The sequence below is a fragment of the Rhinoraja longicauda genome, chromosome 20, assembly GCF_053455715.1.
Source record: "Rhinoraja longicauda isolate Sanriku21f chromosome 20, sRhiLon1.1, whole genome shotgun sequence".
Lineage (NCBI taxonomy): Eukaryota > Metazoa > Chordata > Chondrichthyes > Rajiformes > Arhynchobatidae > Rhinoraja > Rhinoraja longicauda.
The window spans coordinates 22827431-22889739 of NC_135972.1; the positions used below are offsets into that span (position 1 = coordinate 22827431).

Genomic DNA, 62309 nt, shown 5'->3' on the forward strand with positions numbered 1-62309 from the left:
TCTCATTTATCACTATCATCAGAATTTGGTCGCCCACGGAGCCAGTGGATTTTCCAGAAACTCATTCACATCTATCTTGCCTCGTGTGGTAAACTATCATGCCATCAGACTGAAGAAGGGGCCCGACCCGAAGCGGCACCTATCCATGTTCTCCAGAGATGCTGCCTGACCCGCTGAGTTGCACCATCACTCTGTGTAAATCAGCATCTGCACGTCCTTGGCATCTACTATTTCTTTTTACTAAATATCTGGTTTATCCTTGGATTGCTGCATCGGCCATTCTGTCTGATGTTACGCTATAGTTCCTTCAGAGATACAGCGTGGAAACAGACCTTTCGGCCCACCGAGCCAGCGATCACCCATACACTTAAATCTATCCTACTCCCTGGGGACAGTTTACAGAGTCCAAATAACCTACGAACCTGCACATCTTGGGAATGTGGGAGGAAACCGGAGCACCCGGAGAAAACCCACACAGTCACAGGGAGAAGGTACAAACTCTGTCCAGTCAGCCCCCGGTAGTCAGGATCGAACCCGGGTTTCTGGCGCTGTGAGGCAGCAACTCTACTGCTGCAACACGGTGCAGACTGAAAAGTTCCCCTTATAATGTTTTCCTGCAGCAGTGGCTAGAAAAATGTTCTCTTTCGAGTGTAGAGCTCTGAGGCACATCCTGATATGGAAGCAAATGCTGCCGTGTTAATCCAAATCTTTCTTTCTCAAAACACAAACATCCCATCTGCTCATACTCTGGTATCTGAACCACAACCTCATTTGCAATGTGAATAATTGAGTTGGTGGGAAATTCTGCTTGGCTAGCATCTTTTTTGCCATCATTAAACAAAAAATGGAATACTCCCAAAGGATTTTCAATCCCATCCAATTTATTCTCTGGGCTGTAAGATTCAGCTGGTGTCAGTGAAGATTTTAAAGCTTTTTTGGACATTGTTATGAAAAGAGGCAAACTACAAAATACACCAGAGAAACAAGTAACTGCAGATGCTGTTTTACAAAAACAGAACACAAAGTACCGGAGTAACTCAGTGGGTCAAGTGTTTAGAGATATAGGCATGGAAACAGGCCCTTCGAGTCCACGCCAACCAGCGTTCATCCCCTACACTAGTTCTATTCTATCCACTAGGGATGACTTACAGAGCCAATTAACCTATAAACCTACATGTTATTGGGAACGTGGCAGGAAGCCGGAGCACCCAGAGAAAACCCACAGAGTCGCAAGAAGTATGTACAGACAGCACCCGCAGTCAGGATTAAACCTGGGTCTCTGGCGCTGTAAGACAGCTATTCTACCACTGCATCTCCCGCCCCATCTCTGGAGAACATGGATAGGTGACGTCTCGGATCGGGAATATCGTCATCAGACACCCTTTGCTTTGCCATGCTCTGTTTGACAATGTTTATTCGAAGAGCAAAACAAAAGTAAGAAAGTCAGGGAGATAATGCAAACTGATGGATGGAAATGGGCAGTGATGATTCGAGAAGATGTATATTACAAACTGACAGAGGAGTTGTTGATTGTAGCATCTTCTCTCAGAGTCATCCTCATAACGGTAGCGCAGCGGTAGAGTTGCTGCTTTACAGCGAATGCAGCGCCGGAGACTCAGGTTCGATCCTGACTACGGGTGCTGCACTGTAAGGAGTTTGTACGTTCTCCCCGTGACCTGCGTGGGTTTTCTCCGAGATCTTCGGTTTCCTCCCACACTCCAAAGACGTACAGGTATGTAGGTTAATTGGCTGGGTAAATGTAAAAATTGTCCCTAGTGGGTGTAGGATAGTGTTAATGTACGGGGATCGCTGGGCGGGCCGGATTTGGTGGGCCGAAAAGGCCTGTTTCCGGCTGTATATATATGATATGATATGATGATATTCCATTCTGCAGACTTTAAAGTTTGCCAATATCTTTTTATATCTGTTGATATACTGACCTCTACTGGTTTTGCTCATATATGCGGATTTATTTAAAACGTGGTTACAATTCTTTAAGGCTTCACTTTAGGCTGTAGAGATAGTGTGGAAACAGGCACTTTGGCCCACCGAGTCCATGCACTAGCACTATCCTACACAGTAGGAACAATTTACAATTCATACTGAAGCCAATTAACCTACAAACCTGTGTAGGAAGGAACAGCAGATGCTGGTTTATACTGAAGATAGGCACAAAATGCTGCAGTAACTCAGCGGGTCAGGCAGCATCTCTGGAGAAAAGGAATAGATGACGTTTTAGGTCGGAACACTTGTTCAGATCTGAATCAGATCAGAAGAAGGGTTCCGACCCAAAATGTCACCTATTCCTCTTCTCCAGTGATACTGCCTGACCCACTGAGTTACTCCAGCATTTTGTGCTAACCTACAAACCTGTACATCTTTGGAGTGTGGGAGGAAACCGGAGCACCCGGAGAAAACCCACGCGGTCACAGGGAGAACGTACAAACTGTATACAGACAGCATCCTTGATCAGGATCAAACCCGAGTCTCAGGCGCAGTACGGCAGCAACTCTATCGCTGCGCCATTGTGCCACCCCCTTTTGTAAATTAAAATGTATATTTCCTTTAGAGTCAGTGGAATTCCCAAGACTGAAGTCCCAGCAAATGTTCTTGGTTGTTTACATTTAATATAGAATTGTTGGAAACAGTGAGTTGTGCAAGAGACCACATTATCTTGAGACTTCCAAATAAGTTAAACAGTTTAAGAATACCCCCTTTATTCTTAGCCTGGTTCCTTTTTTGCTAACATTGCATTTACTTTGTATCTAGCAGCTGTCATTTAAAATAAAGACCAGCATGGTGGCGCAGCGGTAGAGTTGCTGTCTTACAGCGGTAGAAACCCGGGTTCGATCCCGACGATGGTGCTGTCTGTATGTAGTTTGTACCTTCTCCCTTTGACTGCGTGAGTTGTCTCCGGGTGCTCCGGTTTCCTCCCACACTCTGGAACCATGTACAGGTTTGTAGGTTAATTGGCTTTGTTAAAACAATGTAAATTGCCCCTAGTGTGTTTAGGATAGTGCTAGTGTCCGGTGGTGATCATTGGTTGGCGCAGTCTCGGTGGGCCAAAGGGCCTGTTTCCACGCTGAATCTCTAAAGTAAAGTCTAAAGTCACCTATCCATTTTCTCCAGAGATGCTGCCTGACCCGCTGAGTTACTCCAGCATTTCATGTCTAAAAAGGTCCAGTGTTTAATTGATGTTATCAGTATGCTGCATCAGAAATATATCTAAGCTTGGCTGAAGCTGACCAGTTCTGCGCACCTGTAATCACACCAGACTATGGCCAAGGATCAGGCCGGATCATCAGGGGAATGTTGGTCAGGGACCTCTTGGCCAGATCAATATCAACAGTCCGTTCATGAACAGCTCCTCATTGTGGCTGCCCTTAACCCACATGATGTAATGTACAACTCAACCGCATAATGTACACAGTGTCAGATCAACATGTCAACATCTGATTTATTGACTAGACTTTAGAGATACATGGTAGAAATCGGTCCTTCGGCCCACCGAGTCCGCACTGACCAGCGATCACCCCGTACACTAGCACTATCCTACACACACCAGGGACAGTTTACAATTTTATTGAAGCCAATTAGCCGATAAACCTGTACGTCTTTGGAGTGCGAGAGGAAACGGGAAAAACCCCATAGGGTCATGAGGAAAACGTACAAACTCTGTACAGGCAGCACCCGTAGTCAGGATGGAAGCCAGTCTCTGGCGCTGTGAGCCACAGCTCTACTGCTTCACCACTGTGCTGCCCCCCCCCCTAATCCTATCACATATCTCATCTCAGTGAGTCAGAGACCCTCTAGGTAATCAATTTCATCAACCAGGTTAAAACAAATATGATGATTCCACTGTCTATGTCCAGAGGAAACAACCAACCTCAGTCCACTTGACCCTGGGATGATTGAGAATATATGAGGAGCGTTTGACAGCTCTAGGTCTGTACTCGCTGGAGTTTAGGAGGAGGGGGGACCTCATTGAAACCTACCCAATAATGAAACCATGGATCTGCACCTGGTGCTTTGAAAGAGGTTTCTGGGCTGATTATTATTCCACAATGTTCCTTGTGATCGGGGGCGAGTAGCAAATGTGACCCCACTACTTAAGAAATGAGGGAGCAAGGAGGGAGCGTCTGCAGGTGTACAGTAGAGAACATATTGACTGGTTGGGTCTCGGCCTGGTTCGGCAACTGGAACTCCCAGGAATGAAGAAGATTGTAAAAAGTGGTGACCTCTGCCCAGTCCATCACGGGTTCTAACCTCCCCACCATTGAAGGGATCTACAAGAGTCGCTGCCTCAAGAAGGCAGCCAGCATCATCAGAGACCCTCACCAACCTGGCCACGCTCTCATTTCACACCTGCCATCAGCAAGAAGATGCAGGAGCCAGAAAACTAAAGTCCAGGTTCAGGAACAGCTTCTTTCCTACAACCATCAGGCTATTAAACACCACACCTCCAAATATGCTCTGAACTACATCGACTTGGGGGCACTATTTTTGTCTTTGTACGTTTCAGGACATATGACATTAAACATTCCTGACTGATTTAATTCAAAACAGGCAGAGAAGGATTTGTATTTGAGATCCATCGGCTATGATCTTGCTAAATTATGGTGAAGACTTCTGTTCCTGTCTCTTGCATTCATATTGTACCACAATGACAGTCTTTATTAAAAATTGCTCCCTCACACCATGACATAACTGAAGGGCTTGGCTCTTGATTCATTTGGCAGCAACTCACCAAAAGGTCAAAGGGTTGTAAGTTCAATGCTCATTCAAGAAACTCAAACACGTCAGCTGGCCATTTACTTCGATGAAGTACTGCATTTATAAAGCTAAAGTATGCGAGGCGTAATTAAGTGTAAAAGATCCCCTATAATCATCCAAAAAGGTGCACTGGGTAGAGACATAGCCTCTCAGCATCAGAGACACAGGTTTGATCCCGACCTCTGCACTGTCTAGGTGGTAGCTCCGTGAATTACTCGTGACCGACTGTGTTTCATGCTTCGGTTTGGCTTGGCATTATGTAATAACAAGGGAGGCAGGTACTTCCAGAACATTTAAAAGACATTCGGACAGGTACGTGGATAGAATAGGTTTAGAGGGATACAGGGAAAGTGGGGCAGGTGGGACTGGTGTGGATGGCGCATGCTGGTCGGCATGGGCAAGTTGGTCTGAAGGGCCTGTTTCCACGCCGTATGACTATAACTAAATGAAACAAAGTCACACCTTAAAGTGTCACTGAGCATTCTTCAGTTTACTGATGAAGTCCTTGTGGCTCTTGAAACATACTGGATTATGTGTCTGGCATGTTGCATCTCGCACTGTTTTCCCATTTGGCTGCAGAATACATGCCCGAGAGGTTTTGTTTGACTTCAGAGGTCAGTTCTCAGTGGACTGCTGGGGCGCTGGTCTGGACGTGTTACATACTGGGCAGCGTTCCCGGGCCAGCCTTGATGTTAAGCTCTTCTTCCGTCGCCACCGCCTCCGGGCATTTTGCTCTGGTAAGGAGTCCTCGTTTCCCAGTGAGGATCCCATCTCCCGTCTCCAACATTGAGTCCGAGGAAGGGTCCCGACCCAAAACGTCACCCTATCCACGTTCTCCTGAGATGCTGCCTGACCCGCTGAGTTACTACAGCACTTTGTGTCTTGCATGGTTCTTTGAACAGGTTGTTTTTTGTCGCTCCGGATTCCAGCATCTGAAGACACTTGTATTTGGGACAGGGTTATGATTTCAGCCTGACTTTTTTTCTCTTTTGGTAGATTCTGAGCACAATGGTGAATTATGTGCTTCATTGTGCAGTGGGGGTTTAACCAGGTGCAGAGGGGGTTTAATCCACAATTGTGGCAGCCGTAGGCACTGCTGCAGACCCTGCCCTGCCCTGCCCTGCCTCAGCTGAAAGGGATGCTCATGGAGCATTGGCAGTGGTGTCACGGTCATCGTGCCCACGGCATGAGAACATCAGCAGATAAACGCTGGATAAATAACTCTTTGTAAGTCTGACCAAACTCTGTGAACTTTCCAAGGTGTTTGAGCAGCCAGGACTGAGCTGTGTACTGTAGACTGTTGACTGTAGACATATAGTGTGGAAACAGGCCCTTCGGCCCACTGAGCCTCTGCCGACCAGCGATCCCCGCACACCAACACTGTTCTACACACTAGGGACAATTTACAAGAGCCAATTAACTTACAAACCTGTACGCCTTTGGGATATGGAAGGAAAAGCTGAGCACCAACAGAAAACCCACGTGATCACAGGGAGAATGTGCAAACTCTGTAAAGACAGCACTCGTAGTCAGGATGGAACCCTGGTCCCTGGCGCTGTAAGGCAGCAACTCTCTCACTGTGTCACTATGCCACCCTAACATTTACATTTACCTAGATACTGGGTCGTTAAAAGTCCAGTGCTGGAGTAACGCAGGGGGTTAGGCAGCATCTCTGGAGCTCAGCCTTGGCCTATACGATCTCCTGGTTGCTAAACGTTTTAACTCCCACTCCCATTCCCATTCTGGCCTTTATGTCCTGGGCCTCCTCCACTGCCACAATGAGGCCAAATACAATTTGGAGGAACAGCTTGGGCAGCTTACAACCCAGAGGTATGAATGTTGATTTCTCCAATTTCAAGTAACTCCTGCATTCCCATCCTCCCTCTTCCCCACCTCAGTCATCCTACCAGTCCCACTCTTTGCATTCCTTTGGCCCACCTCTTCCCCAGCCAACAATGGGCCATTGTAGGCTCCATCCTTCTCAAGGTCATCTGTTGCTGGAACTGATTTGTTCTGGCCTTTTCCTGCCTCCAGTTACCTCCCCTCTCTACTTTCAGCCTGAAGAAGGGTTCCGATCCAAAACGTCACCTATTTCTTTTCTCCAGAGATGCTGCCTGACCCGCTGAGTTACTCCAGCGTTTTGTATCCATCTTCAGAATAAATCAGCATCTGCAGTTCCTTCCTACACAATACCCAAGGAGTCATTAGCGTATGTTCCCCAAGCATTTTTGTGAATGGAGAGTTTCAATTCATTTTTGCCAGAGCTTCAGATAAACATAATTAGGGAGCACTTTGTCAAACCACTGACTCGTGCCTTGTGGGTATAAGAAAGGCTTTGGAGGGACACAAAACACCCTACTGCAGGACATGCAGTCTCTGAGCTGATCTTATAACCATAGGCTCTGCGGCTAGTCCAGTTAAATGTAGGGTCAAAAGTGACCCTCAAGACAAAGGCGTGACAATGGTGATAGTAGTAACATTGAACGCCAAGGGAAGTAGTTAAACTCACCCTCATTAAAGATGTTCTCTGCCTAGCATCTATCAACTTATCACCCGAGCTTTGATCAGCCATGATCAGATTGAATGGCGGTGCTGGCTCGAAGGGCCTACTCCTGCACCTATTTTCTAATATTAGTTTAGCTTGTTATTCTCATTTGTACTGAGGATCAGCGAAAAACCTTTTTGTCGCATGCTATACTTGAATTACAATCAAGCCATCCACAGTTACAGGTACAGGATAAAGGGAGCAAGGTTTAATGCAAGATAAAGGCCAGTATTATAGATAGTCTGCTGGTCTCTAACGAGGTAGATAGTAGGTTAGGATCGCTTTCTAGTTGGTGATAGGATGCTGCAGTTACCCAATAACTGCTGGGAAGAAATTGTCCCTGAATCTGGAGGTGTGCGTTTTCACACTTCTGTACCTCTTGCCTGATGAGAGAGGGGTGAAGAGGGAGTGACTGGTCATGGATTATGCTGGTGGCCTTGCCGAGGCAGCGTGAAATGTGGATGGAGTCAATGGAAGGGAGGTTGGTTAGTGTCATGGTCTGGGCCGTGTCCACAACACTGCAATTTCTTGGCCTTGGATGGAGCTGTTCCTAAACTATGCTGTGATGCATCCCGATAAAATGCTTCTTGCAGCATATCTGCCGAAGGTGGTGAGAATCGTTGAGGACATTCTGAACTGCCTAAGGTTATTCAGCATTCAAGAATGGACCACTTCATTATGTGAGGAGATCACAGGTATTCATTTACAAATACTTTATCTCGCCTTTTTCACTCCTGTGCTAGACTCTGCCATTGTGGGAGGAGTTTCTTGGCACCACTTTCTTTACATTCTTTATCAAAAATCAGTAAATCAACCTTAATATGAAACCATGTCAAAAATGCATTAATTTTGATTGTACTTGTACTTGGTCGACTCACAGTACTCAGTCATTTGCATTTCAAAGGTCTATTGAGATGTTCTAAGAGAGAGAGGAGAGTACGTCAATGAGAAAACATGGAATATATATAGGAAGGAACAGCAGATGCTGGTTTAAAACGAAGGTAGACACAAAAAGCTGGAGTCGCTCAGCAGGACAGGCAGCATCTCTGGACAGAAGGAAGAGAACCCATTCCTTCTCTCCAGAGATGCTGCCTGTCCCGCTGAGTTACTCCAGCTTTTTGTGTCTATCTATGGTGATATATATATATATACACTCTTCAATGATTACTTAGTTATGGACTGACAAATAAAATGATTTGAATAAGCAGCTTTTACGTAATCAGAGTAGCGTGGGTAATGTTATAAAATAGCTACTAACATAGTGTGGCGAGTCTGTGGTTTTCATTGCCATAGACGGCTGCGGAGGCCAATCATTGGGTATTATTAAAGCAGAGATTGACAGATTCGTGATTAGTAAGGGTGTCAAAGGTTATGGGGAGAAGGCATGAGATTGGGGTTGAGAGGGGAAGATAGATCAACCATGATTGAATGTTGGAGGAGAATTGATGGGCCGAATGGCCCAATTCTGCCCCTGTGACTTAGAAATGCGCATACATTAAAAAGACACAATGTGCTGGAGTAACTCAACGGGGCAGGCAACATCTCTGGAGAACATGGCTAGGTGACGTTAAAAGTCGTGACCCTTCATCAAATTAAAGTTGAGTACATTTTAAATGGAGCGAACATTGTAGTTTCTAATACAAGTATTCATCAAGACCCAAATAATAGTGGGCTTTATTTGCTGTATGATTCGGGGCTGAAGGCATTGTTTCTCATCAGTATACATACAATCATCAGCAAAATTCTTTTTTGATTGTTGATTTGATTGCAAAATAGTCTCAGGGATACTGATGCTCCAGCTTTGTCACAGAGTATCACTGTGCTACACTGCAGACTCTCGCTAAGCTTTTCCTAGCCTAGACTGCAAACTTTTTGGAAATCTCAGGGTGCTGTGTGCAGCTTTTATTCCCTGAGACACTTGCAGAGGTAGTATTAGGTTACATGAAAGTAAACACTGTGTCACAGAGTCTACACAGCCATCGCTGTGGCAGCGCGTACAGTAGGTAAAGCCAGCTACACTTCATTCAAGGGAAGCCCTTGAATCAGATAAATGTAGCTGCATCTCATGGTGTTGAATTTCTTCATCATTTTCTCTACATTTTGCCAGTGGACCACTTCAGAGGATATCAACCGTGGGTGAGTGTTGGGCTTTCAATACATTTATAGAATCTAAATCAGTTCAATTTTTCTGATTGGTTTACATCTGCATAAAACTACAGATCAATCTTTCAAGTGCTGAAGAGGCAACTGCCAATTTTAATCAAACTCTTCAGAAATACTGATCAACCTAAGAGCTACTGAAGTGTCAACCACCAATTTTAATCAAACTGTTCATCACCTAGAATTCTTCAGAAGGAATGATTATAGACAGGGCAATGGATCAAAGAGGGCCAAGCATTTGTAGGGCGGATACAATGCTGATATTGTGGACATCTATTCAAACATGGAAAAGGAAACGGCTTTTAATTTTTGCTGTATATTAAAATCTTTTACTAAATACTATACTGCGGCAAAGGGGAATGTACAGAGAGAAGACTGTTTCACCTTTTGAGTTTGCAGGGGAGAATAGACAGAGCTTGACCTTGCCAAGAGAAATAAGGCTGAGATAGTGAGCAGCATGAGATTGCTGCAGCTCCAATTGAAGAAACTTTAATTTATCACAAGGTTTAAGTTGAAAACCCCATTCCACAAGTGAATCCAATGACCCATGAAAACGGTAAAAGTGTTTAAAAGGGTAATGGTAACACGGATAGCTGACTTTTCAGGTGGGGATCCTTCTTCAGATTAAATTGGAGTAAATTTAAAATGGAGTGCACATCACAGTTTCTAATACAAGCTTCCACCAGGATCTAAATAATAGTGGGCTGCATTTGCTGTATGATCCGGGACTGAAGGCATTGGTGTTCATCAGTATACAATCATCAGCAAAATCATATCCATTCACGGCTTATCCATTTCCCATTTTTGCTTAAATTTAAGGAAGATTTCTATTTCTCGGATTGAATCTAAGGTAGTGCATTCCGACTTTGATTCTATTTACGGACCCTCGGCCACAGTAGGTATTCTGACAAATAAGAGTCACAAAGTATCACTGTACGAAGTCAACCTCAATATTTTACAGTTTGACTGCAGAGTTTATGTGAAGACGACTGAAAAAAGGAAACCAGTGTGAAATCCTTGGGTTTCTCCACAATCCTCAGCTCCCAAAGGAATTTCATGTAGGCATGATTAGTGAAAGTCCACACACAGACTTGCTTTCATATGGAGAATCTCGTCTGTAAATAAAACAAATTGCTAGTCTCCACAAGCTGAAATGTAATTTGAGGTGCATATTCACAGGAAGGCTTCATTTGAATTCGCTTGCTTGAGTAAACTAGCATTTGGGTGTATTTGCTTTGTAATAGATTTTATGATTGGAATGTATTTATTATGTCAAGGCATGTGAATTTTATTAATAAAAGATCATTATCTAAAGGACCCAAGAGGAGAGTGAATCTCCACAGAATGTACAAGCAAATCCATTACTCTTGGATTTTAAACTAAAAAGAGCACTTCCTTTTAAAGAAGTGTTAATGGTACCATTTATTTCTTCAAGAACTCAAGAATGAAGACCTTTGCTTATAAAATACTGGTGGGGTTTCTGCTCCTAGAGGCAGTTCTTGCTGCTCCTGCAAGGAATGAGGAGAGAACAAAGTTGAAACAAATACAGTTATTACCTGACGATCACTTTGAAGATCTCGGTTATGTGAATCAGGAAGCAAGTACTTTGTATGACTATGAAGAGGAGTTGATCATTAGTGAACCAGAGGTAACCATTTTAATTCTCCCAGTGATGAATAACTAGATGTATAGTGTTTCAAATGAAATTACTTTGAACCTTCTGCAGTTTTAACCGGAATGTATCATTCAACAAGGGCACCCTTTTGTGTAGAAAGGAACTGCAGATGCTGGCTTATACCATAGACATAAAAAGCTGGAGTAACTCAGCGGGTCAGGCAGCATCTCTGGAGAAAAAGAATAGGTGATGTTTCGGGTCGGAACCATTTTCACTCTTTTCAATAAATCTACTTCTTCCTGAGGCTACAGTTGTTAATTGCTGGTAATATTTTAAAACTTACCCTGTAGTGAGGTTGTTGATAATCTTGGTCTCTATTTCAGTAGTTCTGTATCTTTAAGGAAGAGCTGGATTAATCTAGATGGAGCACTCGGTTTTTAGGTCTCATTTTTAAGGCGATAAACTGTGTCTTTTTAAATGCATTGTTAAATTGTGTTTTATAAACTCAGTGTGTATAAAAATTGTGATTTCCCCCCCCCCCCCCCCCACTGTCAATATAATAGTTTTCCAATGTTGCTGATAAAAGTGATAACTCAAGCTACATTACTACTGAGTACCAAATGTAATATTCAGTTTAAGTGATGGTGTCAAGGAAACATTGAAATAATATCAAATTACTGTGAAGAATATATTAGACAATAGACAATTGATATTTGATATTGATATTGATATTAGATCATTGATATTGATTTTAGCCATTGTATGAAACCTTACCCAAGAAATTGTCGATGCATTCAGTTAGTCTTGTGCTAAGTGGCGCATTTGCCAAACTCAATAATCTGGACCAGACATCTCAGCAGATTAATTTAATTTAGTTTAGTTTAGAGATACACTGTGGAACCAAGCCCTTAGGCCAACCGAATCCGCACTGATCACCCATACACTAGTTCTATCCTCCGCATTAGGGACAATTTGCAGAAACCAATTAACCAACAAGCGTGCAAGTCTTTGGGATGTGGGGGGAAACCGGAGCACCCTGAGAAAGCCCACACGGTCACAAGGAGAATGTGCAAACCCTGTATAGATAGCACGTACAGTCAGGATGGAACCCGGGTCTCTGGCGCTGCAAGGCAGCAGCGCCACCACTTTCTGGAATGTAAAAATCAATAACCACCCTGATGGCATTCAATTTTAATGAAAGGTAGGTTGTGGAGTTCAAATCACAGTTCACATACTCTAAAGACCCAGTGTCTGCTTTTCATCACATCACTTAACCCAGCATTCCTACTGCAGCAAAACAAGACTGCAAGGCAGCAAGACTTAATAGGAAATTGGAACAACTTTTAGGTGAGCACAGTATATATGAGACATCTATAAATTGTAGTCTGCAACTTCTGAAAATGGAGGAGCAGACTGCTTAGGGCTGGCAAGTTGCAAATAGTTTTTTTCTCTTCCAAATAAATCATTGTGAATGCAAAGTGTAACTAAATCTTAATTAAATCCTACAAGTTTTTACAGTAATTACTGTAATGATTATATTCTCATTAATAAGCATCATAACCTCATTTGTTATGCATCAAAGTTAAATGGCAATAATTAAAAAATATTTGTTTGCAAGACTCATTTAAGAAACAAGTTACATCAATCAAGTACAAAACATAATGGTGCATAATGCATTCAAAATGAATGGTAAAGCAAATTAAATAATCAAAGATTCTCAAGGATCCTAGCACATCACATTAAAGTACAAAGCAGATTATTGTGTCACTATTATGATACATTAACAAGTCAAATTAGAAGATCCTCAACAATCAAGGAATGGAATTAAATACTACAAGCTGTGCCAGAATATATCTCCATCATTTAAACAGACCAATATACCTCAAACGAAAAGCACTACTTCTAGGAATAATTAACTCACTTATTCAAATACATTCAACTATCTTTAAAATTAACTTTACTCTTAGATTAGTTTATTGGTGCCACGTGTACCGAGGTTCAGGGAAAAGCTTTTTTGTTGCATGCTATCCAGTCAATGAAAATATACATGGTTACATTCAAGCTGTCCACAGTGTACAGATACAGAATAATGAAACAACGTTTAGTGCTTTTACAAGGATTTTCATTACCAAGATAGCCATGGGGCGGCCAAAACAAATCTCCAAACAAATGCCCTCTAGAGAGCAAGGTGGACATCCATTTTCTGTTGTATTTGGAAATATGCCCATCAGCATTTCAGTTATACTTTGCAAAATATTCCATACCAACACATTCTGTGATATTCAGCCATAGAGTCATACAGCGTGGAAACAGGCCCTTCGGCACAACTTGCCCACACCGGCCAACATGTCCCAGCTACACTAGTCCCAAGAGTCACCATGCATTAACCAAGAATGTAGACTCCTTCCTTGATTATTTACACCGACAGCCAATATTTTAAGTGTAAATCTAATCCTTTAACTCTAAGTCTTGACAATGCTGAGATTGCACTGGTTATAATCAACATTGCTGTAGGAAATTATATGCATTAGAACACAAACCAAGAAATGATAAATCAGTGGGACTCAAACATAATATGCAAATAAAAGATGACAAAGATCTTTCCCTTTCACTTGCCAGCATGCTACATTTTAAATTTTCAAAATTTCATCAACACTTTCAGACTATGTGTATGAATAGATAAATCATAGAAAAGCAAAAACCTTTATGATTGATCTTTTCTTGAATCCAAGCAGTTCCAAAGCATTTTCAATCTAAATAACCACCTTTGAAGTGTAGTTACCATTCTACAACATGAAAAATAGTAAATGAGGACAGAGTGCTGGAGTAACTCAGCAGGTCAGGCAGTATCTCTGGAGAACATGGATAGATGACATTTTGGATCGAGAACCTTCTTCAGACTAGAAGGATCTTGAACCGATCGTCACCTATCCATGTTCTCCAGAGATGCAGCCTGATCTGCTGAGTTACTCCAGCACTTTGCATCTTTTAGTGTATGAACCAGCATCTGCATTTCTTTGTTTCTAAAGTGAAAAATGGCATACTCTGACAAGTAATAATCAGTACTCCATTTTGTTGACATTGACTGAGAAATATTGTTTGAAACAACTGGACCAACTCCCTACTTTGAAAATAGTGGGAAAATATATTTTCCATCCACAGGAGAGTGCAGATGAGGACATCGTAAAGAACCCACGTTCAAATTTTCGACACTCATAGATTCGACCTTCAGCCCAACTTGCCCATACCGACCAACATGCCCCATCTACACTAGTCCAACCTGCATGCGCTTGGCCCATATCCCACTAAACCTATCCTATCCATCCCTCTGCTCCACACTGGAGTGTAGGCATGAATGGTGTGCTCTGTTTTGGGAATTTCTGGCCAAGGTTGTGAGTGGTCCCCCAATTCACCTTATAAATTAAACAAGCTTGTCTCGGAACCTTTAAACCTTAACAGTGAACCATTCATATTTATTTTGTATTCTGCTATCATCCACACAATGAATGTGGACAGGATGTTTCCACTAGTGGGAGAGTCCAGTACCAGAGGGCACAGCCTCAGAATAAAAGGACATACCTTTAGAATAGAGACGAAGAGGAATTTGTTTAGTCAAAGGGAGGTGAATCTGTGGAATTCATTGCCACAGACGGCTGTGGAGCCCAAGTCTTTGGGTTTTAAGTGGAGACTGACAGATTCTCGATCAGCATTGGTGTCAAGGGTTATGATAAATATTCATACCCACACATCTACCTCTCACCCCTCCTGCTCTGCTTCCTCACCTTAGAGACTCCAGTCACAAACTGACCACAAAACAATGAGCAGAACTGTAGTAGCAAATGGAAAGGCCACGTGGAGTTGGTGTTCGAAGTAACAGGCAATTTATTAAAACTGCAGTGCACACCAGGAGGCCCGTCAAAGCCGATCTGCTGAGCGCAACTTTGGTACAGCTTTTATATTCTCAGCTGACAAGATTACACAGGAACTTGATTAACAGTAAAACGAGGTCTTGATTACAGAATGGAGGCTGCAGAAAGACTTAATTGGGGCAATTTACAAACTAGGTCTTGATTACAGAATAAAATGACTATCCACAAGTCTAACTTAGTCGATGGTAGATCCAATTTTCTGTTACAGTGATGGGTGCACGCTATGACAGAAATGGGTGATGTTCCTGAAACATGGGTGTCGTCACTGAGGAGCATTTCACGTATCTACTTGAAGGCTTTGTCTGCAGTTCCCTGTCACCACATTAGCACAATCCACATCACTATTTACTAGTTATTACCCCTCACTATTCTTTCCCCAACAACAGAACTAAACATCCCGAGCCCATCAAATGTCTCCCCCCACCCAGCCACGCGTGATGGTCTTCAGAAATGATGATCAATTGATTTCTAAAAATCCAATTTCTAAAAAAAATCACTACCGATTTCTAAAAAACTCATGTATCAAACCCGCACGTCTTTGGGACATGGGAGGAAACCCATGCGGTCACAGGGAGAATGTGCAAACTCCACATAGACAGCACCTGACTAAAGCCAGACAGATTGCTTTACAAAAAAAATGTATGTCTTACTTTTAAAAGAAACGCAAAATGTTTCGGGTCGGGCCAAACGCAAGCAGGTGGGGCCAGTGTAGATGGGACATGGTGGTCAGTGTGGGCAAATTGGGGCTGAAGGGCCCATTTCCACACTGCATGATTCCATAGCACTGGAAATGTATTTTGAACTGGGTCGAACTCTCTTGGAGAAGTTTCAATGGCACTGATGAAACATCCTGAGAACTAAAACAGCTGGTAGAGATGCCACCTCACAGCACCAGAGACCCGGGTTCAATCCTGACCTCAGGTGCTGTCTATCTGGAGTTTGCACATTCTCCCCGTGACCACATGGGTCTCCTCCCACATCCCCAAGACGTCCATGTTTGTAGGTTAATTGGCCTCTGTAAATTGCCCCTAGTGTGTAGGGAGTGGATGAGAAAGTGGGAGAACAGAACTGGTGTGAACGGATGGTCGTGGAGGACTCTTTAAAACATAAACACAAGATTTAAACCAGATTCTCTGACATTAAGATTATCATAATGATCAAATACACAGCACAGTCTCGTTGTAGTACCAGGACAACATGTTTATGCTCAAGGACTACAGGGAGCTAAGACACTCATATCACATTTTTAGTTCTATTGTTAGTTGGATTTTGGTTCTGTTACATGGTCCAAATGACCAAGCCTAACACTATTTATTAATTATATAACAGAGGAGGTTGCTGAGGCAGGGGTTATCACGATGTTCAAGAAGCAATTAGATAGGTACAGCATAGGTTTAGAGGGATATGGGCCAAATGCAGGCAAGTAAGTCTAGTGTAAATGGGATATGTTGGTCAGTGTGGGCAAGTTGAGCCGATGGGCCTGTTTCCACACTGCATGACTCTCTGACTATAACACCCATGGAGTAATATAGGGTGGAAACAGGCAGGCCCTTTGGCCCAACCTGCCCATGTTGACCAAAATGCCCCATCTACACTTGTCCCACCTGTCCACATATCTTTAAATCTTTCCTATCCATGTACCTCAGAGTCATACATCACGGATATAGGCCCTTCAGCCCAACTTGACCGCACTGACCAACATGCCCCATCTACACGAGTCCCACCTGCCCGCATTTGGCCAATATCCCTCTAAACTTATCCTTTCAATGTACCTGTCTAAATGTTTCTTAAACATTGTGATAGACCCTGCCTTAACTAAGCTCCTCCGGTTGCTAGTTCCATACACCCACCACCCTTTGTTTAAAAAAATTGCCATCAGGGTGCCTATTAAATCTTTCCCTCTTTTGTAATATAATCATTAAAAATTAATTATTAGACCTACAGCTGCCTGCAATATACACTGCATCCTTGGAGAAAAGGAACAAGTAACATTTCAGGTCGGTACCCTTCTTTTGACTGGGTATGATCTTCAATTTATCATCGGTGTAAACCAGCATCTGCAGTTCCTTTCTATGCCTTTTCAGTCCATGTGTTTGTGCACATGTGTGGATAATGTTTGGTAGTCCTTTGTGGGTGGGAATGCCACGAGGCTATTTCTGAATCAGAATCAGAATTCAGAATCAGAATTACCTTTATTTGTCATCCAAAAAAACAAGTCTTTTGGATGAGATTTCGTCACCCACAGTCCAACAACACAGTCCTTTAGTTTATGTTTTAGGAGCAGAATTTGGTCATTCGGCTCAAGTCTACACCACCATTCAATCACGGCTGATTTATCTTTCCCTCTCAACCCCATTCTCCTGCCTTCTCCCCATAACCCCCGACACCCATACTAATCAAGAATCTATCAAACTCCACCTTAAAAATACCCATTGACTTACCCGCCACGGCCTTCTGTGGCAATGAATTTCACAGATTCAGCACCCTCTGACTAAAGAAATTCCTTATCCCCTTTCTGAAGATACTTCCTTTTATTCTGAGGATATGGCCTCTGGTCGTGGACTCTCCCACTGGTGGGAACGATCATTTTAGATTAGAGAAGATAAATTTATAATTGCACCTTTCACACCCTCAGGACTTGGCAGCAATTTGGAAGGTAGTCGCTGTTGGAACGTGAAGTGCTGTCATCTAAACTAATGCTTAGAACTGCAACATCAGGAATAGTGCAAAGGCATATGCCTCCTGGCTGGCCAAATTCTCTGCTGGGATATGTTGAAAGATCAAAATCCTTGATATTCCAAGCAAATAGCAACCATGGCTCAGTGCCATCAATCTGTATGTTGAAGTTTTAGTTTAATTGGGAGATACAGCGTGGGAACAGATCCTTTGGCTCACTGTGTCGACACCGACCAGCGATTACTCTGTACACTATAATAATAATAATAATAATAATAATAATGCATTACATTTATATAGCGCTTTTCATATACTCAAAGGCGCTTTACAGGGATTTAGAGAACATAGGGAAGTGAATAAATAGATAAATAAGTAAACGAACAGAGAAAGGAGACAGAGGGTGAGGTGACCTTCAGTGGTTGAAGGCAGTGCTGAACAGGTGAGACTTCAGTGATGTTTTGAATGTGGTGAGTGAGGAGGAGTCTCTGACGGTTTGGGGTAGTGAGTTCCATAGGGTGGGAGCAGCGATGGAGAAAGCCCTGTCCCCCCAGGATCTGAGTTTGGTCCGGATGTGGGGGGGGATAGGAGATTGGCAGCAGCAGAGCGGAGGGTGCAGGTGGGAGTGTGCCTGTGGAGGAGGTCGGTCAGGTAGGATGGGGCCAGGTTATGGAGGGCTTTGTAGGTCATGAGGAGGATTTTGTACTGGATTCTCTGGGGGATGGGGAGCCAGTGGAGTTTATAAAGGACGGGGGTGATATGGTCACGGATCGGGGTGTGGGTGAGTAGACGGGCAGTGGAGTTTTGAATGTATTGAAGTTTACTGATGATTTTTGAGGGTGCGCCATAGAGGAGGCTGTTGCAGTAGTCCAGACGGGAGGTGATGAAGGCGTGGATGAGGGTTTCTGCAGCTGTGGAGGAGAGGGATGGACGGAGACGGGCAATGTTTTTGAGGTGGAAGAATCTAGCACTATCCTACACACTTGGGCCAATTTACAATTTTTACTGAAGCCAATTGACCTGCAAACCTGTGTGGGAGGAAACCAGAGCACCCGGAGAAAACCCACGTGGTCTCGGGGAGAACGTACAAACTCCGTACAGACAGCACCCCTTAGTGAGGATTGAACCCGGGTCTCTGGCGCTGTAAGGCAGCAACTCTACCTCTGTGCCACCATGTAGCCCTAATTAATCTTTTGAATTGGTTTATGAATCTAAATATAAAGTTTGAGTCTAAACCTTTAGCGTATAAAGTTAATGAGTCCGAGGACAGGTCCCAACTTGAAACGTCACCTATCCATGTTCTCCCGAGATGCTGCCTGACCTGCTGAAGTACTCCAGCATTTTGTCTTTCTTTACTATAAAAAGCATATGCTGTTACTTGTTCTACCATATTGTATTTACAAGTGTTTGTGTCTGCATATTGCTATTTGAACATAATCACTAGGAAACTATATTATATTTCAAATTATATTTCTGACAAAATTGTTAATTGACTGGTTTAAGGAGCAGAATTAGGCCATTTGGCCCATTAAGTCTGCTCTACCATCTTGACTAAGAGCAATGCCTGTACGGAGTTTGCACGTTCGTCCTGTGACCACATGGGTTTTCTCCAGGTGCTCCAGTTTCCTCCCACATGCCAAAGATATACAGGTTTGTAGCTTAATTGGCTTCAGTTAAAAATATATATAAATTGTCCCAAGTGTGTAGGATAGTATCAGTGTATGGGGTCATCGCTGGTCAGCACAGGCTCGGTCTAAAGTCTAAAAACAATCTAAAGTTAATGATCAGTCTATAGCCAGTCAGAATCATAGAAACATCTAACACCAAAGAAGTCCATTCTGCCCATCATCCCTGGGCCAGATCTCCAAAAGAGCTATTCATTTCATCCCACTCCCCATACACTAACACCTGAAAATACTTATTTTACACATATATATCCTACATAAGATGTGCAAAACTCTCTACCTCTAGTTGGCAGAATCCATGAGGAATATACATTTTAACTTTCACCTGCACGTAGAAGGGGGGAGGGAAAAGATTCAATGGCACTTTATCAGCACATGTACCTAGGTACAGTGAAATGCTTTGTTTTACACACAAGCCAGTAAAGTCATGTGGCAGACCTTGCCGAGGCAGTGAACAAGTGCCACCACATTTCGGCTCCAACAAAGTTACACAAGACTTCACCAAAAGAGATCAGAAATTCAAAACTCACCTCACTGGTTTTGAATAGATTATAAGATTCTATCCATGACCCCCAACCTGCCAAAGCCAAATCTGCCCTCGTCTAATATCCACTAATTCCCCCTACTAACGAGCAAGAGTGGCATTTATTGTGTTTTGTTTTATGTTTAAGTATTTTCACCTGTGTGTCATTATCATTCATGTTAATTGAGTTCCCTCTTGATGTTCTGATGTTTGTTTCTACCTTTGTTTAGTCTTGGATTTGTATCCCTTATACAGAGCTCTTGTTATCATGATTTATATACAACAGTACTCTTGTTATCATGATTCTAGTAAAAGCCATTTTTGAGTTTAACTTATTCCTGTGTCTTCTCTGTGGTTGGGTGTACTCAGTTTAGAATTTAGACTCTAGAGGAAACAGTGTGGAAACAGGCCCTTTGGCCCACTGAGTCTTCCCCATCACTCTGAGTAAACAAAAACTTGCTCTGCACATCTCCATTAAACTTTCCCCTTCTCACCTTAAAACTATGCCCTCTAGTGTTGGACACTTCCGCCCTGGGAATAAGGTTCTACCCTATATACCCAATCTAGATAGGGTAGTAAATGGTGATGCCTCTCATAATTTTATATACTTCTATCAAGCCTCCCCTCAACCTCCAAGTCTATCCACTCTCTCTCTCCCTGCAGCTGAAACTCTCTATTCCAGGCAGCATTCTGGGAGGCCTCCTCTGCACATGCTCCAAAGCCCCCACTTCTTTCCCGTAAAGAGGGTGACCAGAACTGCGCGCAATACTCCCAAGTGCGGCCTAACCAAGTTTACAGAGCTGCATTATGACTTCCTGACTCTTATTCTCAATGCTCCTAGCAATGAAAGCAAGCATACCATATGCCATCTTTGCCACCCAACATAATGTTGGATAGCATTTCTTTGAGTACAAAAGATAAATCAGGATGTTTCAGAATTAAAAAATGAGACAGGAAAGTTATAGAGAGATTATTAGATGAATCTAGTTTATATATCACTATTTTGAAACTAGATCCTGGGCATTCAGGAAAAAAAATCAGGAAGCACTTTGTCATATAAAGGCTATAAAATAGTTGTGGCACATCTTGAATCCACAACCTTCTGCCTCAAGAACCAGAAGGCACCTATTGAAAGACAGTTGACGAAAGAGGAAAAAAATAGCAAAGATCAAAGTCACGATATTTTAATTACAAATATATGTTCTCAGCTATGGTTGGCATTAAAACAAAATTTGATCTTTCATTAGTAAGTTTGCAGTTTTGCAATATCCTTTCAATAGGGCGGCACAGTGGCGCAGCGGTAAAGTTGCTACCTCAGTGCCAGAGACCCGGGTTCGATCCTGACCACGGGTACTGTCTGTACGAAGTTTGTACCTTGTCCCTGTGACGGCGTGGGTTTTCTCCGATTGCTCCGGATTCCTCCCACACTCCAAAGACGTACAGGTTTTGTAGATTAATTGGCTTTGGTAAGTTGTAAATTCTCCCTAGTGTGCAGGATAGTGCTAGCGTATGGCGTGGTTGCTGGTCGGCACGGACTCGTGTGCCGATGGGTCTGGTTCTGCGCTGTATCTCTAAAGTCTAAAGAACCAGAAAGTACCTGTTGAAACACAGCTGATGAAAGAGAAAAAAATAGCAAAGATCAAACCCAGGGTGTTTTAATTACAAATACTGTAGATGTTCTCAGAGATCGGTCGAACGGTTAACAGGATAAAGTCTTTCATTAATTAGTTCGTATGATTGCAATATACTTTGAAGAACTTTTGAGAGTTTCAGTCTCCAGAGCCCTCGTGTGGTAGAGCGTGGTAGGTTCACTAAAACGGATTCCCTTGATTGCCAAAGATGGACACAAAGTGCTGGAGTAACTCAGCGGGACAGGCAGCATCTCGGGAGAAAAAGGAATAGGTGACGTTTCGGCTCGGGACCGTTCTCCCATCAATCATCATGACCATCCTTTTTCTCCAGAGATGCTGCCTGAACCGCTGAGTTAATCCAGTACTTTGTGTCTATCTGTGGTATAAACCGGCATCTGCAGTTCTTTGTTTTGACATTTTGCCTTGATTGGCATTGTGTGTATATATAAATCTTTAACTTTTCAATCATAAGGTGAAAGTTGGAAGGCTGGACCCTTCCGAGAACAGTGTGTTTGAAACCTATGGCAGTGGCTATGAGGAGGAAGAGTCTGCCTATGGACCTTTGGATCCTGGAGCTCCAAGTGTGCCCGGCCTCCTTGGCCCTGACTCCAAAGAAGGTTTGTAGCGGGAACAGAATGAGGTGCTATTCACAACCTGGGTCTGTTTGCACTTCATGGAATTTTGGATGATTGCCCCAAATTACATTCTCAGTATTCTTTTACAAAATTGTAAATGTAAGACTAATTTCAACAAAGCACGACTGCTAAACGAAACTAAATTAAGCAGAAAATTAGCTGATACTAAGGAAAAAGGCAGTACGGTGGCGCAGTGGGAGAGTTGCTGCCTTACAGCGCCAGAGATCCGGGTTCGATCCTGACTACAGGTGCTGACTGTACGGAGTATGTACATTCTCCCCGTGACCTGCATGGGTTTTCTCCGGGTGCTCCAGTTTCCTCAAACACTCCAAAGGCGTACAGGTTTGTAGATTAATTAGCTTGGTATAATTGTAAAATGTCCCTGGTGTGTGTAGGATAGTGCTGGTGCACGGAGATCGTTGGTCGGCACGGAATCAGCGAGCTGACGAGCCTGTCTCCGCGCTGTATCTCGAAACTAAACTAAACTTATACTAAATGTATTACTTTTTAAATTGCTACAAAACACCATAAATGGTAATTTATTTTCAGTGTAGCTAGACACAAAATGCTGCACCAACTCAGCGGGTCAGGCAGCATCTCTGGAGAAAAGGAATAGGTGAAGTTTCGGGTCGAGACCCTTCTTCAGACTGAGAGTCAGGGGAGAGGGAAACTAGAGATGTGAAAAGGTTCAGAACCAATCAGATTCGGCACCGATGACTCAGGAAAGGTGGAGCCCACAAAGGTCCATTGTTGGCTGTGGAAGAGGGAACAACAGAGGGATACGAACAGTGAAACTAGCAGGACAAGTAGGGTGGAGGAGGGATGGAGAGAGAGGGGTTGCGTTACTTGAAATGAGAGAAATCAACATGCCTCTGGGTTGTAAGGTGCCCAAGCGAAATATGAGGTGCTGCTCCTCCAATTTGTGCGTGGCCTCAATCTGACAGTGAAGGAGACCCGGGACAGAAAGGTCAGATGTTAGTTAGAATTGACAGAGAAACCTTTGTAATCCTCTCTTTGTAATTCTGGCGCGTAAATAGCTTTTTCCCCTAAATTCTTCACCACAGTGTGTGATTTTTCCAGTGTCTATAATCCAACCACAGCAGACAAAGACCAACCGTAAATTGGATCTGCAGTTCCAGACTTTGGATATATACATGGCATACCAATCAGATAGAACCCAAACCCAACATTCCACATTGCAGGAAAAGATTAATACTTGGACATTAGTAGTCCGCAGTTATGTAATATTCCTGGTTCAAAATGGGGTACAGTGAAAACTGTCCCAATTATAAAATGCAGAGATATTTTCATTTAAAATTTTCCACTATTTCCTCTGAAAAAGTTAATTTTGTAATAATTTAGAGGGCTTGGAGCTCGCTTGTGTTCGTTCCAGCAGGAGAGAAATTCTGCAGCGGCAGAGCCAAAGTAAATTGTTAACCACAATATACAAGGACTCAGTATTCAACTAAAAGACGTACTGTAACTATTCTACCTAAAATCATCTGGTGCTTTTCGGGGAAAAAATCTGTAAAATCTACTATTCCCTGCACAATTTCAGCCACATGTATTTTATAGAGGTGTATAAGATCATGAGATACATGGATTACGTGGATAGGATATGTTTAGAGCGATATGGGCCAAACACCACTATAGATGGGACATATTGGTCTGCGTGGGCAAGTTGGGCCGAAGGGCCTGTTTCCACGCTGAGAGGCTAGATGACTTTATGACTCTATGAGAGAGACAGGGTGGATGCACAGTCTTTTACCCAGAGTAGGGATACTCTGGGTAAAAGAATACTTAATTAATGAGAACCAGAGGACAAAGGTTCAAGGTGAGGGGAGAAAGATCTAATAAGAACCTGAGGGGCAACCTTTTTACACAAAGGGCGGTGAGTGTATGGAACGAGCTGCCTGAGGAGGTAGTTGGGGCAGGTGCTATCACAACGTTTAAAAAACAGAGAAGGCACATGGATAGGATAGGTTTAGAGGGATATGGGGCAAATGCAGCCAGGTGGGACTAGTGTAGATGGGGCATGTTGGTCGGAATGGGCTAGTTGGGCAGAAGGGCCTCTCTCCATGCTGTTTGACTCTATGACACGACACGCAAGTAGCCCCAGGAAATTCAATTATACAATTCCATGACAATTGTAGGAAAAAAAATCTGCAGATGCTGGTTTAAATCGAAGGTAGACACAAAATGCTGGAGTAACTCAGCGGGTCAGGCAGCATCTCGGGAGAGAGGAATGGGTGATGTTTCGGGTCGAGACCCTTCTTCAGTGATGTCAGGGGAGGGGGCGGGGCAAAGATAGAATGTAGTTGGAGACAGGAACACTAGTGGGAGAACATTGGAAGGGGGAGGGGATAGAGAGGAAAAGCAGGGACTATCTGAAGTTAGAGAAGTCAATGTTCATACTGCTGGGGTGTAAACTACCCAAGCGAAATATGAGGTGATGTGCCTCCAATTTGCGCTGGGCCTCACTCTGACAATGGAAGAGGTCCAGGACAGAAAGGTCAGATTGGGAATGGGAGGGGGAGTTGAAATGCTGAGCCACCTGGAGATCAAGTAGGTTAAGACGGGCTGAGTCTATCCATGAAAATTGTGCTGTGCAGCTGAAAATTGGGTTAACATTGCTGTGCAGCTGAAAATTGGTGTCTTAACCCCCCCCTGAGAAATTCAGCCCTATATTTCTTCATTTTGACAGGATTTTCAATTGACTGGATAGCATGCAAACAAAAGTTTTCACTGTACCTCAGTATGCGTGACAATAATAAACTAAACTAAACCAAACCAAACCAAATTGTCCCACCACATTCTTCGTAGGAAATGTAAAATTAATCTTCAGTGACATTTTTAACCTCACTGTTCTGAAAGATTATTATTCTTATATACTCATAACGCTCCGTTACTGGTGCTCCGGTTTCCTCCCACATCCCAAAGACGTGCGGGTATGACAATAGACAATAGACAATAGGTGCAGGAGTAGGCCATTCAGCCCTTCGAGCCAGCACCGCCATTCAATGCGATCATGGCTGATCACTCTCAATCAGTACCCCGTTCCTGCCTTCTCCCCATACCACCTCACTCCGCTATCCTTAAGAGCTCTATCCAGCTCTCTCTTGAAAGCATCCAACGAACTGGCCTCCACTGCCTTCTGAGGCAGAGAATTCCACATCTTCACCACTCTCTGACTGAAAAAGTTCTTCCTCATCTCCGTTCTAAATGGCCTACCCCTTATTCTTAAACTGTGGCCCCTTGTTCTGGACTCCCCCAACATTGGGAACATGTTTCCTGCCTCTAATGTGTCCAATCCCCTAATTATCTTATATGTTTCAATAAGATCCCCCCTCATCCTTCTAAATTCCAGTGTATACAAGCCTAATTGCTCCAGCCTTTCAACATACGACAGTCCTGCCATTCCGGGAATTAACCTAGTGAACCTACGCTGCACGCCCTCAATAGCAAGAATATCCTTCCTCAAATTTGGAGACCAAAACTGCACACAGTACTCCAGGTGCGGTCTCACCAGGGCCCGGTACAACTGTAGAAGGACCTCTTTGCTCCTATACTCAACTCCTCTTGTTATGAAGACCAACATTCCATTGACTTTCTTCACTGCCTGCTGTACCTGCATGCTTCCTTTCAGTGACTGATGCACTAGGACACCCAGATCTCGTTGAACATCCCCTCTTCCTAACTTGACACCATTCAGATAATTATCTGCCTTTCTATTCTTACTTCCAAAGTGAATAACCTCTGTAGGTTAATTAGCCTCTGCAAATTGTCCCTCATGTGTCGGGCGGTGATATGAAAGTTGGACAACTTAGAAGCAGTGTGATTAGACACATAGAAACATAGAAAATAGATGCAGGAGGAGGCCATTTGGCACTTCGAGCCAGCACCGCCATTCATTGTGATCATGGCTGGTCATCCACAATCAGTAATTTGTGATTGCCTTCTCCCCATATCCCTTGTTTCCACGAGCCTCTATCTAACTCACTTTTAAATTCATCCAGTAAATTGGCCTCCACTGCCCTCTGAGGCAGAGAATTCCACAAATTCACAACTCTCTGGGTGATAAAGTTTCTTCTCGCCTCAGTTTTAAATGGCTTCCCTTTTATTCTTAAACTGTGGCCCCTGGTTCTGGACTCCCCCAACATTGGGATTTTTTTTCCTGCATCTAGCTTGTCCAATCCTTTTATAATTTTATACGTCTCTATAAGATCCCCTCTCATCCTTCTAAACCCCAGTGAATACAAGCCCAGTCTCTCCAATCTTTCCTCAAATGACAGTCCCACCATCCCAGGGATTAACCTCATGAATCTAAGCTGCACTACCTCAATAGCAAGGATGTCCTTCCTCAAATTAGGAAACCAAAACTGCACACAATACTCCAGATTTGGTCTCACCGGGGCTCTATACAACTGCAGAAGGACCTCTTTACTCCTATACTCAAATCCTCTTGTTATGAAGGCCAACATGCCATGAGTTTTCTTCACTGCCTGCTGTACCAAGGTCTCGTTGCACTTCCCCTTTACCTCCTAATCTGACACCATTGAGATAATAATCTGCCTCCTTGTTCTTGCCGCCAAAGTGGATAACCTCACATTTATCTACATTATACTGCATCTGCCATGCATCTACCCACTCACTCAACTGCGCAAGTCACCTTGCAACCTCCTAACATCCTCTTCACAGTTCACACTACCACCCAGCTTTGTGTCTTCTGCAAACTTGCCAGAGTTACTTCTAATTCCATCATCCAAATCATTAATATATACTAGACCAAGTGGACCCATTGGGCCCAACCCTCTCCTGCATTGGTGTAGCACCCTGTCCTCCCCCCCTCTCTCCTCAACCCCCTCTCTCCTCAACCCCCTCCCTCCTCTCCCTTCTCCCCCATTCCCCCCTTCCCCCCTCCCTCCCTCCTCCCTTCCCCCTCCCCTCCTTTTAAACTTAAAAATGTGAATAACTTTTAAAATATAACACGGATTTCAATAAAACTACTTGCATTATCACTAAAGTGACAATGGTGAGTAAGGTGGGCCTAAAATTGTCGCGCTATCGCGTACCGTTTTGGCTGAAGTTCAGTCATAAACAAGATAACAAACGAGAGTTTTTGTATATAGATTGTAAATAGTTGCGGCCCCAGCACCGAGCCTTGCGGCACTCCACTCGCCACTGCCTGCCAGTCTGAAAAGGACCTGTTTATTCCTACTCTTTACTTCCTGTCTGCCAACCCATTCTCTATCCATGTCAACACTCTACCCCAATACCATGTGCTCTAATTTTGCTCACCAATTTCCAGTGTGGGACCTTATCAAAGGCTTTCTGAAAGTCTAGATACACTACATCCACTGGCTCTCCTTCATTCATTTTACTTGTCACATCCTCAAAATATTCCAGATGATTAGTCAAGCAGAATTTCCCCTTCATAAATCCATGCTGACTTGGACCAATCCTTTTACTGCTATCCAAATGCACCGTTAATACCTCTTTATTAATTGACTCCAGCATCTTCCCCACCACTGATGTCAGGCTAACTGGTCTATGTATAATTCCCCGTTTTCTCTCTCGCTCCTTTCTTGAAAAGTGGGATAACGTTAGCTACCCTGCAATCCACAGGAACTGATCATGAAAGCTGCATGAATAGGCAAAACAGGACTGTCATTTGCCTGTATTAATAACTTCCCCAAATTACAGTCCTTCCAAGATTTCACATAACCTTACGGAGACAGCACCAGCAACTTCCAGCCAGGAAATCCTGGTGTTGGCTCTGGTGATCACTCCTTTGATCAAATCGTGTCTCTAGTGAGCATTGTTCTTCACCAGCCTCAACGTTGACTGTTCATTTCTTTCCATGGATGCAGTTCCAGAACCTTGTTTATATGCTCAAGATTCTAGCATCTACAATTACTTGTGTCTCCTTATTCTTCACCTGGACGTCACCACATCCCCATTCCCTCCTCGCCCATTGACTACATTTGCAACAAGCATTCACTCACCAGCACCATTCTTCTGTAGCTGGAAGAGTGTTGTTTACGTAATGTTAGCAGTTTGCATCACAGCATTGTTTGGGAACAGCTCCATCCAAAACCGCAAGAAATTGCAGAGAATTGTGGACGCAGCCCAGACCATCACACAAACCAACCTCCCTTCCATTGACCCCCACTCACACCTCATGCTGCCTCAACAAGACCACCATTATCAGTGGTCCATCACATTATCGATGGTCAAGACCGCGGCTAGCAGGCAATTGAACCGTCCTACCGACAACTAAAGAGGGGTCCTGAGCTACCATCTACCTCATTGGAGACTTTCGGTCTATCTTTGATTGGACTTTACTGGACTTGATCTTGCACTAAACGTTATTCCCTTTCTCATGTATCTGTACGCTGTGGATGGCTTCATTGTAATCATGTGTAGCCTTTCCGCTGATTGGATGCCACACAACAAACAAGCTTTTCACTGTACCATGGTGCACGTGACAATAATAAACTAAACTAAACCAATATATAAAACTATGAGAGGCATAGATAGGGTAGATAGTCAAAACCTTTCCCCCAGGGCAGAAATGTCCAACTCTAGAGCGCACAGCTATAAGGTGAGAGGGGGGGGGGGGGGTTAATGGAGATGTGGGGACTAAGTTTTTTATACAGAGAGTGGTGGGGGCCTGGACCACATTGCCAGGGGTGGGTTAGTTTAGAGATGCAAACAGGCCCTTCGGCCCACCGAGTCCACGCCAACCAGCGATCACCCATACACTAGTTCTATCCGACACACTAGGGATAATTTACAGAAGCCAGTTAGCCTACCAACCTGCACATCTTTGGAATGTGTGAGGAAAGCGGAGCACCTGGAGAAAACCAACGCGGTCACAGGGAGAGCGTACAAACTCCATACAGACAGCACCCCTAGTCAGGATCGAACCCGTGTCTCTGGTGCTGTCAGGCAGCAACTCTACCGCTGCACCACCGTGCTGTCCCACTGATGGTGGTGGAGGCAGAAATGAGAGTGAAGTTTAGGAGGCTTTTAGAACGGCACATGGAAGTGATATGGATCATGCACAGATGAGGTCAGTATAACTTGGCATCATGTTTGGCACAAACATTGTGGGCCGAAGGGCCCGTTCCTGTGCTGTGTTAGAAGCCTGAAGCTTCGATGTATTCCTCAATTTTAGTAGACACAAGGAACTGCAGATGCTGGTTTACAGCAAAAAAAAAGACAAAGTGTTGGAGTAACTCAGCGGGTCAGGCAGCACCACTGGAGAACATGGAAAGGTGACGTTTCAGGTCGAAGCTCTTCTACAGACTGATTGTGGGGAGGGGCGGTTAAGTTGACTTGGTTTAACTTGGTTTTCTGTATAACTTGGCATGATGTTCAACACTAACATTGTGGGCCGAAGGGCCTGTCCCTGTGCTGTACTGCTTTGTGTTCAGTCAGTTTCAATGTTATAATTCACAGGCAAACACTGGTTTTTGAACCTCACAATTAGCCTTGCTCTACATTGACTGTCACAATCAGAATGAGATAATGACCATGACGGCTGTTAGAATTTCTTGAACAATTTCTAATCTGGTGAAATGCACTTCAGTCTTATCGTAGAATTGTCAAATATACTTTTACAATCTTTTCTCTTTTTGCTTTATTTCCAAGGTCTTCCAACATGCCTTCAGTGTACGTGCTTGAGTGGCTCGGTCTACTGTGATGATTCAGACATCACAAGCATACCTCCCCTGCCGAAGGACACCACACACTTCTACGCACGCTTCAACCAGATCACGAGCGTAAAGAAAGGGGACTTTGCTGGGCTAAGTATGGCTGTGTGGAGTTTCAAGCTTATTATTTCAGATGACAAGTCCCCATTTCAGTTACAGATGTAAATGTTGATTGTGTACAAGTCCACCGCTGATTTTCAGGCAACTGGTGGTCCGGCACCTCCTTTAATCCGGATGGCGTTACAAGATGGCGTTATTCACTTTGGAAGTAAGAATAGAAAGGCAGATTATTATCTGAATGGTGTCAAGTTAGGAAGAGGGGATGTTCAACGAGATCTGGGTGTCCTAGTGCATCAGTCACTGAAAGGAAGCATGCAGGTACAGCAAGCAGTGAAGAAAGCCAATGGAATGTTGGCCTTCATAACAAGAGGAGTTGAGTATAGGAGCAAAGAGGTCCTTCTACAGTTGTAGCGGGCCCTGGTGAGACCGCACCTGGAGTACTGTGTGCAGTTTTGGTCTCCAAATTTGAGGAAGGATATTCTTGCTATTGAGGGCGTGCAGCGTAGGTTCACTAGGTTAATTCCCGGAATGGCGGGACTGTCGTATGTTGAAAGGCTGGAGCAATTAGGCTTGTATACACTGGAATTTAGAAGGATGAGGGGGGATCTTAATGAAACATATAAGATAATTAGGGGATTGGACACATTAGAGGCAGGAAACATGTTCCCAATGTTGGGGGAGTCCAGAACAAGAGGCCACAGTTTAAGAATAAGGGGTAGGCCATTTAGAACGGAGATGAGGAAGAACTTTTTCAGTCAGAGAGTGGTGAAGGTGTGGAATTCTCTGCTTCAGAAGGCAGTGGAGGCCAGTTCGTTGGATGCTTTCAAGAGAGAGCTGGATAGAACTCTTAAGGATAGCGGAGTGAGGGGGTATGGCGAGAAGGCAGGAACGGGGTACTGATTGAGAGTGATCAGCCATGATCGCATTGAATGGCGGTGCTGGCTCGAAGGGCTGAATGGCCTACTCCTGCACCTATTGTCTATTGTCTATTGTCTATAAGAGCGCACTTGAAATCCCCCCCACCGGAAGTCCGATATGATGTCTGATAAGAAACGGGAAAGGAAAGACAAGCCGAGAGATTCAATCAGTGTATTTTCCATTGCTACGCATTGATTTTTTCTTTATTAATGGAACACAATTACAATTTTGGCCCCTACACCCTACATCTCTCACTAACTTCTACAGATGCACCATAGGAAGCATTTTATCAGGATGCATCACAGCTTGGTTTGGGAACAGCTCCATCCAGGACTGTAAGAAATTGCAGTGAATTGTGGACGCAGCCCAGATCATCACACAAACCAGCCTCCCTACTATTGGCTCCATTTATACCTCACGCTGCCTCGGCAAGGCCAGCAACATAATCAAGGATGAGTCGCACCCCGGCCACTCCCTCTTCTCCCCTCTCCCATCAGGCAGAAGGTACAGAAGTGTGAAAACGCACACCTCCAGATTCAGGGACAGTTTCTTCCCAGCTGTTATCAGGCAACTGAACCAACCTTCCACAACCAGAGAGCAGTCCTGAACTACTATCTACCTCTTTGATGTCCCTCGGACTATCCTTGACCGGACTTCTCTGGCTTTACCTTGCACTAAACGTTATTCCCTTATCATGTATCTACACACTGTAAATGGATGGGTTGTAATCATACATTGTCTTTCTGCTGACTGGTTAGCACGCGACAAAAAGCTTTTCACTCTACCTTGGTACACATGACAATAAACTAAACTGAAACTGAAACTAAAACTGAAACGTGGCTGATCCAGCGGTGATCCCGATGCACTTTCCATTTCAAAATTGCCACAAGTCATGCGATTCTCCATACTGATTGTACACACTCATAATTTTGATGCCTTTACCAAGTGGCAGACCAACAACCAAACTGATTCCTATCTCTCTGTAGACAAAAATGTCTTTCTTGTCCCATAACATTGGCAATTAAAAACAAAAAAAGATGTTAATTTGCTTTATGCCTTCAGTTATATTTTTTACAGATAATGGTGGAAATAGCACGTGATAAAGCTGAAAATTAGTCTGGTACCGCTTTGGGGGATCTTTGTGTTGAAGAACTAGACAGCATAGATTTCTAAAGTTTTGTAGGCATTTACCTTTGTTGAGCTCATCCCAGTGTTTGAATGAATTCCTCTTTGATTTTACTTCACTCTTCGCTGTTACCTCTTCCCCACAATCTTACCGGGCGTACAATATGGGTGCAAGTTTAGATATGGCAGGGAGGAGAAACAATCCAAAAGCAAAAGCGAAGACCTTTTAATAATCCTCCAAAATAGGCCCATCAGCCCACCGAGTCCACTTCACCAGCGATCGCCCCACACATTAGCACTAGCCTACACACTAGGGACAATTTTACAATTTTCAGACGCCAATTAACCTACAAACCTGTAAATCGGAGCACCCGGTGAAAAATCACATGGTTACGGGGAGAACGTACAAACTCCGTACTGACAGGATCGAACCCGGGTTTCTGTTGGCTGTAAGGCAGCGACTCTACCGCTGTGCAACTGTGCCGCATGTATAATGTAGCAAATGGGCAAAAAGATTATCCATGAGCAAACCCTATTAGTGTTACCTCTGGATTAATTTCAAATCTCTAATCATTGGCCAAAGCCTAAATAGAAGACCGCTGACATAAAGAGTCATGAAGAAATTATTAAGCTTTATTTTCCACGGTATTTTAACAGTGTATTGTCATTTTAGATAATCTAAAGAGGATTGACGTAACAGGTAATAGGATCTCTTCAATTGATGAAGATGCTTTAAGACAGCTGCCTGGTTTGGTGGATCTAATGATCTCTTCTAACGAACTTGTTCAGCTTCCTGAACTGCCGAAATCTATGGTCAATATTGACGCAAGTTACAATAAACTGCACAGCAATGGGATCAAAAAAGAGGCATTCAAGGTGAGTGTCATTATTACACACATAAATACATCTTTTCTTTTAAATATTTAGTTGAGTTTAGTGTAGTTTGGTTCTGGTTCAGTGTAGTTTAGGTGAGTTGACTTTAGTTGAGTTCAGTTGAGTTTAATTGGGCTTAGAGGTGCAGCGTGGAAACAGGACTTTCAGCCCACCGAGTCCACACCGACCATCGATCACCCGTTCATGCATTACTTCTACGTTATTCCACTTGCTCATCAGAACAAGACTTTAGACTTTAGAGATACAGGGTGGAAACAGGCCCTTCAGCCCACTGAGACGGCGCCAACGAGCGATTGCCCCGCCCACTAGCACTAGCCTACACACGAGGGACAATTTGTAATTTGCAAAATCCAATTCACCTACAAACCCTGTACGTCTTTGGAATGTGGGAGCAAATTGGAGCACCCGGAGAAAATTCACATGGTCACAGGGGGAAAACGTATCAAATCCACACAGACAGCACCCGTACTCAGGATTGAACCCGGGTCTCTGGTTCTGTGAGGCAGCAATTCTACTGCTGCGCCACTGTGCCGCCCATTCTTACTCGGATCTTTTCCAAGATTATTGCAATTTAATCTTGCACGAAACATTATTCTCTTTATTCTGTATCTGTACACTATGGACGGCTCGATTGTAATCATGTATAGTCTTTCCGCTGACGGGTTAGCACACAAACTCGGTACACGTGACAATAAACTAAACTAAACTAAATTTGCCCACAAAGTGTCATCCGTACATTTATCTTAGCACAACTACTTTGGCTGTACACACTTCTTATCTGTCACACTTCAAAAATAATTGTTTTTGCCATATTTTCTCAATCAAGTTTTGCTCTTGATAAACTCCACAGATAATGTGATTCTCCTATAGTACAGTTGCCATCTAACCATTTTTCATTTCATTTCATTTTATTTTATTTCGAACATGTTAAAAGACATCAATTAAAAAACAAAATAAACAAAAAAACAGAAGAAATACAAGGAATTTCATCCATTACTTAACATGTGCGAAAAGGAGTAGGAAGAAGTGTGAACTTATTTAACCCTACCCCCATTCCCTAATCAATATTTATCAAGTATCAGATATTAATACAAAAATACTCATACACCCTTATATGTTCATATAGATATACTTATTTAAATAATGATGTGTTATTATATGTAGACCCCTGGTGACTGTTAATCCCCCTCCTCACTGTACCTAGAAAAAAATCATGTGTTTATATTTGTTTTTAAACTGGATGATGTTTGAACATTGTTTTAATTCCGCATTCATTCTGTTCCATAGCTTTACTCCACTGATTGATATAGAAAATCTTTTCATCGTTGTTCGAGTATTGCGAATCTTGAAATTTAATGTTCCCCTTAAATTATACCCCCCCCCCTCCCCCCTCTCTTTCATAAAACATTTCCTGTAAGTTACTTGGTAGCAAATTGTTTCTCACTTTGTACATGAATTGAACTGTTTGATATTCCACAATGTCATAAAATTTGATTATTTTATACTTTATAAATAATGAGTTGGTGTGTTCACAAAAACCGACATTATGAATGATTCTAATGGCTCTTTTTTGCAGTATGAATAGTGGTTGTAGTGAACTTATATATGTACTTCCCCACACCTCTATACAGTAACTTAAATAAGGTGAAACTAGTGAACAGAACAGAATGCGAAGTGATTTGTTATCTAGGAAATGTTTTGCTTTGGCCAGAACTGAAATGCTTCTAGATACTTTACTGTGGATATGTTTAATGTGAGATTTCCAGCAAATTTTTTCATCTATTATCACCCCAAGGAATTTAGTTTCATTTACTCTTTCTATGTTAACACCCTCTATCTGTACCTGTGCTTGGTTGTTTATTTTACTGTTCCCAAATATCGTAATTTTTGTTTTGCTCAAGTTTAGTGATAATTTGTTAATGTCAAACCATTTTTTAATTTTGCAAAATTCTGAGGTGATACTGTCCAAAAGTTGCTGTAAATTTTCACCAGAACCAAGAATGTTAGTGTCATCAGCAAATAGGATGAATTTCAATATTTTTGATAATTTACATATATCATTGATGTAGATGATGAAGAGTTTAGGACCCAACACTGACCCCTGGGAGACTCCACACACAATGTCCAAACATCCAGACTGATATTCTCCCATCTTCACGAATTGTTTCCTGTTCTTTAAATAACTTCTAACCCACTCTAAAGCCAACCCCCTAATCCCATATAGTTCCAATTTATTGATTAATATTTCATGATTTATTGTATCGAATGCTTTTTTTAGATCAATGAATGCCCCAACAGCATATTTCTTTTTATCTATAGAATTTGTGATTTGTTCAAGGAGTTCAGTTAAAGCTAGTTATGTTGACCGGTTACTTCTGAATCCATATCGACTATTAGAGAGTAAATTGTGCTTATCTATGAAATTGTCTAATCTGTTGACGAAAAGTTTTTCCAGAATTTTAGAGAACTGTGGGAGAAGAGAAACAGGTCTGTGATTTGTGAAGTGGTGTTTATCTCCAGTTTTATACAGCGGAATAACTTTAGCTATTTTCATATTATTGGGAAATTGACCGGTTTGTAATGATAAGTTAAAAATGTGTGTTAGTGGTTTAGAAATCCCATCAATTACCTTTTTTTAAACTATTTTCATATCTGTCTCATTATAATCAGTGGATGTTTTATTCTTGCATTTATTAACAATATCTACAATCTCCATTTCTTCTACCGGTTTAAGAAACATTGTACTTGGATTCGTTTCTATAAGATTATCATTAGATGTCACCGGATCTGGGATTTTTTCTGCTAAATTAGGTCCAACACTTACAAAAAAATTATTAAATTTATTAACCACGTCATCCATGTTATTTATTGTCTTATCATTTTCTATAAAATACTGCGGGTAATTAATCTGTCTAGTTATTTCTAATTATGCTGTTTAATATATTCCATATACCCTTAATGTTGTGTTTATTGTTTTCTAATAGTTTATTATAATATTCTTTCTTACAATTTCTCATGATATTAGTTAACTTGTTTTTATATTTCTTATATTTACTTTCTGCTTCTATAGTTCTATGTTGAATGAATTCTCTGTATAGTGTGTTTTTCTTTTTGCAGGCATTTAGCAATCCTTTTGACATCCAATGATTATCTTTATACTTTATTTCTCTACAATATTGTTTCATTGGACAATTTTTATCATATAGTATTTTAAATATTCTTAAAAATTCGTCATAAGCTTTATCAATATCATTTTCTTTATATATTCATTCCCAGTTTTGTGCAAGTAAATCATTTTTAAGTGCAACCATGGACTCTTCTGTCCTAACCCTTCGGTATTCTTGTTTATTGTCCTGCTTATTTTTTCCGTAGTTGCTGTTATAAACTGTAAAAACTGGAAGGTGTTCACTGATGTCATTTACTAATAATCCTCCTACTGTATTGTTATCTATATCATTAGTAAATATATTATCAATTAATGTAGCACAATGGGAAGTAATCCGACTGGGTCTGGTGATTTTGGGATATAGGCTGATATTGTACAATGTATTGATAAATTCCTCAGTCATTTTATGATTATTCAGAATTAGCAAATCAATATTGAAGTCGCCGCAGATAAATATAACTTTATGATTTGTTTTTGTAAAATGTTCCTCCATCCAGTCTTTAAATGTGTCTATATTAGACCCTGATGTTCTATATATACAACTTACAATTACATTTTTTTTTCTTTCCCATACATATTTCTATTGTAACACATTCAAGTACATTACCTACCACAGTTGAGATTTCTTCCACCACCTTATAATTATAATTCATGCCTACATAAAGAGCTACACCACCACCATTTTTGTTTTTTCTGTTCATACAAATCAGTTCATATCCTTCAAGTTCAAAATCCATGTCCCTTACACTGTTGATCCAAGTTTCTGATATTGCAATTATGTTAAAGGGCTGTGTAAATTGATTTAAATAATCCTTGATGTCATGGAATTTAGCATACAGGCTTCTACTGTTGAAGTGGATTATTGAAATATTGTTTTCGGTTTTGAATGTGCGATTGTACTGTTCATCAGTATAATAGTGGTAGTCGTTGTTAATGTTCAAGAAAAAATTGTTCCATAAAAAGACTTGCTCCTTTCAAAGAATTCTTTGTCAATGTAGTTGCTGCCTTGCTTTCTCCCTAACAGAGGGATTGATTAATATTATAACTTGTCTTCAGTCACGTCATAGAGTCACAGTCATGCCCAAATCCACCAACGTGCCCCGTCTACACTAGTCCCACCTCCCTCTAAACCCGTCCTGTCCATGTGCCCGCCCAAATGTTTCTTAAACGCTGCAATAGATCCTGCCTCAACTACCTCCTCCGGCAGCTCATTCCATACACCTACCACCCTTTGTGTAAAAAAGTTACCCCTCAGGTTCCTATCTTTTCCCTCCTCAACTTAAACCCATATCCACTGGTTCTCGATTCCCCTACTCTGGATAAAAGACTTTGTGCGTGTACCCTATCGATTCATTGTCATAGAGTCATGCAGCGTGGAAACAGGCCCTTCGGCACAACTTGCCCACACCGGCCAACATGTCCCATCTACACTAGTCCTACCTGACTGCATTTGGCCCATATCCCTCTAAACCTGTCCTATCCATGTACCTGTCTAAATGTTTCTTAAATGTCTCTCATGGACGATCACCTCTAAACCTCCTGCGCTCCAAGGAATAAAGTCCTAGCCTGCTCAACCTCTTCCTATAGCTCAGACCCTGGAGTCCTGGCAACATCCTCGTAAACATTTTCTGCAGCCTTTCCAGTTTAACAACATCACTGAGACATTAACCGTAGTCGCAGCTGGACGTAAAAGATCCCGCAATGCTATTCCACTGAGCAATAGTCCCTTTTCTCCTGTTCTTTATTTCATTTCTCAACCAGCATCATTAAGAAAACCAGATTATATGGTGATGTGGCATAGTGTTAATTACTTGTGTTGGACGATTTTTTTCCTCACAATTTAATTTTCTTTTTACTTTACAGGACATGAATAACCTTGCATTTCTGTACCTGGCTGGCAATGAACTGAGTTATGTCCCAGTCCCTCTGCCTGAAAGTCTGCGTTCTATTAATCTACAGGTAAAAAGATACCTCATGCATATTGTAGATCTCTTGTGATCAGTGTGAAAATCCCTGGTAAAGTACAGAGTAAAATCACTCGTTAATTCTCTTGTAAAGAACAGAGTTATGGGAAGGTGCCAAATTTGAAGAAATGACTGGGCAGATTTATAACGTTATTATTTTTCCCAGTGAGATCCTGACCTTAATGTACGTGCAGGGAGAAAACAAGAAACTGCAGATGTTTGAATCTTGAGCAAAGAAAAGTGCTGGAGGAACTCAGTGGGTCAGGCAGCATTCCTGGAGGATATGGATTGGCGACATTTTGGTTGGGACCCTTCTTCAGACTGATTGTTGTTTTTTGGGGGAGAAGAGGAGGGGGGAGAAAGCTGGAGAAAAAGTTGGGGGGGGGGGGGGGGACACTGCCATGGATGTGACTGCAATTCCAGCACCTGCAGTTCCTTGTGCAAACAATTTCCGGAGCTGGTTGGAGGGTGGTGGGAGAAGCTGGATTGAACATGGATACAGGTTGATCAGTCAGAGTACTGAGTATAGAAGTTGGGAGGTTATGTTGCAGTTACATAAGATGTTGGTGAGGCCACATTTAGAGTATTATGTTCAGTTTTGGGCACCCTGTTACAGGAAAGATGTTGTCAAGCTGGAAAGGGTGCATAGAAAATGTGTAGGAAGAAACTGCTGGTTTAAACCGAAGATAGACACAAAAAGCTGGAGTAACTAGGCGGGTCAGGCAGCGAAAAGGAGTTATGGGTTAGTAGAAGCTCGCAAAACCACCATGAATGGATATAAAGCAGAGAGATGATTAATACTAAACTAAGCTTGCTTAGTATTAAACTAAGGACATAATTTATCTTCTTTTCATGTTTCAGAACAACAATGTACAACAGATTGATGATGACACTTTCTGTAATTCGAAGGACATTCATTATGTTCGCAAGGCTCTTGAACAAATTAGACTGGACGGAAATCCCATTAATCTTAGCAAAACACCCGATGCCTATATCTGTCTGCCCCAGGTGCCCTATGGCAAGTATTAAAGATCTGTAATACTGTCACCAGTTGACAGCAAACAAAGGTTTCATATTATCGTGCTTAGGATTTTCGATAGCAAACTGATTTTTTTCCCCCAAAGAACCTTTTAAAATGCAATCTAATGTACAAACAAATAATTAAGAAGAGGTAATTCTGTTCAAGGTAATTCTATTTGAAATGCTGGGCAACAAAATAAAAGGCAAAATGTTGTAAATGTTTAAAGCTTTTTGAGTCCAATCTGTAACGACAATCTGTCCACAAAAAAAAATTTAAAATATGATGTGGTTAACACATTCTTGTTACTGATTAAGAAGTATTCCTTCTTGGCAATTTTTCAATTCACTTCACTTTTTAAGCTTGACTATTGACGGAACAATCTGACGTGTTTTTTTAATATTCCTTTAAAGCATTGTACTTTATTGTTAAAGTCCAGTGGACCCATGTTTCTTCTCAGCCTGCCTTGTAACTGTTACTCAGACTGTACCTCAGCACAAATAAATGACTCATCAATATTTAATTTTAGAGGTCTCTTAATATATGGGAAAAGAGAATCTTTATATATGCAACTGGTCAGGGCAAATTAGAAACATTGAAAATAGGTGCAGGAGGAGGCCATTCGGCCATTCGGCCCTTCGAGCCAGCACCGCCATTCATTGTGATCATGGCTGATCATCCACAATCAGTAACCCATGCCTGCCTTCTCCCCATATCCCTTGATTCCACTAGCCCCCAGAGCTCTATCTAACTCTCTCTTAAATTCATCCAGTGATTTGGCCTCCACTGCCCTCTGTGGCAGAGAATTTCACAAATTGTAATAAATATAATAATAATTGGGCAGTAATAATAATAATAATAATAATAATAATAATTAGGTGGTAATAATAATTTGGGTGGCAGCGGTAGAGTTGCTGCCTTACAGCACCAGAGACCCAGGTTCGATCCTGACTACGGGTGCTGCCTCTACAGAGTTACATTTCTCCCCGTGACCATGTGGGTTTTCTCCAGGTGCTCTGGTTTTCTCCCTCACTCCAAAGATGTACAGGTTTGTAGGTTAATTGGCTGCCGTAAATTGTCCCTTGTGTGTGTAGGATATTGCTAGTATAGCAATGGAGATCGCTGGTCAGCACGGACTCGGTGGGCCGAAGAGCCTGTTTCCACGCTGTATCTCCAAATTTGAATTTTTTTTTAAATTAAAAATCTAGGCATTTGTGTTCCAAGTGAGGACTAACAAAGCTACTGTAGCGAGTACGTGAGAAAACCCGGAATGAAGGCAAGGAGCCAGGCAAATTCTGTAGAGGCTTTAATGAGCACAGCACACTATAGCTGGGAACCGCTCCCGGACCTGTCCAACACCGTGCTGGAAGGTTCGATGTGGGAGTGGCCTGACCCTTCCTGTGACAATTCCTCAACACTGCATTAAATAAAATAGTAAGCTGGCTTAAGATGCTAAAGTGCCTTCGTTTATTTATGTATATTAAAGTTCAAAACATTTTGTTTAACCTTTAGCAATTTTCTTTGTGTTGGAAATAGTCTGTTGTTCGAGCAAAAGTTCACAAAAAACAAGACCTCACTTTAGTCAGGGGGTGATGAATCTGTGGAATACACTGCACAAACCTACACAAACCCAGAGGTTGGTATTACTTTTCAGTAATGAAAAGCCATCTGAATCGCAAATATCCTCTCCCTTCTCCCCATAACCTTTCACGCCCATCCTAACCAGTTGTGGGCACCAGAATTAGAAGGTCTGGGTCTAATATACTGGGCCAGTCCCCTGTGCCACAACAATACCGCCACAGGGCTGTGAAGTGTGTGGGTAGTACGTTTCTGACAGCCGAGACAAAGTTTAAAATTGTTTAGTCAGTGAAATAGAAATCTTTAAATCCATTTTTAGGATCTGGGTATTGTTGGAAAGATCAGAATTTATGAGAAGATGATTTGTTTAGTTTTGTTTAGAAATACCGTGTGGAAACAGGCCCTTCGGCCCACCGAGTCCACGCCGACCATCGATCAACCCTACACTCGTTCTATGTTATCCCACTGTCGCATTCGACTCACTAGAGGCAATTTACAGAAGCCAATGATCCCACAATGCTGCACATCTTTGGGGACATGGGAGGAAACCAGAGCATACAGAGGAAACCGATGCAGTCACAAGGAGAACATGTAAACTCCACACAGACAGCACCCGAGGTCAGGATCGAACCTGAGTCTCTGGCACTGTGAGGGTAGCAGCTCTACCAGCTTTACCAGCCCAACCTGACCCTACAGCTTGCTAATTAAGAGTTGAGGCTCATGTTGGAACTGTGGCCTATTTAGTTTAGTTTAGAGATGCAGCCTTGAATCAGGCCCTTTTTGGACCAGCGATCCCCGCACTAGCACTATCCTGCACACGAGGGACAATTTACAATTTTACCAAAGCCAATTAGCCTACAAACCTGGACGTCTTTGGAGTGTGGGAGGAAACCAGAGCACCCGGGGAAAACCCCCACTGTCACAGGGAGAACGTGCAGACAAGCACCCGTGGTCAGGATCGAACCCAGGTCCCTGGCGCTGCGAGGCAGCAACTGTGCCACAGTGCCGGCCTCTTCATGGAATATATGGAGACGGTATTTGCCTCATGGGAAAGTGATAGTGACGTGCTCTAAATCGTTCAGTTGTTTTATCCAGCGGGCTGATAGCTGACAAAATCATTAACAGGAGGCTCACGACTGAACTGGCACAGCTTGAGGGATCTCAACTCCATTTGAGGGTTATGTGGCTTGATTGTCATGTGACAGCTGCTATTCAGGCATCGGCACGATGTGTTCTGTGCTTCTAATCCCCAGGCTGGTCGACTCTCTGACGGCCATTCCTTGGGTGACTTCCATGGTGGAGAATACAACAGAATTGATACCCCGCACTGAACCGGAACAAAGGAAAACCTGGTGGCATTTCTAGTTTAGAGATACACCGTGGAAACCATCCGTTCTGCCCACCCAGTCCACACCACCTTACGATTACCCATGCACCAGGTCTATCTAGGCCCAAGGTGAGAGGGGAGAGATTTAAGAGGGACTTCAGAGACAACCCTTTCACACAGTGGGGGGGGGGGGGGGGGGGGGGGGGGGGGGGGGGGGGGGGGTCTGTATCTGGTGCAATTCCAGGGGTATCTAGAGAATCGGATACAATTACAACTTTCAAAAAATATTTGGACATATATGGATTAGAAAGGTTCAGAGCATTATGGGCCAAATGCTACTTAAAGGGACTAGCCCAGAACATGATCAGCATGGGCAAGTTGGGTCAAAGGACCTATTTCCAGACTTTATAGTTCAATGTTTCTTGCCCCTAGCCCCCTTTTACCCATTGACACTATTGTCTTTATAACATGATGTTTCTATAACAGTTTTGCCAGCACAGCTATAGTGTTGTAGCATAATTACCTGTGCTTGTTATTATTTCCTGTCACATACATTTAGTTGCCTAGTTGAGTGATAATTAGTCCACCACTACACAAGTTTAGTTTATTGTCACGTGTACCGAGGTACAGGGATAAGTTTTTGTTGCATGGGGTCCAGTCAGCAGATAGAAAATACATGATTACAATCGAGCAATTTACAGTGTACAGATACATGATAAGGGAGTAAAGCTCAAGGTAAAGCTCAAGGTAAAGCCAGTAAAGTCCGATCAAAGATAAAGTAGGAAATGTTGTTGTAGGAGTAGAGATTGGAAAGTGTGGAGCGATTAAAATATGTTATTATAGCGAGTCCGAAACTTGTTGGTTGTAAGAGGAGTTTATTGCAGCCGCAATATTCGAATACAGAGTTAAACAACAAGGTAAGGGACAACCAATACAAACTTACTGTCTTCCTTGAAGACTTCGCCGAACAGACTAAATCGGGCGCCAAACGCGCACATGACATCGCTGGCCAATCAGCGATGTCGCTCTCTGGACCAATCCCTATGGTCGCGTTCCCACGTGACCTCGCTGGCCAATCCGAGGGTTCGACGACCTGGACCATTCTCTATGGTCGCTACATGATTGTAGATCTGCCTCTGTGGCCAGCACGCAAATAGTTGCCAAGGTTGGGTGCGATCTTGGAAGCACAGCAATAGACAATAGACAATAGCAGTTGGCCATTCGGCCCTTCGAGCCAGCACCGCCATTCAATGTGATCATGGCTGATCATTCACAATCAGTATCCCTTTCCTGCCCTCTATATACGGAAGCATAGCATACCAGCAATTGAGCCAACAGTAGATTTTAATTACTTATCAGCTGGGAAGCATGTGATTCAAAGATGGTGCTAGGCTGATCACCCCGGTCCAGTCTCTGCAAGGAGGTTTTTGTATGAATTTGTATGAAGAAACTGAGGAAGAGCAACTCAATGTATTATCCAATATTAAATTCAGATGTAGACCTAAAGTGCTGGAATAGCTCAGTGGGTCAGGCAGCGTCTCTGGAGAACATGGATAAATAGTGATGTTTGGGTTGGGACCTTTCTTCAGTCTGATTCAAAGTTCAAAAGTTCAAAAACACTTTATTTGTCCCCGTGGGGCAATTTACAAAGGCACGTAAAGTAGGACAAAAACTATTGGGGTGGTGGGATTGGCAGGGTGAGCAGTGGGACAGAGGTGGTTGGGAGTTGAGGAGCTGAACAGTCCTGGGGACAAAGGTTGCCCTTCTCCTCTGTGTCCTACAGCCTGGGCAGCCAATGTGCTGAGGGATGTGGGCGGAAAGAAAGCTGGAAGAGAGAAGGGGCAGGACTAAGTCTGCCAGGTAATAGGTTGATATAAAAGATAGACACAAAGTGCCGGAGAAACTCTTACTATCGCAATGATTAAGAAACAATTAGACAGGTGCATGGATAGGATAGGTTTACAGGCTATGGGCCAAATGCAGGTAGGTGGGACTAGTGTCGATGGGACATGTTGGTTGATGTGGGCAAGTTGGGCTAAAAAGCCTGTTTCCACGCTGTATGACTCTATGATTCTAAACTCAGTAGGTCAGGCAGCGTCTCTGGAGAAAAATGATAGGTGATGTTTTGGGTCAGGACCCTTCTTCAGACTGAAAGGAGAGGTGGGGGGAGGGGAGAACTGGAGGCGAGAAAAAAACAGAACAAATCTACAGATGACGTCCAGCAATGTGGTTCTCTGATAGGCTTGTGTTAGCTTGATGAGGGGGCGCTTTTTTTAAGAGGCAGATGGTTGGACAAAGGCCAGAGATGAAAAGGCAGAAGGTATGAGACAAAAGGATTGAGGAGATTAGCCAGCATCTGCTGTCATGTTCTCCAGAGATGCTGCCTGACCCATTGAGTTACGCCAGCATTTTGTGTCTATCTTCATCATCTGTAGTTCCTTGTTTCTACATTACATTCAGGCCACCAGAGGGAGCTCCAACCCAATGCCCTGCACATTTAAAGAAGATAGACACAAAATGCTGGAGAAACTCAGCGGGTCAGGGAGCATCTCTGAAGAACGTGGATAGGTGATGTTTCGGGTCGGGGCCCTTCTTCGGACTGTCAGTCTGGAACTGGGCCTGGAATCCTTAGAAACCATAATGTGAATAGATAGCTGCAAGGCATGGCTCCCTGTGCGTACTATGAACAAGGTTATGGGTGATCATTGGGCACGGACCCAGTGGGCCGAAAGGCCTATTTCCACGATTTAAGCTAAACTAAACTAACATATTGTGGGTGGCACAGAGACGCAGCGGTAGCGTTGCTGCCTTACAGCGCCAGAGAGCTAGGTTCGATCCTGACTAAGGGTAATGTCTGTAGGGAGTTTGTACGTTCTCCTTGTGAACGCATGGGTTTCTCCGGGTGCTCCAGTTTCCTTCGATTTCCTCCCACATTCCCCACAGTGCCAGAGACCAAGGTTCGATCCTGACCTTGGTTGTTTCTATGCTGTATCTCTGAAACTAAAACTAAAACTGAACTAAGAATTGACAGTATAAAAAGAATAATCCTTAAAAATGCACAGTGAATTTGGTAATGTTCTGGCAGCACTCTGCTGTGTTAGTGTAGTTATTGACTCCATTTACACCTCACGCTGCCTCGACAAGACCACCAGCATAATCAAGGACGAGACGCACCCCGGTCACTCCCTCTTCTCCCCTCTCCCATCAGGCTAGAGGTACAGAAGTGTGAAAACGCACACCTCCAGATTCACGGACAGTTCCTTCCCAGCTGTTAACAGGCAACTGAACCATTCGACCACCAACTAGAGAGCGGTCCTGGGCTATTATCTATCTCATTGGAGACCCTCGGAAAATCTTTGATCGGACTTTACTGCACTTTACCTTGCACTAAACGTTAATCACATTATTCCCTTTATCATGTATCTGTGCACTTTGGACGGCTCGATGTAATCATGTATTGTCTTTCCACTGACTGGTTAGCAGGTAACAAAAGCTTTACACTGTACTAACTAACTAACTAGTGAGTAATATTGCACACTTTGCCAGTGCAAGTTGAGACTGAACTGATCTCCCCATTGAAATACCCAGAAAGGAAATGGTTCAGCTCTTCATTTGTCTACACTTGAAACCTTCTGCTGACTCCGCAGTTCCTGAAATATAATAGCTTGTTTTCAGTTTGTGTGCGTGTTTGTTATGGAAGAAAAGCAGTTGAAAATTGTCAAGATCAAAGCCTTACAGCAGATGGCTGACTTTCTGATCCCGAAATGTCATTTGAGACTCATGATGTTACGACTATTGGGCATTAAGCCATTCTCTTATTAAATAACAGCTGTAAATATTCCCGGGCACTCCAGCTCTTTTATGAAGAGCTACCCCAGTAATTAAACTCTGATAGGCCATTTCTGAATTCTTTTTTAAGAAGGGCCTTATTAAAAATTCTGGATTGGCCACAAACCTGACCTCGGGTGTTGTCTGTGTGGAGTTTGCACGTTCTCCCTGTGACCGCGTGGGTTTCCTCCGGGTGCTCCGGTTTCCTTTGGTTTCCTCCCACATTCCCCACAGTGCCCCTACAGTGCCAGACACCCAGGTTCAATCCTGACCTCGGGTGCTGCCTGTGTGGAGTTTGCACGCTTTCCCTGTGACTGCATGGCTTTTCTCCGGGTGCTCCGGTTTCCTTCGGCATCCCAAAGGGGTACAGATTTGCAGGCTGCTGTAAATAATCCTGAGAGTGTAGGGAGTGGATGAGAAAGTGGGATAACATTGAACTCGTACGTAGGTCAGTGTGGACTCGATGGGCCGAAGGGATTGTTTCCATGCTGAGTCTATAAAAATAGACAGCACACTTTTGCAAAAATGGGAAAACTTTAAGTTGCACATACTGATTGCACCTTACTGCTGTTTATGAAATTTGCTCTAAAAAAGGCTATTGCAATGCCCTGTTTTCAATAAATGATTCTACTTCAAAAATACACATTTGGCTGTAAGATGTTTAGAAATGTTGAGGTTGTCAAAAGTTCAATTAAAAGTTTTCTTTTCAAACATCCTGAATGTGGAAAAGACCTTGGCTGCCTCTTAAGCTGCAGAAGACAGAGGATATCTGCACAAAAGACATGGAACATATTTAATTGCAGTTTGTAGTCAGCTATCAGCTATCTGCTATCTGCTGTAAAAATCATAGAACATTCATACACACCACACGCATCAACTGTTGGAAAGTGTCTTGCCCATAATAAAGGCAAGTTTAGTTTAGTTTAGTTTAGCGATACAGCTTGGAAACGTGCTCTTCAGCCCACCAAGTCCGTGCCGACCAACGATCTCCTGTACACTAGTTCTAACCTACACACAAGGGACAATTTACCGAGGCCAGTTAATCTACAAACCTGCATGTCTCTGGAATGTGGGAGAAAACCGGAGCACCCGGAGAAAACCCAGGCAGTCACAGGGAGAACGTACAAACTCCGTACAGACAGCACCCATAGTCAGGATCGAACGCGGGTCTCTGGCGCTGTAAGGCAGCAACTCTACCACTGTGCCGCTGGGTCACCCTAGATATACTTAGTTTAGTTTAGTTTAATTAGTTTAGTTTAGTACAGTTTATTATTCTTGTCACGTGTGCAGCAAAAAGCTCTTTAGTAGCTTGCTACACAGTCAGCAAAAAGACTGTACATGATTACAATCAAGGCGTCCACATTGTAGATTCTTCATTTCAATGAAGAAGGGTCCCGACCTGAAACGTCACCTATCCCCGAACCACTGAGTTACTCCAGTATTTTGTGTCTATCTTAAGAGATTTTCGTTCATTTTTGCTCAATATCAATCACTGTGAAAGGCTATTTAGAAGCCTGACCTGGACTTCGTGCGCCATGCATCTCAGAAATCCTATGGGTTTGTGTCCAGTAGTTGGAAGTGACATTGTGTGTCTGTGAGAGAGATTATTAAGAAGGTTAACTTGCAAGAGGAACACTCCCGCCTGCCCTATTTTTAGGAGCATGCTTAATGCTACGTAGCCTTTGCCGTTTTAATGGGCTGTATTCAAGCAGTTTATTATTAGGCTTTCATTTATGACATTGGTTCTGCTGACTGTCCTTAGGGTGTCGACTATGTTGATGCATAGTACGGGGCCAACACCGATTTTCCGGCACGCTTGGTTCCAGAGCTTTGCTGGATTATCCGGTTTGCCGGACCGACAGAGGTCGCGGCCGCAGAGAGGCATCCAACGGTACTGGAGCCTAGGCCGCCGATGGGACCGAGATGTCAGCCCACAAAGTCAGCCTCGGAGGTTGGCTGTGGGAAACAGACCTGCCGGCTCCAGCCGGGCCAACGTTCCAGAGCCCCGGCCACAGGGGGCAAATGCGATCTACCGATCGGCCTTGGAAGTCACGATAAAGTCGAGATCGGCCACTTCACCCGCCCCAGGCACCACATTTTCAAGACGACCTCCGGAGTGTATTTCAAGTGCCCTCTCGTAACTTTGTCCAGATTTAAGGTGATGCCAGATCCACCAGGTGCTGGAAAATCGGTGGTGGACATGTATAAAAACTTATCATTTCTGCAGATAAAAAAACAAAGCCCAGTGAAGCAGTTTGAAGAAGGGCCCCGTCCCTAAACATCACCTATCCATGTTCTCCCAAGATGCTGCCTGCCCCACTGAATTACTCCAGCACTTTGCATCTTTTTTTTTTAACCAGCATCTGCGGTTCCTTGTTTCTACAAAGCACTTTACCTGTTATCTTAACACTTTGTCTGAAGTGCCCAAAATATTAAAAGTACAGTCACATATAGCGGACAAATCAACATTGGAATCACATCCTTGTTAATGGCATGTAATATCTATCATATTTGGCCGGGACTATACTAGCAATTTTCTTTTTAAATGATCACGACTTCAGTGTAGGAAGTGGAAAGCTATTTGCGTTTAATAATGTCCCATGAACAGCTATGACAATGAGATGACAATTTCCCTCGGGTGTACAGTAAACCCTTGGCATAATGGACTGTGGGGAGGGGATTTGAAAGGCTGGAGCGATTGGGCTTGTATACACTGGAATTTAGAAGGATGAGGGGGGATCTTATTGAAACATATAAGATAATTAGGGGATTGGACACATTAGAGGCAGATAACATGTTCCCAATGTTGGGGGAGTCCAGAACAAGGGGCCACAGTTTAAGAATAAGGGGTAGGCCATTTAGAACGGAGATGAGGAAGAACTTTTTCAGTCAGAGGGTGGTGAAGGTGTGGAATTCTCTGCCTCAGAAGGCAGTGGAGGCCAGTTCGTTGGATGCTTTCAAGAGAGAGCTGGATAGAGCTCTTAAGGATAGCGGAGTGAGGGGGTATGGGGAGAAGGCAGGAACGGGGTACTGATTGAGAGTGATCAGCCATGATCGCATTGAATGGCGGTGCTGGCTCGAAGGGCTGAATGGCCTACTCCTGCACCTATTGTCTATTGTCTATTGAGGGGAAGTGGTCCATTATTGGTGATTGTCTTATATAACTGCGTAAAGGATTATAAATCATAGAAACAAAGAACTTCAGATTTGGGGAGCGGTAGAGTTGCTGCCTTACAGTTCAATCCTGACTACAGGTGCTGTCTGTACGGAGTTTGTACGTTCTCCCTGTGACTGCCTGGGTTTTCTCCGGGTGCTCCAATTTCCTCCCACATTCCAAAGACGTGCAGGTTCGTAGGCCAATTGGCTTCTATAAATTGTCCCTGGTAATTGTAACTCGTGTGATGGGTGATCAATGGTCAGTGTGGACTCGGTGGGCGGAAGGTCCTGTTTCCACGCTGTGCCTTTAAAACTAAAACTAAATCAGATGTTGATTAATACACAAAAGGACACAAAGTGCTGGAGTAACTCAGCGGGTCAGGCAGTATCTCTGGAGAACGTGGAGTTCTGCTTCAGACTCTCGGTCTGGAACTGGGCCTGGAATCCAGGTGAGTTGACGGTCCCGGCCTGCTGGGAACCTGGGGAGAGGCAAGGATCGGCGGGGTCAATGGTCGCGGCCCGCGGGCTGCCGGAGTGCAGGTGAGGGTCGCCAGTGGTGGTGGTGGTGGTGGTGGCAGTGGTGATGGTGGTCTGGAAGCGGCCAGGGAGGCGGTGCAGACCAGGGGTCTAGCCATCATTCAGACCAACCTCCCTTCCATCGACTCCAGCCACACTTAACGCTGTCTCAGCAATGCCAGCAGCATAATCCAGGACCAGTCTCACCACAGTCACTCCCTCTTCTCCCCTCTCCCATCAGACAGGAGGTACAGAAGTGTGAAAACGCACGCCCCCATATTCAGTGTAAAAAATAACTGCAGATGCTGGTACAAATCGAAGGTATTTATTTCACAAAATGTTGGAGTAACTCAGCAGGTCAGGCAGCATCTCAGGAGTGAAGGAATGGGTGACGTTTCAGGTCGAGACCCTTCTTCAGGCTGATCCAGATTGCCCCCAGATTCAGGGACAGTTTCGTCCCAGCTGTTGTCAAGCAACTGATCCGCCCTTTCATCAGCTAGAGAGCGGTCCTGACCTCCCATCTACCTCATTGGAGACCTTTGAACTTTCTTCAGCCTGACTTTTTCAGACCTCAATGTTATATCTTTCCACTAATGTTGTACCCTTTATCATTTATCTTTGCACAGTGGACAGCTTGATTGTATTTATGTGTGGTCTTTATGTGTAGGAAAATAACTGCAGATGCTGGTTTAAATCGAAGGTAGACACAAAATGCTGGAGTAACTCAGCGGGTCAGGCAGCATCTCAGGAGAGAAGGAATGGGTAACGTTTCGGGTCGAGACCCTTCTTCAGACTGTAGAAGTATGGTCTTTTCTTTGTTGAGATAGCATGCAAACAAAAGCTTTTCACTGTACCTCGGTACACGTTTCAATGATAAACTCAACTTAAAAATTGGATTGTGCCTTTCCTTAATGAATGAATATCTTGTGCTGTCACATAATAATGCAACCCTATCAGTGCAGTGGCATGTGAGACTGGACTTTTAAAAATTATTTTATTGGTAGAATATTCATTTAGCAAATGTAACATTATGTTATGAAACTGATGTTATAATTTTCCATCAGCTCTTGTGATTTCAGCTGAAACTATAGATGCAGTCAAACTGACATTAGATCTGGTACTGTGCGAATCTTTGCTGTTGCTATGGTGATCGACGTAATCCAGTGTTAGCTTGTTCACAGCTCTGCAAAACTTTCAGGTGATGCAGAAATCTGAAATTGGACATTCGTTTTTTTTTTAAATCCAACAACAAACCAATTTTATAACACCTTAGCATATTGCAAAATGCTGCAGAAAATTGCAAGAGAAAGGTAGGTCGGTGTTTGTCCAAATATTTACATGTCAGAATGGTTTAAATGGAAATTTAGACAGAGATGGCTTTCGGAGAAACCTATGTTGGAAATGGATAGGAAGAGAACACTTCATGGAGAAGAGAACTCTGGTCAGGCACCAACGAATCTCCAGGACTGAGCAAAGGAATCTGGATTTAAGCGCTAAGAAATAAAAGATGGGTATTTTACGTTTAAGACTTTGGCTTTGGAATAGAATGGGTAAATGCATAGAGTCTTTTACCTAGAGTAAGGGAATTGAGACCCAAAGGACACAGGTTTAAGGTGAGGGGGGAAAGATTTAATAGGAACCTGAGAGGTGACTTTTTTTACACAAAAGGTGATGGGGATGTGGAACGAGCTGCCGGAGGAAGTAGTTGGGGCAGGTACTATCGAGACAATTGGACGGGTACATGGATGGGACAGGTTTAGAGGGTTCTGGGCCACACACGAACAGGTGGGAGTAGTGTTGGTCGGTGTGGGCAAGTTGGGACGAAGGGCCTGATTCCACACTGTATGATTTTATTACTCTATTGCTCCCATTTCAATTGAAGCTGTGCTAATAGTTGATGAACGACAAGTACATTGAAGCTGTTCATTTGTATGATATTTACTAATACCCACATGTGTGCTTTTAATTTGCTGACGTAAAAAACATTCCCACCTTTGCTCTATTAAATCGTCAGAGGAAACCATACTTCACGCCTTGGAAGTGGCTTCTCTGCATGGTCACCCATTGAAGTAACTAATTGTTTATTGCCTTCCTTCCTGCTCCGATACAGCACCAACACAAACGTCTCCATCAGTAGATCAGTCCAAGGTCCTGCACTCACTGCCAGTCCAAGCTGCTATTGTCTGAAGAAGGGTCTCGAGCCCCCACAACGTCACCTATCCGTATTCTCCAGAGATGCTGCCTGACCCGCTGAGTTGCTCCAGCACTTTGTGTTCTGCTATTGTCTGTTTTCCCATTACTTCCCCATACACCCACCACCACTGTCCCACTGACTTTTACAGCACGCCCTACAGATGCGCCATGTAAAGCATTTTGTCGGGATGCCACACTGCCTGGTTTGGGTTACATGTATCATCAGATTAGCTTCTCAGTGAATTGCGTAGCATGTCATTTACTTTGCTTGCTCTAGATGGAGCTGTGTTTTAAGTGAAGAAGAACATTTTGTTTTATATAACTCAATCATTTTTCAATTAGTCATCGCCTTCTCTGACAATCCTTTGAGGATGACCTGTTTACATTTCAACTGTGAGGGGTTCTAAGGTGAAGTTACATGTATCACAGGAGCTCAGTATCCTGACTGCGGGTGCTGTCTGCACGGAGTTTGTACGTTCGCCCAGTGACCGCGAGGGGTTTCTCCGGTTTCCTCCCACACTCCAAAGACGCACAGATTTGTAGGTCAATTGGCTTCTGTAAATTGTCCCTCGTGTGTAGGATAGAACTAGTGTACCCTAGTTTGTTGGTGGGTCCACATTCCCCACAGCCAACAATTGACCATTGTGGGCTCCATCTTACCTTGATCATCGTTGCTGGCTTTAATCTGTCCTTTTGCGTATCTTTCAATCATTTGTTTCTTTGTGCCTTTACATATCTCTCAGTTTCCCTCCCATCTGACTCTCGGTCTGAAGACGGGTCTCGACACGAAACGCCACCCATTCCTTTCGTCCAGAAAATGCTGCCTGACCCACTGAGTTACTCCAGCTTTTTGTGTCTATCTTCAGTGCAAACCAGCATCTGCAAGCTCCTTCCCACATACCATTGCACACAATCTTCCCGCAGTCGCTCATGTCCATGGAGTCATTTGAGTCTGCATTAAACTTACTCCTCCGGATAAGAATAGATCCCACAAATGACCAGTATAATTGGAACTGGCAAACTAAGTCCAAAATTATTAAATGATCCCTTGTTAAAGACCACACAGAGAAAGGGATCATCGTGCCAACTTGCAGAACCCCACTCCAAATCAGCTGCAGGCCCAATTATCTAAACGACATGAAAGTTCTTGGGGAAAAAAGCAAAAGGGCCATCAATAAGCCAGTTACAAGAGATAACAGAACACAATGTGAACATGTCACTGCTTTTAGTATTTTAAAGGTCAACCCGGGCCCAGTTGGCATCCCTCTGACCTTTCAAGTCCGGAGGTTGTGGATTCAAATTCCATTCCAGAGACTTTAGCACAAAAATGTGGGCTGGCAGTCGGACGCAGTACTAAAGGCAGGCACAAAGTGCTGGAGTAACTCAGCGGCTCAAGCAACATCCTCTGGAGAAAAGGAATAGGTGACGATTCGGGTCGAGACCCTTCTTCAGACTGAGAGTCAGGGGAGAGGGAGACTAGTGGTGTGAAAAGGCACATGGATCAAAAACCACACTGAACCAAAGGTGTTCAGTTTGCATCTGCCTTCGAAGATCAATACAAAAGATCTCACAGTACTACTTCAAAGAGGGATATTCACCCATATCCCTGTCAGCATTTATTCCTATCAAAATCATTCAAATATCTGTCGAAACCAGGAACTGCAGATGTTGGTTTGCAAAAGAAGGCACAAAGTGCTGGAATAACTCAAAGCACCCGTAATCAGGATTGGACCCGGGTCTCTGGCGTTGTGAGGCAGCAACTCTACTGCTGCTCCACTGTGCCTGCCCCCCCGCCCACCCAGACTGAGAGACCCTTACGTTATGCTACGTAAACGAAAAAACAAGGAACTGCGGATGCTGGTTTACAAAAAAAGACAGAAAGAGCTGGAGTAACTCAATGGGTCAGGCAGCATCTCTGAAGAACATGGATAGGTGACGTTTCGGGTCAGGACCTTTCTTCAGACTGACGTTTAGGGTTGCTGTGTTAACTGATTACCTGCCAAGCTTAGTCTTGCCCCTCCTATCTTCCAGCTTTCTTCCCCACCTCCCCTCCCCCTTACAATCAGTCTGAAGAAGGGTCCTGAACTGAAACGTCACCTCTCCATGTTCTCCACAGATGCTGTCTGATCTGATGGGTTAGTCCAGCACTTTGTGTCTTTCTTTCTGCATAAATGAAAATCTATCTCACTATTTATGAGCAGATTGACCAAATCAAGGCATTGAGCAGGAAAATCTAGGTATTCTAATTTCAAGTAACCCGTGCATTCCCTCTCCTTCCCCTCCCCCACCCTAATCATCCTGCTAGTTCACTGTTCGTATCCTTTCGTTAACACCTCTTCCACAGCCAACAATGAACCATTGTGGGCTCCACCTTTCCTGGTCATCAGTGCCGGCACCGATTCGTTCTGTACCTTTTCACACCTCTAGTTTCCCTCCCCTCCCCTGACTCTCAGTCTGACGAAGGGTCTCGACCCGAAACGTCACCTAATCCTTTTCTCCAGAGATGCTGCCTGAGACCCGCTGAGTTACTCCAGCATTTTGTGTCCAAGTTCATAATGGTGTTGATGGAGCGTAGAAAGTGGCCGCATTGCTGAAGTGGCTCTCTGACCCCAGGAGAGCTCAACATTTAATTGGCAGAGAAAGCAATTTTGATAAAATTATGAATGCAATGCAGCGTTATCTGGATTCTCCACAGACGATAAATGTCAGTGAACACAATTTCATCGCACAATTTAAGCTGGCAGTGTCACTTCCAACAACATCTCCAACCCGGAGGAAAACACTCGATCACATGGCTTCTATTCTATTTATACCCTCTGTTTGTTTCAAATGAGGGGAATATCCTAAGATTATGTAATCGTTTCTGAAAAATGTAACTCACAATTCTGTGTGAAGTGTTTCTGGTTGTTCACAGCACAGGTCCACCACCGATTTTTTTCCCAGCACCCTTAGTTTCTGGATTACCCGTTTTGCCGGATTAACAGAGGTCACGGCCTCCGAGAGGAGTCCAACGTCACCAGAACGTTCCGCCTAGGCTGCCTGGGTGGGGGGGGGTGGGGAGATACTGGCCCGCAAAGTCGGCTTCGGAAGTCGGCTATGGGAACGGATATGGCAGCTCTGGCCGGGCCGGAGTTCCAGCGCCCTGGCCGTAGGGGGCAAATTCAAGCCGCCGATCGGCCATGGAAGTCCCGATGAGTTCAAGATCGGCCGCCTCATCGAGGTGCAACGTTTTCAGGGGGACTTCCGGGGGGGGGGGGGGGGGGGATTTCAAATGCACTCTTGTAATTTTGTCCGGATTAAAGGAGGTGCCAGACCACCTGTTGCAGGAAAATCGGTCGTGGACTTGTACTTACAAAGTGACATCTTGTCCTTTGAAGAACTGCTATATTTCCGTAAAGTGCCGGAGTAACTCAGCGGGTCAGGCAGCATTCCTTGAGAACATGGATAAGGTGATGTTTCGGGACGGGTCTTGTCTTCAGACTAAACATTTGAAATTTCGTCAATTCTGTGAGATCCTCTCTCACCAACTTTAGTTCTTTGAGACTCTCTCTCACTGCTCCCCCTCTGTGATTCCTGTTGCTCTCCTGCTCTCTGGGTCTGAAGGAGGGTCCCGACCTGAAACGTCAGTCTGAAGAAGGGTTCAACCCTGTCTCACACCTTCTGCTTTTATCTCTGGCCTTTGTTCCAACCATCAGCCTATCAAAAAAAACCCTGACCTATGTCCACTTTTTACCTGCCATGCTTTGACCTGCCTCTCCCCTCTTCCAGTTTTCTTCTTCCCCACCCCCTCTCCCCCAGTACCTAACCGAAACGTCGCCTGTCCATGTTCTCCAGAGAAGCTGCCTGATCCATTGACCCCCATCTACACCTCACGCTGCCTCAGCAAGGCCACCAGCATAATCAAGGACAAATCTCACCCCGATCACTCCCTCTTCTCCCCTCTCCCATCAGGCAAGAGGAACAGAAGTGTGAAAACGCACACCCTCCAGATTCAGGGACAGTTTCCTCCCATCTGTTATCAGGCAACTGAACCATCCTATCACCAACTAGAGAGCAGTCCTGGGCTACCTCCGCTTCCTCATTGGAGACCCTCGGACTATCTTTAATCAGACTTTTATTTTGCACTAAACGTACAATGTGGACAGCTCAATTGCAATCATGTATAGCCTTTCCGCTGACTAGTTAGCACGCAACGAAAGCTTTTTTTACTGCACTTTGGTACACGTGACGATAAACTCATCTCAAACTAAAACCCATCCAGCACTTTGTGTCTTTTTTTTGTAAACCGGCATCTGCAGTTCCTTGTTTCTGCTATATTTCTGCTTGTTTTGGGGTCGTTGCAACAAACAACCATCTTTGTTCTGACGTGCTGCTGCGTAATAATGATGGGGGAGGAGGATATGTTTATGTGCACGATAAGAATGTCAAAGCAGGTGCCCAGCTCTGGGACAGAGCCGCCATGGAGTCCTGTGTGAAATTCGCAGCTGTCTCTCTGTATGACTGCCCAGCTATGCGTTTGCCATGGGAAACCACTCTTCCAAGAATGTCCTCTGAACTAATGACAACATTATTGGAGCGTCACTGTTACTGCGAATGTGAGAAGCTTTAACAAGTTGGTCACAGCCTGTTTCTGCTCGTCTTCTGAGCCAGACCGTGCTGTTGGGAGAATACCAATATTGTGGGCTCCACCTTTCGTAGATCATCGTTGCTGGCTTTGATTTGTCCCATTGCATACCTTTCATTCATTTGTTCTATGTACCTTTTCATATCGCTCGATTCCCTCTCGGTCTGAAGAAGGGTCTCGACCCGAAACGTCTCCTATTCCTTTTCTCCAGAGGTCCTGTTGTGTTACTCCAGCTTTTTGTATCTATCTGAAGGTTCAAAAGCACAGCCTGTTAACAATGAATTGCAAAGGATGGACCAGGGACATATTTAATAAAGGCACATCACCTATTTAAAATGTACCTTGCCTATTTAAAACAACTCAATGATAATCTTTGCTCAGTGTGGTTTATACATAGAGAAGAAACAAAGAGTTGCAGATGCTGGCTTATACCAAAGATAGACACAAAGTGCTGGAGTAACTCAGCAGGTCAGGCAGCATCTTTGAAGAAAAATGGCCTGAAGATTTATCCCAACCCGAAACACAAGATTGATCCTGACCACGGGTGCTGTCTGTACAGAGTTTGTACCTTCTCCCTGTGACCACATGAGTTTTCTCCGGGTGCGATGGTTTCCTCCGACATTCCATAGACGTGCGGGTTTGTAGGGTCATTGGCTTCTGTAAATTGTCCCCAGTGTGTAGGACAGAACTAGTGTACAGGTGACTGTTGGTTGGCACCGACTCTGACAGCCATCCTGTAATGATGGATAATTTTGCAGGCCATTTCTTCATCGTGAGTGATTTAGACTTTAGACTTTAGAGATACAACGTGAAAACAGGCCCCTCGTCCCACCGAGTCCGCGCCGACCTGCGATCACCCCGTACACTGGCACTATACTACACACTCGGGACAAGTTATGATTTTTACAGAAGCCAATTAACCTACAAACCTGTACGTCTTTGGAGTGCGGGAACACCCGGAGAAACCCGCACGCTCACAGGGAGAACCTGCAAACTCCGTACAGACAGCACCCGAGGACGGGATCCAACCCGGGTCTCTGGTGCTGTGAGGCAGCAACTCTGCCGCTGCGACACTGTGCCGCCCAATATTTCTTTTGAAATTCTGTGAGCCATCAACAGGTTCTCTGCAGATGGCACAGTAACTGCATAGTAGACATGTGTATACATGTAACACCAAGAAAGGTGACCTTCAACTGTGTTAAGTAGCCGCCTCATTGATTCTTTCGGTGAGACAGCCGGCACTGCTGAATAATTCTCATCTCCCACTGACAGGCAGCATCCTTTCTCCTGACTCTCAAATGTGACACCAAGAAAGAACAGGTGTTCCATCCATGCAGGTTGTAGGGGGGCTGACAATAAGTCATTTATGATGTTGTCCTCGTGAACAGGAGAGTGTCACGATATTAAAGGACATTGTAACAAATAATACAATTCTGATCATCTTCAAGGATTTGTTAAAATCACATTCTGCTGAGGCTATGATTTGGGAAAAAAAAAATTGATGCAAGTAAGTTTAGACTTTACAGATACAGTGCAGAAACTGGCCCTTCAGCCCACCGAGTCCACGCCAACCAGCGATCACCCCGTACAATAGACAATAGACAATAGGTGCAGGAGTAGGCCATTCAGCCCTTCGAGCCAGCACCGCCATTCAATGCGATCATGGCTGATCACTATCAATCAGTACCCCGTTCCTGCCTTCTCCCCATACCCCCTCACTCCGCTATCCTTAAGAGCTCTATCCAGCTCTCTCTTGAAAGCATCCAACGAACTGGCCTCCACTGCCTTCTGAGGCAGAGAATTCCACACCTTCACCACCCTCTGACTGAAAAAGTTCTTCCTCATCTCCGTTCTAAATGGCCTACCCCTTATTCTCAAACTGTGGCCCCTTGTTCTGGACTCCCCCAACATTGGGAACATGTTATCTGCCTCTAATGTGTCCAATCCCCTAATTATCTTATATGTTTCAATAAGATCCCCCCTCATCCTTCTAAATTCCAGTGTATACAAGCCCAATCGCTCCAGCCTTTCAACATACGACAGTCCCGCCATTCCGGGAATTAATCTAGTGAACCTACGCTGCACGCCCTCCATACACTAGCACTATCTTACACACTAGGGACAATTTACAATTTGTAATCAAAACCTACAAAGCTGCACGTCTTTGGAGTGTGGGAGGGAACCGGAGCACCCGGAGAAAACCCACGCAGTCACATGGAGAACGTACAAACTCTGTAGCTGTTTAAAATCCTGAGGCACGACGTGCAGAGTGATAAAGGAAGACGCAAAAGGGATCGAATTCGCAGAATCAATCCAAATTTCTTGATCATTATGTGTGTCAGTGGTTATGGGGAGAAGGCAGGAGAATGGGGTTAGGAGGGAGTGATAGATCAACCACGATTGAATGGTGGAGTAGACTTGATGGGCCGAATGGTCTAATTCCATTCCTATCACTTATGGTCATGATCAAACCCTCAACAGAATCAATTATGTGTTATTTCTTGGGAACAATAATCACTCATTTAAACTTACGACATATTTTTAATGCATCTCACACTGAAAGTTAGAGAGGCCTGTACCTTTGGGAGAAGGTGGAGAGGGTGGCATACGTTTGGCTTTTTTTTAGTTTAGTTTATTGTCACGTGTACCGAGGTACAGTGAGAAGCTTTTTGTTGCGTGCTATCCAGTCAGCGGAAAGATTATACATGATTACAATCGAGCTGTCCACAGTGTACAGACACGGGATAAAGGAAACAATGTTTAGCGCAAGGTAAAGTCCAGTAAAGTCCGATTAAAGATAGACCGAGGGTCTACAATTAGGTAGAGGGGAGCTCTCTAGGGAGGGCCATTCTCTAGTTGGTGATCGGATGGTTCCGTTGCCTGATAACAGCCGTGGGAAAACTGTCCCTGAATCTGGAGGTGTGCGTATTCACACTTTTGTACCTCTTGCCTGATAGGAGAGGGGAGAAGTGGGCGTGACCAGGGGGAGATTCTTCCTTGGTTATGCTGGTGGCCTTGCCAAGGCAGCATGAAGTGTAGATGGAGTCAATGGAAGGGAGGTTGGTTTGCATGATGGTCTGGGCTGTGTCCACAATTCTCTGTGTCTTGCTGATTTTAAATGTCACTGCTGTTATTTCAGCACTGTTGATAGCTCTGCAGTACGTTGAGCCTTGCTCATAAGTTCATAAGTCATAGGAGCAGGATGAGGCCATTCAGCCCATCAAGTCTTCTCTGCCATTCAGCCATCACATCCGTGCTGACCATCAAGTGATCAATGGTCAGCAGGGACTCAGCGGGCCAAAGAGCCTGCTCATGTTCATAAGTTATAGGAGCAGAATTAGGCCATTTGGCCCATCGTCTATTCTGTCCTTCACTCATGGCTGGTCTATCCTTCCCTCTCAACCCCATTCTCCTGCCTTCTTCCCATAACCCCTGACACCCTTACTAATCAAGAGTCTGTCTATCTCTGCCTTAAAAATACCCACTGACGGCCTCCACAGCCGTATCTGCCAATGAATTCCACAAATTCACCACCCTCTGGCTAAAGAAATTCCTCCTAATCTTTCTAAAAGTTACGTCCTTTTATTCTGAGGCTATGGCCTCTGGTCCTACACTCTCCCACTAGTGGAAACATCCTCTCCACATCCACTCTATCCAGGCCTTTCATATTCGGTAACTTTCAATGAAGTCCCCCTAATCCTTCCAAACTCCAGCGAGGACAGGCCCAGAGCCATCAAATGCTCATCGTATGTCAACCCAATCATTCCTGGGATCATTCTCGTCTTGTGCTCAAATAGCCAGGAGCTCTGCTCTGCTGCACTTCTTCCAGACACGGAGTTTAGAACACGGCGTTTTTATCCGAGAAGAAGTCCCACTAAAAATAATAATAAGGGAAAACTGCGATGAGCTTTGCAACCAGTAAAATAAACCAACTTCACTTCCCTGTATGAAAGATGGGAGCACAATGTGTTTCACCATTTCATTATTCTGAGCTTTCACTCTCCTGCAATAGAGTGAATAAGTCAACATTGACTTTGTGCAAAGACCTCAGCTGCAGACACCTGCCACTGCCTCGCCGAGGACTGGTGTCCCTTTTAATCCTGCCCTTGCTGTGTTCATTTCATGGAACACTAGACTCTTTCTTCAGTGTTCATTGCAATTATTCTGGTACTGCATTTTGGTTTAGTTTAGTTTAGTTTCGTTTAGCTTTAGTTTAGTTGAGTTTAGAGATACAGCACGGAAACAGGCCCTTCGGCCCAACAAGTCCGCACTGACCAGGCATCCCCGCACACTAACACCATCCTACACGCACTCGGGACTATTTACAATTGTACCGAAGCCAATTAGCCTACAAACCTGTACGTCTTTGGAGTGTGGGAGGAAACCGGAGATCCCGGAGAAAACCCACGTAGGTCACGGGGAGAACGTACAAACTCCATACAGACAAGCGCTCGCAGTTAGGATTGAACCGGGTCTCTGACGCTTTAAGGCAGCAACTCTACCACTGCCCCTGGTGTTGAGACAACAACCCTTCTCTCAATGTAAGCAAGACAAAGGAGATAGTGATGGACTTCAGGAAGTTAATCGGTACACATATCCCGGTTTGCATTGATGGCGCCAAAGCAGAGATGGTTGAAAGCTTCAAATTCCTAGGAGTAAATATCGCCAACAACTTCTCCTGGGCACATCAACGCCAAGAAAGCACATCAACGCCTCTACTTTCTCAGAAGGCTTAGGAAGTTCAGCACTTCCCCAACAACTCTCACTAATTTCTACAGATGCGCTGTAGAAAGCATTTTATTGGGATGTACCACAGCATGGTTTGGGAACATCCAAGACTGCAAGAAATTGCAGAAAATTGTGGACGCAGCCCAGACCATCACACAAACCAACCTCCCTTCAATTTACTCCATTTGCACTTTACGCTGCCTCGGCAAGGCCAGCAGCATAATCAAGGACGAGTTGCACCCTGGCCACCCCCTCTTTTCCCCTCTCCCATCGGTCAAAATGTATCAAAGTGTGAAAACGCACATCTCCAGAATCAGGGGTAGTTTCTTCCCAGCTGTTATCAGGCAACTGAACCATCTTGCCAAAAACTAGAGAGCAGTCCTGAACTGCAATCTACCTCATTGGAGACTCTTGGACTATCTTTGATAGGACTTTACTGCCGTGATCTTGCACGAAACATTATTAACATTATTCCCTTTATCCTGTATCTGTCCACTGTGGAAACTCAATTGTAATCAGGTATTGTCTTTCCGCTGACTGGTTAGCACGCAACAAAAGCTTTTCACATCACAATAAACTAAACACAATACCACAGTGGGGTTTGACTATAGAGTGAGGGAATTAAAGAAATGGCTGTAAATATAAATAAAACACTCAAAATAAGAAGAAACAAATCTACTGCAGATTGTGGTCTACAAAAAATGACACAACAAAAAAGTGCTGGAGTAACTCAGCGGGTCAGGCAGCATTCCTGGAGAACATGGATGGGTGACATTTCGGGTCCGAATCTTTCTTCCTGTAGAAACAAGGAACTGCAGATGCTGGTTGACCAAAGAAGACACAAAGTGCTGGAGTAACTTAGCAGGGTCAGGCAGCATCCCTGGAGAACATGAATAGGTAACGTTTCATGTCTGGACTCTTCTTCAGATTCAAAATGTGATGCACAAGCAAAACGTTCTGATCATCTGATATAATTTTGTTGGTCTAAACTGTCATGATTTCATTAAGATTTTAAAGGGAAATTCATGAACTGTCCATTATATCTTCCCCAACTACTGTTTTGCAATCAACGCCATTGCTCCTTAATCAATATATGTAGTCAGACAGTGAATCAAGTTATTGGAAGAGCTTAGTAATGTCCAAAGTAATTAGGACATAATTAAGCTGCTGTTTGGCCATTGGTCTTGGGAGATAGCTTAATTGTATTGGCAGGTCTAATAGAATGCTTAGCGGTTAATGATGTCCCTGAATAATTAAACGTGTTACTGGGAGAATGTCATTGCAGTTCATTAGATCCTTGTCAATCTTTTTACATTTAAACCATTTG

The 62309-nt window shown here is 43.7% G+C and overlaps 1 protein-coding gene across 1 annotated transcript; it reads left to right on the forward strand.

The window, feature by feature from the left end:
* The first annotated feature begins 9259 nt into the window (after positions 1-9259).
* On the forward strand, positions 9260-39230 carry LOC144603414 (epiphycan-like). Its single transcript, XM_078416596.1, is given in 7 exon segments — positions 9260-9454; positions 10914-11126; positions 22007-22151; positions 29826-29984; positions 32664-32866; positions 37914-38009; positions 38876-39230. Coding segments are annotated over 7 exon segments (1179 nt in total). The 3' UTR covers positions 39044-39230.
* Positions 39231-62309: the final 23079 nt, after the last annotated feature.